We start from the raw sequence: 68,009 nt of genomic DNA, 5'->3' as shown, positions 1-68,009 counted from the left end.
GGATTGAGAGAAAGCATATGATAGGGTGCCAAGACCGAATCAGTGGTACTACACGAGGTTATCAGGAGTGGCAGAGAAGTATGTGAGAGGGTTGCAGTACATAAATGAGGACAGGAAGACAGCTATGAGATATACAGTAGAAATATACAGTAAATATATATAAATAATATAAATATACAGTAGAAAACAAGCAAGAAAGAATAGAGGTGTGAATGAGAGGGAAACCGTCCGTTTCCTCTTTCTGGCGCAAAGTGGGTGATAAACAAACAAGAGAGATGGGATTTGCTTCAGAAAAGCCAATCAGCTGATCATTGATCAGTTTCATGATTGAAGTAGCAACAGGAGAGGGAGGGGGAGAGAATGAGAGAAGAAGAGGCAGTTGTGCAGCAAAGACACAGAATAACTCGAGCTTTGTGTCTTTTTTTCATTCTAGCTGAAGTACAGATCAAATCGCGTCCCTTTTAACCTCAAAACGGATACCTCAATACCATTTTCTTCTGTTTGCCTGTGATAAGACCGCTTTGAGAGCCGTTACTCAAGCAAGGAGGAGAGTACATCCAACCTCCTTGGCTGTAATTGGTCCAGCCCAGAGTCAACTGTTACCAATTGGCCAATCCCCCACCTTTCATTGTTTACACCGTTACAAAAACAAACAAATAAACAAACATTGGCCCATAAAAACAAAAATTCACCATCCAGTCCAGCTGTTCCTCAGAGGGACATATCTGAATTAATACTGATAAATGGGACTGATAAATTCTTACTTTGTGGGTTCCCTTCACACAACTAAAAGAAAGCAATAATAAGTAAAACAGTGCTTTGTAAATGTGTGTGTTAACAGAATTTAAAGTGCAAGTAGTTGCAACACTGTCACAGTGATAATATATACAGAGTATGCAATATTAAGGTGTATATGCAGATTACAGTTCTATTATGTAGTGTATACCTGTGCAGGGACACAGTCATAGGTGAATAGGGTGTACAGGAGTGGACTGAGCACACAGCCTTGGGGAGTCCCTGTGCTCACTATCTTTGTACCTGTTGTCCTGATACCAACTCTGACTGACTGGGGTGTCCGTTCATGAGTGGAGAGCTTTTCCACCAGTCTGTTTGGGATGATGGTGTTGAATGCTGAGCTGTAGTCTATAAACAGCATTTGAACATAGGTGTCCTTATTTTTGAGGTGTGAAAGGGGCTGTGTGGATGGCTGCATTAACTGCGTCCTCAGTAGTTCGATTGCACTGATATGCAAATTGCAGAGGGTCTAATGTATCCGGGATGTCTTCTTTGATATGGGACATGACTATCTTCTCAAAACAGTTCATTACAACTGAAGTGAGTGCGATGGGGCATAGTCATTCAATCAGGTTATGTTGTTTTTCTTGGGGAGGGACACTATGGTGGTAGACATGAAGCATGTGGGCACAGCTGATTGGGTGAGGGACAAGTTGAAAATGTCTGTAAACACCTCAGCCAGCTCTGAAGAGCACACCCTCAAAGTCAGTCACTGTCGCGGGTTAATCCTTCTCAGAACCTTGCATACCTCAGTCGAAGTCACAGTGAGTGAAGAGCTCTGTGCTGCCCCTGCTGGTAGAATCCCTCTGTATCGGTTGGTGTTGAGTGTCGAAGCGAGCGTAGAACTCGGCTCATCTGGTAGCGTGTTGCAGCTGGAAATCACTAATGTGTTGCAGGCCCTGCCACATGCGTCAGGAGTCTGAATTGTTGTAGTGTCCGTCCAGCTTCAGTCTGTTCTGCCACTTGGCTTCCCTGATGGATCTGCGCAGGTCATATCTGGCCTTTTTGTAGCCCTCTGCGGCACCAGAGGCAAATGCAGTGGAGCGTGCATGCAGCATGGAACGCACCTCAGAGTTTAACCGTGTTTTCTCATTTGGATATGTTTTGTATCGCTTGGTGGGGACAATATTGTCAATGCATGTGCTGATGCAGCTGGTGACCACTGATGCATATTCCTCTAAATTCACAGAACCGTCCTCTCTTATGGCAGCAGTCTTAAACACATCCCAGTTTGTAGCACCAAGGCAGTCCTTAAGCACCGAATCAGTCTCTTCACTCCAAACTTTAGTAATTTTACTTACTGGGGGGCTCGTTTGAGGAGCTGCCTGTGTGCCGGACAGAGAAACAGAAATGTTGTCGGACTGTCCAAAATGCGGGCGAGGCACTGCCTTGTATGCGCCCCTTACATAGCTGTTGTTGCAGTGATTAAAATCCCTGGCAACAACAAACAGCATCTGGGTGAGCGGTCTCGTGCTTGCTGATGACGTCATGCAGCAGTCCTAGCGCTGTGGTCCAATCAGAACGCGGCGGGATGTAAACAGCCAGCAGCAGAAACACAGCACTGAATTCCCTCGGTAAATAAAAGGGTCTGCACTTCACTATCAGCGCTTTGATGTCCGCACACTAGTGATTTATATAACATTTATAGATCAGTTCGCCCGCTTATTTTAAATATTATCCTTCCTACCTTACACGTAAGTAACACAGACAGACGCAAAAATCTCAGAGCTCCCACCTCGTACACCTGCATGATGCGTTCATATTGACCCACAGTTGTGTGACGGTGTTTAATAAGGGTCTGTACAGCTTTGGATTCTCTTAGTGTCTGTTTGAACAGACCTGAACCTCCTCTCTCTGGACAGAAGGTCAAAAAGTTGATAAAGTCCTGCGTGCATCAGTCTTCCAGAAGGTCTGTGTAAGTAGTCACAAGAAGATGTTATAGAGCAGAGGTTCCCAAAGTGTGGGACCCGCCCCCTTGTAAACAAAGGGGGGGGGGGGGGGGGGCAGCAAAAAAAGTTTGGGAACACCGCATTAGATGAACTTTTGTTCTGCTACCCTCAGTCATATTTGAATATCTGATTCACTGTACCACCATATCTTTGTTTGAAATGTCAAAAATGAGCAACCAGAAACACAAGATACCACAATTTGTGTGCACTCTGCCAAAAAGTACACTTGATGACCTTATTCAGGTTAGGAAAGCTTTCCTAAACACTCTGTCTGAAAATCAACTTTTAAAAGAGGATGCAGAGAAAGCCAGGCAGCAAATCAAACAGCTGATGGCTCAAATTTCACTGGACCAATGTGAGATCCAAGCTGTAGAACCCACTGATGAATCAGTGTCACGCAAAGTGGAAATGAGCAGTGCCATCAAAGAAAAGGGGGATCAGACTTGTTCAGATCAGGAAAAGACCAGAAACGTTGACTTTGAGATGAACTGTCTGAAAGAGCAGCTTCAGCAGAGAGACGGTGAAATCCTGATCCTAAAACAGGAGAAGGACAGTCAGTCTTTCCCAAAATGGCTGAAAAATCTAGACAAGGCCATTCTCAAGGATCTTTGCAAAACACATAACTGCAAGGAAAAACGTTTGATTTTTAATCTGAGGGAACAGCTTGATAACATTACTGTCCCAACCTTCACCAAACACCTGTTGGCTTTACCAAAAAGACTACTCAGTGTCTCTGAAAACAGGGAAGAGTACAAGGAAGTTGTGAAAATTTTCATTAAAGATCTGGTAATGCACACTAGGGCTGAAGGAAATGAGACGGCGACATGGCATCCAGATACATCTGAGTTTATTATGCAGAGGGTTTCCCAGAAGATCTGGAACAAAATTTTGTCCAAAAACTACAAAATGTCCTCAGCTAACATTTAACAACGCAGCCTGACAGTATACAATGAACTCCATGAAAGGTTGCCTTCTCCAGTACTCTTAATGAGGTCATGCAACTCAGTGATTGACGAAGTAATCGTCAAAACCTTCCAAAAACATGCCAAGTTGAAGAGCCAAAATGTCATCTTTAGGGCTTTCTCATGCCTACGCTAAAATGTAATTGAAACGTGCATGCGATTATGTGACAAAACTCTTAAATTGGCTTAAAATATTTATTTAAATTGGGCATCTAAATTTAATTTCTAAATTTAATTTTAATCTCATCACCAGCTGGCCGTGGCAGATGGCCACCCCATTCCAGAGCCTGCTTCTGCCCGATGTTTCTCTCTTTTAAAAGAGAGTTTTTCCTTCCCACTGTTGCCAAAGTGTTTGCTCAAAAGCCTTCTGCCTGGTTTTAGACCTCTGTCTTTCTGTAACATCGACGGCAATCCGACATTTTCCCCTCATCTCGATCTGGAGTTTACCTGCATACATCCTGTTCACTCCATCAGTTGTTTCCCACTTACTGCTGTTGAGGAGTCAGTCCCCGTATGGAAGGATAGCAGCAAAAGTGAAAGCGGAACATTGACAAGACGGTAGTGAGACCTGCTATGGACATGGTGGGCATGAAGAGGAAAATACTGATGGATAGGGTGAGACGGAGGCATATGATCTCCTGTGACTACTATTTGGACCTATTTTCATTTACACCTCAATTTTTTTTATTCACTAACTCTATTATAGAGTAGATTTGCATGAATCACACCTCAAAATAGTCTTTATTTTATTTTGCTCCTCCCACTTTAAGACCAGTATTAACTGATTAGCTGGCCCTTGCAAACATGAGACGAGTAGAGCAGTGTTTCCAAACCTTTTGGAGCCACGGCACATATTTCACATTAGGAAAAATCACACGGCACACCACCAAACAAAAATGTCACAAAAATCATATTGATCATTTTTCCCCGTGCACCAGGTATGGTAGAATTGGCTCAGTTTGTCCCCAGTATAGCTTTTTTGCTTTCTTCTGACCACTACTCATGCCTCATGCCTTCATCTGAGTTGGAGTTTCCTCCAGGACCCAGGCCGGACTGACTACTTTTTCTTTTCAAATATTTGCATTGTCTCACAGGATGACTATTATATTTCTGTCTCACTGGCAGTTGGCAATCCATTTAATTAGAGCAGGTAGTTGTAATTTCCCGTTACTCACACCGATCGCTTAGAGTACTAATCAGGTGGAACCAGATCATCTTCCGTGGCACAGTGGTTGGGAAACACTGAAGTAGAGCCTCTGCATACAGAGAGCTGTGTGCCTGAGATGGCCATGTTAAACTCACTGACATCACACAGAACCAAGACTAGAAAAAACTGACAAAGCGTTTAGATCCTCCTGAATTGACCTTTTGGCTCACAGGGAATACTTGGATAAAAACTGAATACTGTAATTAACATGGACAGCACATGTGGTTTTGGCAACTGCATCCAACATCGAGTTTATAGTCACAGGTTACTGTTACCAAATCCTGTTTTTGAAAAATAAGCAACACGCTTCAGCCGTTTATATAAATTCTATAAAGCCTGTTATATAAATTCAGTCATATTCGTTCACTGTGCTCATGTTATTGAACTATAAATTAAATACACTGAGATGTTCTACCTATATTTCATTAAAACTTGACTAGAAATATACTAAATTCATCCCAAATAACATCGACGTTCCAACAAAACACGCAGCAAAACAGTTTGCATACATTTTTATTCATCTTAAATCTCCTGTAGAAAAAAAAAAGAATCAGAGAAACAGACATTCTCTTTTCCTTCAGCCAATAATTTTTCCCAGAACTCAGAATATATCGATAACAGGAAAAATTCTTACAACAGCATGTACAAAAGAGAAACCAAAATGAAACCTCAGTCTAACAGATCATTTCAATAAAAACGCAAAAAGTTGGAAGGCTATGAATAATTTACACAAATCAAAAGTACAGGTAACAAAATGACCATCAATGTAACAAAAAAGGAGAGAAAAAATAATATCGAAATTTGATTTTATGTCGGCTCTGTGAGGTGTTCCAGTGGTAAAAGTGAGGCAAAATTCAGACCACAAACTCCAAAATAACCATCCTGACCACCCAACATGGATTCGTTTCCTGCAGCTGGGCTTACCGAGACCTCCAGTTTGAAGTTATGACCCCGACAGGAGAGGAAGAAGGGTTTAAAAAAAGAAAAGAAAAACGAGGGAGAGCATTTGATTGATGTGGAAACAGGTCCAGAGGCAAAAGCAACAACTCTAAAGTCCTGTTATGGCAGTAAAAAAGTTGAAAAAAAAAAATCCTCAAATGAAGTAATAGTTATAGTGAAATCCAGAAGTCACACAACCTTCACTTATCAACATTTCTACGTACCAAATATCTGCTGCAAGTATTGACAGAAAAAAAAAAGGTCATAAAATGTGTGCCTGCTAAAACCGGTCTATACTGTCCACAGCTAGAAGAAGAAATCACCAGAGAAAGCTCGTTTTAGACTCGGCGGTGCTTCAAAGTGTAATAAAAGGCAGTGAGGGCTTTCACCGATTTAAACTGTCACACTGAAAATGGTGAAACTGGTGGTTGTCAGCCTGCAGTCCTGCATATATGTATCCTTATGTGTTTAAACAAGTTTTAAAACAGCACATAGTAGCAGCATTGTCTTTATAAACCAGAAAAATAAAGTGAATGATTGTCTAACATCTTCAGTGGACTTTCTAGGTCGGAACCATCATGGCACAGGTCATGTGTGGGATTTAAAAGGTGCAAATTTGGCCTTCAGGTAGACCCAGTTTCATGCACTACTACTAAATTACAGCTATATTTACTACTTCTCTTTTTGAAAACCCCACTCGACAGTGTTTTTCCAAGCAATAATGGCATCCAGAACTGTACAAATATAAGGGCAACATAATGAAAAAATATATAGTAATTTCTCAATGTGGCCCTAATACACCCATAAAACATTTTTAAGTTGTACTCTTCATTATATTTTTTCATATTAAACATTAGTAATTTATAGTACCATAAAGAAAGTTTGCATTGTGTGTGTTTTACCAAGCAAATATGTGGATTTGCCATATAGTGGCTACCTTAGGTCACAACTTCATCCACCTGATTATAGGATAACCTGAAAAATATGAAAGATAAAAAGGGGGGAATTCTACATGCTACTTCGTAACCCTACAATGTGGTGGTGGATTATGTGCAGAGTAGGTGCAAAGGACAGAACTGCCCTTTCTCCATTCTTGTATGCTTGTAGCAGCTCCTCCAGACTTTAGAAAGCCCAAATAAAAGCCATCGTGGGCCAAACTTCAATAGCAAGTTGTTTGATGGTCATGTTTTTCCCCTTGGAACTTTTACCATGTTTCCAGGATGGTTTGGTTTGTGGTTTGGATTTGACCGTGTTATTGACAGCATGCAGTGAGATCGTCATTACAGCCAGTCAACTGTAGGTGAGATGTTTTGTTGTTCTGTACATGTAGATAGATTGGAAAAAAAAAAGAAAAAAAGTGAGGTAGATGAATGGTTGAAGGATTAATAACAAGACCTTCCCCCACAATAGAGAAAAAAACAAAACAAAATGACAACATATCAGAAGGAAAACAAAAATATCTAATGGGGGATTTTTTTTTTTTTTTTTTTTACAGTGATTTACACTTCACACAAAAAGGACATAAATAACCAAGAAACATTTGGGCAAGGGATACACAAATGCTGCTTTCAGAGGCAAATAAACCTTTAAAAATCTTTCTATGTGGTCCACTCTGATCATATATTATTGTTTTTCTTCAGTAAATCTTCATAAAGAATACCATTAAGATTTATTCTCAAAGAGAATGGCCTCAATACTTGTTCCTTTTATAAATCCTTTTAGTGTCACCTGTGACATCTTAATGTTCCCAAAGGGAAAAAAAAAAACCTCTCAATGCTATAAGATTAATTTTCACCCATGTCTCAGCCCAATCTTCTACAAACACACGTTTATATGTTGAAAAAAGATAACTATGGGTTACTCTAGCAGCCTAAAGAAAGCCACCCCTGATGAAGAGACAGAAGTTGATTAGAAGAAGGTGAAAGTATCCCACAGACAGGTTTCTGTACTCGCCTGAAGTACATAAATTATGTTTTGCATTGTACTCTTAAGGTTTGCACACGGCACTAACACAGAGCCCTGAAACTGACAAAATGCAGTATCAGAAAAAAAGAAATGTGAGTTCACATAATACTGTTAGCTAAATGATTACAATGCGGACTAAAAAGAACACTTTATACATCTTTTTATCTTTTATTGCCCGAGATTTTGGGAGGGTTTTGGCACACATTTAATGATTAATCTGGTCATTAATGACTTTTTCAGGACTTTTATGCATGTGTGGGGATCATCTGACAGAGCTGCTAGCCACTTAGCTACAGCTAACCTTTTTTCCCCCAACTAAACTAGCATGAGGACCATTTCTGGTACAAATACCACATTTTTAAACACAATTATCTTCATATTCGGCTCTTGTTTTTACCATGAATTAGGACATATTATGGCAGCATATGATTTAATGAATACTTTTCTTTCATAATAAACCAGAAAAAAAGGTATAACTAGCATGAGCCAGCAAGAAAATGTGTTAATATTTTCTCGCTGGGTAAAATGCTTCAGATAAAAATGTAAACTGTACTTATCGCCTGTATAGTTGGTAACAAATAAAGGAGTAATTAAAGTGAGTAACTTATTTTTTACTCTGGAGTTTGTTTTATTATAAGTTAGCTTGGGTTAACCAGGTGGCTCAGGTAGATAACTAGGATTAGCTCGCCCTGACCCCGCTGCGTGCCCCCTTTTAGTGTATTCTTGCTGCTAGGTGGCTAAAAGGCACTAAACAAACAGCAAGTGTGCAAAAACCCTCCAAAAAAAAAAAGGGGGAAACTAAGTTGATGAGCTGGTATAATAGAAGATTATCATAAATTACATATTTCTTTCCTTTAATATGCCTTCTGAATTATTTAACTAACAGTATTGTTTATCAGTGTTTAATGCTACATTTTGAAATGTCTCACTTCTACATTTTGTCAGTATTAGGTTTCTGTACATAAGTGTAAAGGTCAAATCAAACGCAGCCTGACAACCATTCGGTTGTAAAAACACTGCTTTTGAGTATTGTTAAAAAAAGAAAAGCAGTCAGAGAGAATAAGAATGAGACCGAGGTTTAACACACACCAGGCTGGATGTCTCTGGGTTTGACAGAACAAGGAAAAAAAGAAGAAGAAAACAAACGGGAAAGTAGAACAGGATTAAACTTTCCTCTTTGACCTGAGATTTAGTTGGGACACCTGGCCTCTTAGAGTGATAATGATGGGTAGAAGCGGTTTAGTCCAAACCATAGAGGACTGATGCAAAAGGGTCCCGAGAGAGCACAAGAACACCGATGGTCGCCGCCCCCCCATCGCTGTCCCCTAATTAGATGGGAGGGGAAGTGTTTCAAAACACAAGGCAAATAGTCGTACCTTATACGCAAACACAGAAACGAAACCAGCTCAGATACACTTTACACAGTTACAAGCATTAAAAAAATGGACTGTAGTTGAAACGTTCGTAGATCCAACCTGAAGGAGTTTTTTTTTTCTCTTTTTAATATATAGATATTGACTATATTACAACCACAAAGAGAAATAAGGAATAGCAGCTTCTTTCTGTACACGATGAATGTCTCCAACTGTAGAAAAGTTAGAAAAGTGACACAAACAACTGGTGTGTACATAAATGCTCTGCCCACAGAGAGATGTTGTAAATGTTGGAGACCGATGACTAGCCTAAAAAAATACCTGTTCGAATACAACAACAAAGACGCCTCTGAACTCGGAGAACCCCGACTGAGAGACGTTGTACAACTCGTGTTTATGTTTGTTTTTCCCATTTACACTTTTTCCATCCGCAGTCCTCGCTTTGAGTTTGTTTGTTTTTTTAATTTTTTTTTTTGCTTCTTTATGGACTGTATTTGGCGGTTTAACCGTAATGGTACAGCACTTTGTGAAAAGATGTGGCTCAATTTCAGATAATTTCAGTCTATAATGTCAGATTTACTGTAGTGTAGCACTGTAGAGGGAAGGTAATATCCCTTTTATTTCAAAATAGTGCAGTAGCAGATTTGTTTTGCTTTAATTTTCAATGGAGTGGGTTGGAGAATTACAGGGCAAAACTGCAGAAGAGAGAATCTGACAAACAGTATAAATTTGGCAATCAATTTGGCAGAGTTGACCTTTCCCCCTCCGGTTGTTTGTTTCAGCGAGTTGGCTGTTGATCCGGCATTACGCTGAAACCCAGCCTGCAGAGCAACCACACTACTGAACGACCGACGAGACATGCCAGTCACTCTTAAGAGTTTCTTCGTCATTAGATATGCTTAACGTTTTCACCATAATGCCCGTTCAAAAGCAAACAAAACGCCGCTCGTTTTATATAAAGGCCTATAGATTTTTCTTCTCCCATTTGTAAATACATATAAAAAAGTAACAAATGATGGATTATAAAATAAGTTCAGCCATAAAGAGAGAGAAAGAGATCTCCCAAATTATTGATATTTTTCTTATTTGTAGTGTTTTTGATCTTCCCACTCGAGGGCAGTGTCACGTTGGACAGCCAGCTGGTAGAAACCAAAACTTTATGAAAAGGAAAAAAAGAAAAAGAAGAACATGTTTGCTCCGTCTTCCTGTGAGTCTCACTGAATGGTCACATCCAGCTGGTGGACCACGCGCTTTGCTGTATTTGATTTAAAAAAACAAACAAAAAAAATTCCCCAAAACAACAACAACAAATTTTTTTTTATTCCATCCACTGAGATGTCCAGCAGATGGAAGGTTTGCAGTCTGGTGGGTTGTCCAATCAGCAGGCAGAGGACTGCGGGAGAGGCATGGCACGCTCATTTTTGCGTCCTCCATTCATGTGCGCGTATGGTGGCAGATCGTCCAGAGACGGCCGCATTGCGACGCTCGAGCCTGTCCCGAGCCCCGCCCCCGCTGCGTGCCCCGCCCCCGACAGCCCATTAGCTGCTTGCTGGCCGGAGGGGTGCTTGTCCATGGCAGCTCTCGACGTGCAGGGAGAGGAAGGTGAGCTGGGAGCTAGCGATGGGCCAGGTGGTGCTTCTGAGCTCGGGGAAGGGGGCGTCTGTTGGGGAGCTGGAGTCTGCTGCAGTTGTGTCGATGACGGAGCGTCCAGAGGAACATCTTCCATGTTGTCTAGCTTTTCCAGGTGGAGCTGCGGCGCATCGGGGGGCTTGTTATCGGCGCTGTAGAAGAAACTGACATCCCTGAAACACGGGTCCAGCTCATCCTTTATGCTGCTGATGATCTCAACAAAGGATGGACGCATCTTAGGATTGTACTGCCAACACATTCGCATCAGCTCAAACCTGCAAACACACACAAATAGGTCAGGTCAGTATTCAGCAACAACATGTCCTCCTGCAGTAATGACCCTATCCAGAGGAACTGTACTTTCCTACCAACAAACCAATATTTACTTTTGCCAAATGTTTGCTTTCTGTTGCTAAAATGGCTGTATGACCCTCGTGCACTCGCTTCTTGTTTATGAACTGCTGAGCTGATGCTGCCTTCACATGCATCCAGCACAGAGAGCTCTGCAGCCAACCTGATTCTGACAAACAATTTATGACTCAAGCAGTCATAACTTATCAAACTTACACTGCAGTTTGAGTGGATTAAAGAAGCATCTTAACTTGTTTTAGAGTTGCTGTAAGGTGGATTCCGCTATTTCTAAAATGGTCACTTAAAAAAAATTATAATAATAATTTACACCAATATTTATCTTCTTAGAATCACCGTTTTCTCTTGTGTTTACTGGTACCTGGTAGTATCAAACATGCTACTACAACCAGAAGGGGGCAGTAATGCACCTAGAAGTGTTTTTTTTCAGAAGTGGCAGCTCCAGGATGTCAAACTGGGGCTGATTTTTATTTTATAAAGCAAGAGATGAGGTCTGCTGCAAACCAAACAATTAGGACACAACATATTATTATTAACAAAGGAAGTGCACTAGTAAGACTGTATTTTCTAGATATGCTAATGAATAATATTATTTATAAATTTGTTGCTGTTAGGGAAGAGAGCAAACCCTGGGACTTCACATTTGTTCTCCGCATGACTTCACCATCTGATGCATCCTTCAGTGTTTTCTAGTTGGTTGCCAAATTTGTCTGTGACACTCATGACTCTTTTGATGTGGATTTATACTGCGGCTGTTTCACATTAAGAAGAAACACATCTTAAAGAATACAAGTTCACACACTGAAATATAGATGGGCTGTGAAGGCAATCAGTACTGCAGCTCAGCAAATCCAGAGACCACAGGCTGAAGGGCAGCAGTGCCGCTTCACTGAGTGGATAATTAAAATTAACCAGCGGAGAAGAGGAAAACAGACATGAGAGCATTTTATGTGAATGTGCAGTGTGGAGTTTGTGTGTCTTACAGCATATCGGGACAGTTCTGAGGTTTCTCCAGAAGCCCCCCCTCCATGACAAAACGGAGAACTTGTTCATTAGAGAGACCTTGGTAGGGCTGTTCTGCCAGAGTGGCAATCTCCCACAGCACAACCCCAAATGACCTGTATAGAGGGAAATGGGGAGGGGGGCAAAAAAGTGTGTTTTCCATTATCTTTATGACAATGATGACATATTTTTGGAAGCGGTATACACACAGAATGAAGTCACCATGTGTGTTTTCATGCGTCTGCTTACCAGACATCCGAGTTGGTGGTAAAGACTCCGTCTTTCAGGGACTCGGGTGACATCCAACGTACGGGGAGCAAACCTTTACCACCTTTGCGGTAGTAATCTGTCTCATAGATGTCTCTGGTCATGCCAAAATCTACTCACACACACAAACACAAGCGCACACAGACCAAAAGTAAGAAAGTGAAGCAAAAAACAGTCACTTCATTCGATAGAAATGCTTTCAAATTTTTTCTGACTTCTTGGTGTAATTTGAGTGGGTTCGTATTTCATACGGTGGTGCTTTTTACTGGTATCATAACTCTTAAAACAGCATTACATTCACTGCCATCACTTAGGGTGTTTTCACACCTATGGTTTGTTTACTCTGGTCCGAATCAGTTAATCAGTTTGTAAACTTGTAGCTTTTCCCTGCAGTTTGGTTTGTTTTCACACAGAGAAAAATCCAAGTAAACTCCAAGCAAAGCAAAATGCATGACTACAACCCAGTCCCCTCATTGGCCAGACGTTTCTGTGGATGGAAGCAACAAAAGCAAATACAGGAAGAAAGTGCTGTGTTCTGGACTATCAGAGAAGAAGGAGAATTTAAGCTCATGTCATGGCTAGCTGCTAGCCCGTACAGGCATTAACAGTGCCTTGCCCCATTCAGAATCCAAAGCATTTGTAGTTGGTTCGGATGGGGGTCGGATCACGTTCCCACCATAAACGAACCGCTCTGGAGTTCATTTGGAACTGCAGTGAGACCACCTCCTCTAAAGGGTTTCAGCGCAGTTGCTTTGGTTCGCTGCCAAGTGCTATTACTGTGCTAGCATCTGCACAAACAGAACAGTTCAATTTAAACTGACTAAACACAGAAAATGTGACAACACCCTTAGACAGCACATCACATGAGCCTTAGACATTTTAACAAGGCACGTCATTGTAGCTATAACTGTCTAGAAAATAGCTAATGATGCTATTGGTGTGTTTTCTACTTTACTCTATAATTGAGTTTACACTTAGTGAGCATGCTCCTAGTGACAAGACTCATCCTTTACCTCCGATCTTAACAGTAAAGTCCTCAGCTACCATGCAGTTCCTGGCTGCCAGATCTCGGTGGACAAACTTGTTGGCGTTGAGGTAAGCCATGCCATCAGCAATCTGCCCTGCCATCTGAAGCATCTTCTTCAGAGGAGGGAGAGATAGGCTGGACCACTGTTGCTGGAGACATGAAGGAGAACAAGCGAACATGAATTATCTGACCCACAGGTAATACTCTCTCACTGCACTTAATTACAACATTGCATTACACTGGATAGAGATACAATTAAGTTACTATCATGCAAAAAACCCCTACAGATTAAATCTTTAGCTTTGTTTTTATTCAGTACTCATTTTCTGCGGATCACTATGACGACAATTTACTACCTCTTTAGGTCGCAAGGAGCGCAAGTAGCTTTTTAGATCTCCTCGGGTCATCAGTTCCATGATAACCAGGGTGGGCTGGCCCTGAGAGACCACTCCCAGGAGACGAACCTGCAACAAACATAATGATTCAAACACAGGTAACAAAGGGAACTGATGTAACCATGTGGCCATTTCTTCTTAACGAGTCAGAAAATATGAACTACCCTGATTTCTCCGTAAGATCTGAATTTATGTGAGCACATACCACATGATGACAATTGAACTCCTTCATGACGGAGGCTTCATTGAGGAACTCAATCCGCTCTCTCATGCTGGCCGACTCATTTACAGTCTTAATGGCAACACGCGTCTCTGGTTCGTCTTTGACCACACCTTTGGCTATGCCTTCGTACACCATGCCGAATGACCCTTGGCCAAGCTCCCGGCTCAAGGTGATCTTCTCCCGTGCCACTTCCCACTCATCTGGTACATACACTGAACAGAAAAAGGCATTTCTATGTTAGCAAAAGAAGCGTGATTACTTTCTGATGTCTGCTGCCTATCCACATCCAGTGTTAGCTATTTAACAAAGCAGACAGAGAGATAGTGATGTAAAGATTCAATCTTTCAAAAACACATTAGCTAGCCTCGCTCTAGTGGAGAGAGTCCAGCTGACAAATTATTAGTTATTACTGCAGTTGTTTTCTGGTCGATTGTGATTGTTGTACAAGTGTAATATATTTTCATGGCTTTAAATTAGTGATAAATTTAGATAGAAACTGGCTGCAATGGCTTACTTTGCTCCCTGGTCCAACATCATCATTATTAATGTGCATAGGTTATAAATGTGACTTAAATTCCTATAGGTGTATGGTGGCCAAAGCTGAGGCAGTCTTATTAATAACCAAGATTTCCATCTCAGCAGTGCTGATCACAGGTACTTATCAAATGTTTTGTTTTTCAACTAAAGGCCACTGAACGTACAGGAATGCTTAACTTCACTCACTTTCTGCTGCGCTGAAGTACTCTGGGTTCACTGAAGCGTACAGAACTCCATTTCCGAGCCGATCACTGTTCCTGACAAAAAAAAATAAAGAAAAAAAATGTTTACAGACACAGAACAGGGAGCGTGCATAAGGGTATAATCAGGCACATCAAATTTTTATTTTACAAATAATACTAGTAAAATGCAACATTGACACAGGTGAACTTTTGCTTCAGATGCATTTACACTCCCAGATATACTCGGCATTTGTTAGGCATAACAGTGCCTGGATAGAGCAGGAGGCAGCAATGCACAGCTCTATAGCACTTGATCTTCGTACTAAGAAATGGACAGGTTAACGACTGACTGATTTACAAACTAGAGAAGTTGTTGCAGTGCACGTGTGAAAACAAGTATTGTAGTATTTCAATTAGGAAAACCTACTGTGGCTGGCTCAGAAAGAAGAAAAAAGATTAACAGGCCCTAAAGTAAAATCATAGTATGACAGGTGTTGCTAATTTCTTCTGGAGACTCATTACTTCACATTACTTCAGGTTGTTTCGACTTCAAATCATGCAAATTTATGATCTTCAGTTCTCTTCAGGATAATTTTGGTATTTCAACATAAACACTAAATATTACAACCCCACATACAACAGGGTGCCAATCACGTAACAGATGGAATTCTAGCTTTATTTGCCACTTAGTTTTATGGACTACAATTGGCAAAAGCATTTTTGCTTTGGTTAGTGTGTTGGTTTAGTGACTGTGGATCACAGTGTGACCACACCACCCATTAGTACATTGTTTAAGTGCTTATTTTGGGGAAGAAAAAGGAAGAAAAGTACATGCCCATATGCCTTTCATTTTGTTTTTTTTCCTAATACAGGGTCGCGTTTCTTTCGGGAAAAGTATGGCATTCTCTTTCTCAGGATAGATCTTTCGTAGCTGATGAAACACTTGTTGTGCACAAACCTTTTCCTGTTGAGAACAACCATCACTCCAATCAGAAGGCAGATGAAGATGACGATGGAGATGGGAACGAAGATCATGGCGTAGAAGATATTTTCATATCCTGCTGGGTTGAACAGTTTGATTAATATCATTGGTAGTTTTGACGTCATTCAGTTGTTAGAAAACAAAAAGGCACAACATTTTGTTTTAAAAAATGCTGCAATCAACTCTAATGATGCATGACCGCATGCGTCTTACTTACGTTCAGCCACGTACAGATCCACAGTTTGTGTCCAGGAGCCATTGCCAGCCAGAGACGTGGCTCTCACTCTGACTGAGTAGTTTCCTGGACTGAGGTTGGACAGCCGAACGCCACGCTGGGCCCGATACATTTGACCAGATACACATTCATGCTTCTCAGTCTGACACACGCACACGCACACACACACAGAAAAGAGAGCTTATTATGGAGTAAGTTTTACTAAATCCAAATCAAACATCCAAGGGCCTGCTGTTTTTAATTTGTACTGTGCAATAAATAGTAAGGACAGGGTTTAGGGTGCCAGACCCATTCTGCCTCAAGATGAATAAATAATAAGTCTCATGTCTGGTCAGTGGCATATTTGATTGGTTAGCATGTACTTCTGAGACCCAGCGTTGCCACTGTTTTTATGGCGTTTCTAAAACTTAACTCCTGTTTGTTGGTTCAATCTGTTCTGCATTTAAAATTAGCACATTTTAACATGAGCACCCTTCTGCATCACATTCTGTGTGTCAGAACTGACTTCCCAACATTTTCACAGCATTAGGTTAAACTGAAATTCTGTGTTGTGCAGTGAAGACTAAAGGAATAGTGATCATTTGTTTTTCATTAAAGGGAAAATGAGAGATTATGGCGTTGACTTTGATACTTGCAAACGTGAAATGGCTCTAGCTAAATGACTGGCAGACAGTCAGACTGGGTAACATAAAAATCTCTTCTTTAAAGTTCATTTTTATAGACTTGCTTTGATGTCACATCCCTTTTTTGTTTTTCTTTTGCTATTAGCATCTGTTCTTTTTGCTTCAATGTACTTTGTGAACTTCCTGCCAGTCTTAAAAGTTATCAGTATTATAAGTATTACTTCAGATTAATCACTTCATACAGAGGAGAAGATGATCTACGAGCAAAAAGAATTCTGAATAAACTACTGAATTCACTGGAAACAAAGGCAGTTTGTCCTACCTCAGCACCCAGTTTAAACTTGATCTCATACATGAGGATAAGTCCGTTGGGACGAGGCGGCGTGGGCCAACGCAGAAACACCCAGTCCTCGTGGCCTTCCCAGGTCACTGGACCCGGGATGTCATCGGCTTTTTCTGGAAAAATCACAGCCAGAGTTTAATTACAATGGGTATCAAAGCAATCACAGCTTGGTCATGTGTATCCCAGTTGCCTGTAATGTTTCAAAACAAATTGCTGACCTGCAGGCTTGGTTCTGGAGAAGACGAACTCCGCTGCGCTGCAACGTACGACCTGTCGATTGCACGCGTGAACATCGATGCGGTAAACCGTAAAAGGCTGCAAGCCAGAAATCTGCAGCTCACGTTCTGTCACTGATTGCTCAATGAATTCAAATTCTTGGTCTGCCGGATCCTGTTCGGGGGTGCTGCTGTTGCCAGCGGCTTGAAGAGGAGGGGAAGTGCTACTGTTGCCGTGCAGGTGGTTGCGGCGGGAGTGAGTAGAGTTGGCGATGCCAAACAGATCTCTGCGGCGACGATCTGCTGGCCTGAAAAGTAGAGTCAGAGGAGAAATGAAGAAGAAGTGTGAAACAGGTGATTATTAAGTGACATTAAGCCCAACCTGAGTGCAACAAGCCAATTTTTCATACTTTGGAGCAGAATCTGAAACACTGCGGTAAATCACAAGACGCTGAAACCTGTCTGTCTCCTTTGTTGTTTACTTCTTAGCTCTTTAGGTTTGTGCTGATTCCAGAGTTACTGGAATACTTTGCTCAAACTTGACGTTTTAAGTGATCTGTTTTGTTTTTGTTGCCACTTGGCTTTTGGTTCAGCAGCTCGAATGAAGCATGGTAGGAACACTGTAAACAGAATTACTGAACAGCTCAGTTCATTTTCTAGTTACTAAACTCTTACAGGCAAAGCACACAGTATGTGCCGAAATGTGATATATCAGACCCACTAACACAGCTGAGCAACAAGAGATTACCAAGTAGTTTCCCGCATGTGCCTTTATTTCATAATATTTCATTGGATGGAATACCAGACAATGTTATTGGCATGGTTTTGTCTCAACCAGAATGAAATGTGGACACCTTTTAAATGGCTTTTGAAAATTTATCCTCAATTATATTTCTTCTAACACCAAGAAAGAAATGTTTTCTTTGGCTAATTATAGTTAAACAGTTCCAGCCAATCCGTAATAGACTCTGTTAGGCGTGTAATGATCACATCAGCAGAGTTTACAGATACTGTCCCATTCAAGTTGGTTTGCACACATCTGTTAAAGGTAAGCTCAAAAGTAAGTGCAGAATATATGATGACACTTGATGTTTATCTTTAGATGGAAGTACACAAATCCCTTTATTCTGGCCTGGCAAAACTCACCAAGGACTAATTATTCCCAATGGACTTGCACATGTGTGTTGAGACATAAAGAAATAATGTGATGCAGATGTCCGAAGTGCAATGCACCAGGGTGACTACCTATCACTATCCAAATCAAACAGAAGCTGAGCCACTATGCAGGGAAATGGAAAAAAAAGTAAATACATTTGTAGGGAAATTTCAAAAAAAATATAACGACTGAATTATCACTCCTCATTAGGCTTTGTTCTTGTAACTGCTATACATAATTATACTGTATAATGACTAAAGACCAAAGGAAGAAACTGATCTCTGTTTTGCTAACCTGAAAAATTGCTCAAATTGTGCATGCATAGATATTTGGTTAGTTCACATAGGGGTAAAAATCAAGTTAAATGTTGCCGTAGCTACACAACGGCTGTGCCACATGGAGAAATAACGATCTTGGGTTAATCACCTCGGTGTGAAAATGGAGTTGTGCAGGAAGTTTTCAAAGACTTTTCGGTAAGAGGCGTCAGCAGCTTCAGCCTCCAGGTCTTCCACTGATTTGGGGCAGGGACAACAGCCTTTACCTGCCCCATCTGGATTTAGTTTAGTCGGCTTTGTCTCCTCTTCCTGGTCTCCCACCCCTATGGCAGCGATCCTAATGGGAATCTTCAACTCTGCAGGAGAAAGAAAGATTTGTAGTCCGTTTGTGACTTAATTATTAGCAGCAGTGGTGGCAATGGAAGTTTATGCCTGTGTGTGTGTACCTTTGGAGCAATAATTGTGCTGATAGAGCTCTCGGTCTTCCGCTTGCTGCTGCCATCTTACCAAGTAGTATGTCTGGTTGCCATTCGCTGAGACAGGGGGCGACCAGCGTACCACCAGTTGAGTGGATGAGTTGGAGTACGCTCGCACATCCTGAGGCATGGAGGGTGCTGAGAAGCACAGAGACATAAACTGATTTCTAACAACTTTTGAGTAAACTCTTTTCTCCTTCAGGCTGCCAGTGCAGATGTGATCGTCTGACATCACAGTGCTGCTATGTCTTTACACTGCAGCTGGACTTATTTAAAGCAGCCTTCCATTTCATCTAATTACTGCAGTATATTACAGTTTGTTTAAATCAGATTTTCTCCATCTCTTTGACTTGCAGCTGTGTTTATTTCAAACAGTCTTCCTCTCCATCTCCTTTCAGTATGTTTGGATAAAATCCAGAAATGCTTTAATTCTGACAGAGAAATAATCCACTTCTATTTGCAAAACAAGTAGCAACTAAGCATATGCTGTACGGTGGTTTTAAGGTACACCAAATCATTTAGTATAAAAATATACTCCAAGGATATGATTTTCAGTAACATTACAGTTGTTTGCTACTTTTGTTAAATTAATAAGGAAATAAAGCAGTTGCTAATTCAAACCACCAGAGGTCAGTGACAGTATGGCAGCAGCCAAACAGTAAGGCCAGAAAGCCAGCTGAAAACAATGCTATGCATTGGTGGGGATACAGTAATGCCCCTTTGGGATTGTTTAGACCGAACGATAGAGGGGAGTCGAACAACACATACAAAGCTACAATGCAGTGGTGGTGAAAACATGGCCACAGCAGGATACCTGCAATTCTGCAACTAAAGATATGGACAAGGTAAATATGTTTTTTTGGGTTTTTTGACTGATTAGTTTACGATTAACTTTGGCACTAAAACCAAATGATGAATCTTTATTTTTGGGTTGGGTTAAACGGCACCAGTTGTAGTTTGCACGGTTGCCTCATGGCAAGAAGCTTCCTGGTTAGATTGTACTGTTTGCTTGTGTTCCCTGTGCGCATGTTGGTTCTCCCTACATATTCTGGTTTCCTCCCACAGTCCAAAGACGTGCGTGTTAGATTAATCGGCGATTCTAAATTGATCGTAGGCATGAATGGTTGTGTGTCACTCTGTGCTGGCCTTAGGATGGACTGGTGACCTGTCCAGGGTGTATACTGCCCTGGACAGATGGTTTTGAAATAGATAACACACTGAAGAAAATGGGGTTTGCAGTGTCTAGCACTGAGAAGTCAGTAACACCAGAAAAGTGCTACATAAATGTCATTTTATTTAAATCTCCTTCCCATTTCAGCTGCTTATGTTGAATGAAAACAAAGGCATTACTTGGGGATATTTAGTGTCGGCTTAGTCAAACAACAATTTTGCTCTTTAACTCCCTGGTTATTCTAACGAACAAAAAAGTACTTTCTCCACTTTCAGAGAGAAGAAAGTACAAACTGTAAGAGACTGTAACATTTAATCTGTGCTGTTGTGGTGTTTACCTGAGGGGCTCGTGCGGATGTAGACCACCTTGCTCTTGGCTCCTGGCATGTGTCTATCCTCCACTGTGAGTGTGATAGCTTTAACAAAGATCGCATACTGTGTCCACGGCTTCAGGTTGGACAGAAGAACTCCAGGATCTGACTCTTTGTCAGGCCTCAGCTCCACATCCACCATATTCCAGCTGTTGGAGCCACAGCCATCCTGTCCCTCAAACTCTGTGATGTTCTGGTAGGGTCTGGAAGAAAAGGGCGAATTATTAATTTATTACTGTACACCTATTTAATTCACGTGTTCTTTATTACACAACTGAAGAATGTCAGCAAAACACAAAAATCTCATCTTCCTCAAAATAATAGTTAACACAGACAGAAAGACCACATTTCCATCGTGTTTTTTTACTTTGCTGTATTTGTTTGTTGCCTGGCTCACCATTTTTAATACATCATGTCTTTGCATCAGTTTTTCCCCTCATTCTTCTGCAACGATTTAACACTTAAATGTCCACTTAAAGTCAGCTCCTAATATTCGCCCAATAGTTGTGGCTGGAAAACCATTAAGTGAGATTTCCTATTGCTGATTCTCTGGACATTTGTGAAACTACGTACCAAGCTAATATAAAACTTGATTAAAGTAAAATTTCCTGTATTTAAAGTCCTGTTAACAGGACTTTAAATACAGCTCAGTAACACTCAGCCTGCAGATAAACAAAATAAACAAAAAACATACGCTTCCTTGTAGTAGACAATGAAGCTGATGAGGTCTCTGTAGTCAGGGGGCCGGTAGCGCTGCCATGTCAGCTTGATCCTTGTGCTACTGGTGCTGTTAGACTTAAATTTCAGAATAGTGCTTTCACCTATGGAGGGAGCAAGGAGGGGGAAAAAAGCGCTTCAGTATGTGTGCATTAATATGCAGCAATTAGTGTTGACAGAGTGGCACAGTAAATACTGACATAAGAAGCAGAACAGCATCACACTCAAAAGAGGTGTTTGCAAACTTCTAGTAAACTAGAGTAACTTCAGCACATGAACTGGACATAGCAATTTAAATGTTTGTGGTTTTCAAACTGAAGCTCATTTTGACCCTTACAGCTGGCTCTGTCGCCGTTGTTTCGGAAATCACTCTCATCAAAGCGGGCCTGGATGCCGGTTTTGTTCCACATTTTGCGGATCTCGGACATGCACAGCTTAGGGTTGGCTCTGAAGAACAGCTTTCCTGTTTTGATGGTCAGATTGTGCTGCTTCCAGTCCCAAAGATACTGTAACTGTTGGTTGTCGAATGCAGAGAAGGCATACATGCTAGAGGGCAGAAAGAGGAGGAGATGAATGGATTACAGTCATCAATATGCTGCTTCGTTCTACATTCATTCGTGTATGTTTATCTATGAGTGTATTGTGTGTATAGTGATTCATGCTAGGCTGAGAGCCAACTTTCCCACCAAGGTTAAGGCCTTATTTTCAGCACGTAATGGAAAACTACACAACATATCCACTAGTGACTTGTCTATTAGGGGAAGCTATGCTAATTGAACAAAATGTAGCTATTTTACTCTTCTCGGTAGATCTCTCTTCTAGCTGGAGGTTTAATGACCCAGTTAGACAGCAGAGGGACTGCTTGACAGCAGGATAAAAATCACCTGGCAAATCCGATTAACCAGGGGCTGACATTTTTTTGTGTGCTGGAGAGGAGGTTTTTTTATGATTCTCTGGGTAACACCCAGACATCAAGGAATGACTGTAATGTGGGCCTTGGGACAGTAAGATTCCTGTGAACACAAACAGATGGAGGAGGGAAACGAAGGCCTCTCAATGACCCTGAGAGAACCTTTCCTGGGACTGTTGGAGGTTATACCTCATTCACAAACAAATAACAAACAACTGCACTTGTTCAAGTTTTGTTTAACTTTTTTCACTAACGATTGAACATCTTGAGGATGTTGGATCACATCATTCTTATATATTAGCTGAAAATGTAGTTACTCAAGAGTTGTGTTTGTTGAGCACTAATTTTTTGTGGTTCCTAGAGTTTTCAAAAGTAAAATGAGAGAGAGAACCACTTTTACCTTTACCTAACACTATAAAGCACCTTGAGGCAATGTTTACTGTGAAGTGGCACTAAACTAATAAAACAGAATTGAATAAATGAATAGAACTAATTAATATTCAGGTGAATCCTTGAGAAAAGTACATGAGAAGAAATGAGCTCAGCGTGTCCCAATGCACAAACATCCGTCTCCACTGTAAGGCATTGAGATTAAAACCTTGGCTGTATGTTTATCCACGTAGAGAAGTGTGTGTGTTCTTACTCTTCATGGAGGTTTTCTCCATCGATGTATCTCAGGCTCCGAAGGAATGCAAGCGAGCTCAGTGTGTGCGAGTGTATGATCCGTACGTAACCGGTCACCCTTTGGATCAGACCTGTGAAACTTTCCAGCTCTGCCACCATGTTATCTAAACACACAGACCGTCACAAACACATTCATTTATCTATTGATGCATTTTACCCTTTAGTATTTCATTGCTGGCTTAAAGGGGACTTATTATCATTTTACGCATTTCCTGTCATATATATGCTGTTACAATGATGGATGCTAATTTTTAAACATGGCTAAAATTTCAGCATGTGTACAAGCAATCACCATGAGTGAAAACTCAGACTGTTGACTCTATACTGTGTGAAAGTAAGCAGATATATGTAATATGTTTATCTTAGGCACATGGCCAGGACTTATTCCTGGAACAAAATGGACCTTCAGACATATGACTAAACAAGTGTTTCATCCAAAACGTCTGTAGAACCTAATTAACAGAGGTATCAACATTTTCCTGTCATTTCTGGCCATATGATAATCATAAATGCGTTAAGCTTGAGAACATTAAGTCCCGCTTACAAAAAACAAACCTGGTTATTTTTCTTTGTTTAAAGTTTAAAACTGCTTTGGAGTGTGCCAGCACTTTTCATATGGGTTAAACCAGGGGTGTCAAACTCAAATACACAGTGGGCCAAAATTCAAAACTGGAACAAAGTCACGGGCTAACATTAATATTTATTGAAAAAAAAATCTTCCTCTAGATATAAGAATGAATCTTTTCTTATGGACTCAAACAAGTTTTGCTGAAAAACTGAATATGGAACAAGCAAAGCTTAATACTAAACAATATATATATTAGCTGTATAATACCAGCAGGCCAGCTCTAATAGTAATTTGGTATGGCTTTGCGGGCCAAATGTAATTAGGCTGCGGGCCAAATTTGGCCCGCGGGCCAGAGTTTGACACCTATGGGTTAAACCCTGAGAGCTCTGGCTGTGAGCACAAAAGCTCCACCCACCTACTATTTACAAACCTTCTATTTATGAAGGGAAGCCAATAAGAGCAAAGGTAGCTTAAAGGTAGAGACAGGGGAACTGAACCAGGTTGTTTCAGTCAGTAGATTAAATCACAGGCTGCACAAAGGCCCAAGAGGAGATAAATAAGGATTATTTTGAACTGGAAATTACCTTGTTACTGTAAAATAATGTTATTATAGAACCATTTTTAAACTGTTGTAATCCATGAGGATAGCTTTCCTGAATGCACAATAAAATATATTCAAATTGTTGAGTTCTCATGTGACTTTCTCAAGTAGCAAAATCTGTGATAACTTCTTTTTACGTCTGATTTAACGGTGTGAATATAACAGATCTTTATAATGTTCTACACCAGCTGAGAAACTCCTCAGGCCTCCCTCACAAAGAAATGCGAGTATTAACAGTCGTATTGCTGTGTTACACCGCAGTACTTACGGCCTCTGCGGATGTTGATTTGCAGGTTGCCTTTGATAACAGTGCAGCCTTTGAGAGACTGAGCAGCAGTCATGGAGTCGATGACCTTCCCATCACATACTTTATCACACAGACCATCACAAGCTGTGCAAAACATACTGAAGACAGACAGAGAGAAAGGCAGGAGACAGTGAATGTACAGCGTCGTTCCTGACAGACATCTATTTGCCAAATAGGTTTAGCGGGGTTTTTTTTCTTTCTTTTTTAAAATTTCTGTCCCTGAAAGATTTGACGTCAACATTTCACAGAAGCAGCCAAAGCATGTCTAGGTGAAATTCCTCGGCATGCTTAACGGCCTTCACTATTTTGAAGGCCATACAGAGACTATGATGGCTGGCTGTCTCTAAGCTAACAGTAAGAATTGAACTAAATTCAATATTAGCAAAGCAACAATAAGGAGGGTGTTAAACCAGGGTGAATTCAGGTTGAACAGCAGCTCACCTGTTTGGTGCAGCGCGTGTGTACCCAGATGGACATTCAGGCATGCACTCTCCTCCATGGATAACGTATCTGTCAAGGTCGGTAAATTGGGCTTTGGAGCAAAGCTCGGCGCTGATGCAGCTCCAGCCCTCGAACTTGTAGGTGCCTGGGGGGCAGTCAGCCATGCAGCGGCCTTGGTAATAGTAATGCACACATGCAGTACATGCTGTGTCACTATCGGGGACTGTGCAGCTGCCCAGACACTGAGGGTGGCAGCACTCGCCGTCTGCTGTGCATGCTCGCAGTGCACACATCTCTGGGCACCCCACTGTGGAGACAGAAAGAAAGGGGTTATTTTAGTCAGACAATTTTCCCCAGAAAATAATAAAAAAACAATAAAAAAACAAAACAAAACATCAGAACATGACATTAATTTTTAGGTACATGGCCTGTAGTTAAAAATTGATTTTCTGCTTTTTTCAGTGTTTCTCATATACCTATACCACACAAACTCAAATACATGATGGCAGTGCTGCTGTGCTATCCCATCATCTTGCTCAAAGACACTCTGGCCTATGGAGAGGCTGAGGTTCCAACAGCAAACCCTGAGTTGAGTTGATAACATGTTCTATTACTCGAGCCCCAGTGGTCATTTAGTAAAGATGACTGCAAATTTAACTGTTCCCTTAAACGTTTCCTATGTGAATGTTTTGCACAGATGATGCACATGTAGGTTTGCTGCAGCAGGAAAGATAATCTCACCCTGAAGGCAGACCAAAAAGTTTTCAAATTTCCAGGTTGTAGCACAATCGTAGAGTGCCATGTGCCATTATTATTTACCTGGCACACTTAAAGAACAACGTAAATCTTTTAATCAACATGAAACTAAAAAGCAAACATAAACTTCTTAACAAACAATTGTGAAGAAGAAGAAAAGTAAAAAGCATTAAAACCTCAGCCTGGTTTAAAAGCAAAAAAAATAAACACTGTGTTTTAAATGACTTTTAAAATAACTCCAGATGTGAAGGGGGAGTGTGTACCACCATTTAGGAGCAGCTACTGCAAAAGGCCAATATCCTCTATGTTTTAATTTGGACTTTTAAAAATATTTGTATTTAATATTCTACCGTCACACCATTCAAAATGTAATATTTTGCCCTTAATACCACTACAAACAAGTTAAAATTTGGAAGCAAACAACAACACTGATTTATTCCCACTGATGCAAATCCATATTTAACAACCAAACAGAGCTTGCAGTGAACCTAAAACCATAACACATAAATATAATCAGACAGCCTTCAGTGTGAACATGCCTCTGTTATGACACTACTGGCTTCAGTTCTGAACAAATGATTTGCATTTACCAGTGAATGACTGACAATGCATGCATGCACACCCGCCCAGATTAAAGCTTTTAAATACACCAAGAGCCACATATGAGGTACTCATGCAAGCTGCTTCATATCCAACCAACCACATTTGAATTTTTGTTTTCTTAGTCTTACTATTATAAAAGGCAACCCAACCATGGGGAGCCACAAGCCAGTGTACTCTTAATTCATGTCTCAATCTTGGAAAAATGGGGATTGTTGTGTGAGGAAGAGCATCTACTGTAAAATCTTTGCCAAATCAAACACACAGATTACAAAGAACAAGATTTCCATATCAAATAAGTTGGGATGACAGAGGAGGACGCTAAGGATAGGGTAAGATTGAGACAGACGATCCACTGTGGCGATCCTTTAAGGAGCAGCCAAAGGAAGTAGTCGTGGTAGTAGTAGTATTCTTAAAATTACAGAATAATTATAATTATAGAATTCTAAAAAGGTGCTTCAGCTGTGCTTTCATCCCTGATCCACTCCGGATTTTCCAGCCAACAGCGCTACAAATAACTCATCCAGTTGCTGTGGTGTTCCTCTAAATAAGAGGATATTGTAACTGATGACAGGAAAAAGTGACTGAGGAGTTCCAGAAGAAAAACACCATATTGACATACATATAGAGAGCAGCCACATCTCGTCATGGCCTTTGTCTCTGCGGCGGGGGAATTTAAATGAAGCGTGATAGACAACAAAACACCAAGGCAGCTTATTTGACTAGCTGACACATACCTTTCACCATCACCATCATGCAGCTGAGCAGCAGCAGCCTTTAACCCACCTTTACTGTCGGCAGCTCACTGCTTCAACATGACAGTACTGAGACATAAGCTGATTGGCTCAAACTGACTCTAAACAGTAACGTGTCTGCCACAGAAACAAACACTAACTGCTATGGAAACACTATAAATCCCCGCTTGAAATTATTTGGTTGTGTGTCCTTTGAGGCATAAACAAAGGGACATTGATTTCTGAAGCCAAAGAAACTGTAATTTTGATTGTGTCATCCACATAGGTTAGCCAGAGGCTGTTTAAACCAGCACCAAACAACACAAAGTTATAAGAAATGATGTGTTGTTTATAGAATGCTGAGCAATAAAACACTGGAACACGTTTCAACATGCTGCCTCCACCAACTCTGTCAAACAAACCAAAGACAACAGGCCAGAGCAGATGCGTATGGCTACTCCCCTTTATTTATATTTCAATGATTTATCCACAGAGACTTGTTATATTATATTGAGAGATCTGGACACACAGTATAAAGCATTACAAGACAGATCGTAGTGGATGATAGCACAGACTAAAACACAAAAGAAAGATTGAACAGATGGTTTTAACCTGTTTATGTTTGTGCTTAAAGAACAAAGATTAGGAAGTTTGTGTTTGGTTCAGGGGTTAATGCTGCATTAATACAATTTCTGAACAACTCTAAGACACTAAAAAGCAGCAACTTACAAAAGCATACCCAAACTGCTGTATTTATTAACTGTTAATCTGCTGTATAAGTAGCAGAAAGAATAGCAAAGGTATTCAGGAAAGAGGAAATCAACCAGTACAGGTTGCCTTTTCTGCTTTAATATGATTAAAAACAGAGTGCCATAGTAATTGACAAAATTGTTTATTTTTATTTTTAGATGATCAACCAATCAATTCATTTGACCTTTAGTGCATTTCAATTTCACATTTGAAATGCACCAAAACTACATTTCAACTGTGAAATTACATTCACTTTGGCACTACCTATTGGTTTGTGAAGTCGTGTTTTAAAGCTTCAACACTAACAAACCTGGTACATAAGATGCCTTCATAAAGTGCATTACACACCATTGTTGTATGTCCACGTATTGCTATCCACCCCTTATAGTGACAGTTACAGTGATTCAGAAATGGTTGTCATGAGGGAGTTTAAGTCCATTTTAAAGGAACGAGAGAGTAACTCTTTCAGTCAGTGTGACCGTTTTAATGTCAATCTTAATGATCAGCTGTTGTATATTTTTCACATATTTGTACTCGTTTGTATGGATTGTTTGTTTTTTGTTTTTGTTTTTAATTGTTATGTGTTGTTTGTGTTTTGATTTTTACTGCCATGATGCCAGAGATTTGAATCTCTGAGATTTTGCCTGGATAAATAGAGGATTAATAATAAAACATCCAAAAGTGTGGGGGGCGCTGAAAGACCGGCAGCTCTGCATATAGCAGGAGAGAGGAGGGAGACACTGGAGAATTTATTTACCACGTTCAGAAAGGAAGTACCTTATGCAAAGAGCACTGAATCTTAGATCACATTGTTTAAATGCAATGATAAAAGAGTCAGTCTTCCTTACATGAACGTTTAAAACCGTATTAGATCAAGCTGTTTATTTGTATGTATAAAAGCAGCTAAGAGGCACAGTAGCCTCATATGATGTATTAGATAAAGAGTATTAGGTGTTTCTACAGTAAAGGTAGGAGTCGTTAAAGCAGATGGTCCGGCATATTTCATTTGACACAGATTTTACGCATGATGCTCTTCTTGACATAAATCTTCCATTTATCCAAGCTTGGGACGTTCACTAGTAGTACACTAGCTTGTAACCTCCTGAGGCTCATTTCTCCTCCCAGAATCTAACCAGAGGTCCTTTGCTTGCAAAGCAAATGTATTAATCACTACACCAAGCATACACAACTATTCCATGGTGTTGGGGACCTGCAGATGATGACCAGGCTTTAAAAAGGTTTTGTTCCAGGGTGAAAACCTGCTTATTTTTATTAGAAAGTCGGACATTTTACCGTAATAGTCTATAGGGAGTGACTCACTTTTAGCTTTAAGTGGCCGCTGGAGGAACTGCAATTCTGCATTTGCTTAATTTTTTAGTTCCAGATGCTGCTGCTTGGTTTTTAGATTAGATTAGATGAAACTTCATTAATCCCTCAGGTGCGTTCCCCCGGGAAATTCAGTAATTTCCATTCAGTTTCAACACGTTTAAACATGAATATCACATTTATTTTTGTTTACAGAATTAAAACAAAACAAAAAAACAACAACACAGTGACCTACAACTTGCAAAATCTGCCAACTATTTGTTGTTCAGTTTTGTGATTATGATTTTTACCCTTAACACTACTACCGTTTGTATATTTTGCAAAACCTGCATGACCAAATATTGAATACTGACACCATCTAATACAGAAACCTTCCAGTACACTTGCCTAGCAAATTCCTAATTATAATGTTAACTATAGGGCTTTTCGATATAACGATATATATCGGATGACGATACAGAAACATCTATCGTTTCATTTTACGCTATCGTTTGTTTCGTGGTGTCGCAAAATCAACTGTTTACGGCAATATTTTTTCAGCATTTTGATGGTCACTGTATAATTTCCTAAAGTTCTCTCTTCCTCTTATATTTAATCTAACCACACTGCAGACAGACAAGCCGTTGTTTTTATGCGTTGTCGTTAGCAACAACGACGGTAAAACCATCGCGTGGCTCCGCCGTCCGCATGTTTATTTTCCACAAGAACCTTTCACAATAAAGCTGAAGATCCTGTTGAAACTTTTCAAAATAAACTGAATCACGTGAAATAGAATGCAGAGTGTTTACACATGAGAAGCTAAAAAGAGCCGTCAGGTGTTAAAAAAATAAAGCTTAGAACAGGCTTTCCCCGCAGCACACCGTGTAATAAATACTCAAAGAAAATTGAGGCCGTTTCAACTTATGTAACACTCGACTCCAGGTACACGACGCCCAGCTGAAAACACTTCACGCAAGTCGACTGGCCCGAGATTCACAGAATTAGCTGAAAATGTAAAATTTTTGTGATATATATATATATTGTTATCAGGATGACAAATGTCTTATATCGGGATATGAGATTTTGGTCATATCGCACAGCCCTAATGTTAACTTCAAATCAAAAATCAACTACAGAATCCATTTGTCAGTTATTTTAAGTATCACTGGCTAATTTTTCTTATTTGTCATTTACTCCTGTGTGACACAGGAAGTTCCTGAAAACTGTCTTTCCCCGATTGGCCAGTTACCATGAGATGACCTTCTAGCCCATCTCCCAAGTGACACAAAAGCCAATCAGAACCTTCAGACTGTGTGGTCCCACCAACCATTCAGCAGGCTGTTTGTGCTCAGCAGGAGGAAACGAGCGCTGCATTTCACAGGCACAAAATGTTCTTTCTCTGCTCACAGCGTCTGCCAGTCCCCCAAAACTCCATCTTGCCCTCTGACCTCTTACAATGGGGTGATGTGAGCTGGAAAGGTGTAATTCTGAAATGCAATAATGTACAGCCTGAGGTCCACTGAGGGTTGGGTGAAAAAAGAGAGAGTCTCTGCTTAAAGCTGGGGCTTTTTGCATGCAAACCCCTGAACACAACTCCCTGACTGACCAGTGGCGGGAGGTGGAGAGGTCAGTGGGTGCATACAGTAATGCAGATCAGCATTCAGCTGGACATCTGCAACATAAAGCTTCTCACTTTCAATCCCCCTTACTACACTTTTAGAGACAGGTTGATGCAGAGCTGCAGCACAAGGCAAGGAAAAGGAAACAGGAAGAGAATGAAAAAGAGAAAGCGTAAAGGAAAGAGAAAGAAAAACTGCAGGACGAGGAAGAGATGGAGCAAGGTACAGAGTGTGAAGAAGTGAAGTGAAGTAGAGAAGGAAGGAATTTAAGATGGAAATGAAGATGTATATTGCATCTTTTTCACACACACATACACACGTAATGCAGCGTGTGTAATCTACACACCACAAATTAGCAGATGAGGAAATGAGATCTAGTTTTTCAGCTATAATTTACAGATGTCCTCTAAACACATCACAAGCTGGCAACCATTTTTAAAGCTAAAAGGATCAACTCTATTGCGATTTTTCTAAATGTGGCTGAACCAGTGGGCTGAGAGGGGCAGATTTCTTTGGACCCACTCACCCAAACAACAGGAGAAGGGAAGTTGTTGGTCAGTAAATCAAAACGAGAGGGGGGGGGATAAAATAAAATGTCCCGCTATCTTGTGTGAAGCAATTTGAGTTTCAGATAACCAGAGAACAATTAATCTTGAAAAATTCCTTACCATTTTTAAGCATTACAATTTGTTTTATTTATTAATCTTTTTTCTATACAACATTAACACCATCCCAAAACATCAGTGATGTAGTAGTTAATGCAGAAACAAAACAAGCCAAAACAATTATTGTAAGGTGGGAAGTACAGAAAAAAGGTGATAAGTTTTCTTGTCATTGGTTGATTATGTTGCACAAATTAATGAGAGTTAAAATCTACTGAGAACAACAAACATGACCTTGACTCTGAGCAAAATTCAATTTTGGTTCATCTAATGATTATTGTGTACAAGCCTGTCTAACAAAAAAAACGTACACCGAGTAGCCATTCTTGCAAATTGCGCACTGTTGGATGACAGATATCTTGCTATCGCCTGAGCTCTTCAGTCCTTCAGTCAAAAGAGCCAGAGAAGATCGAAATGTGATTTTACTTAAAAGTTTTGTTTGGTTGTTTTTTTCCTGAATGCAATGTTGGTGATCTACTCTAAACATTTAGAAGACTATTAAAACAAACACTTGAGTTCTTGGTGACCAAGGAATAAAGAAAAGTCAAGTATATGTTCACTGTGTGGTAATCTGGTTGAATCCTCATTAGCCAGCTGTTCTGAGCGTGTGCTACATATATCTTACTGTTACCAGACACAGCACAGATTGTGTGTTGTGTGTGTGTGTGTGTGTGTGTGTGTGTGTGTGTGTGTGTGTGTGTGTGTGTGTGTGTGTGTGTGTGTGTGTGTGTGTGTGTGTGTGTGTGTGTGTGTGTGTGTGTGTGTCTTGCTGTACTGGGCTGTATTTGAGTGATGTCAGTATTTCCCCTAACCTCAGAAAACAAGCTGGTTAATAAAATCATGTAAATTATCATGGAAGTGCAGCTGAAAGGAATAAAACTGCAACAACAATGAATTAACAGTTTGATCAAAACATGCTGATTGCTGGCAAAGGTGGTTCTCGTTGTTATCACAGCATTTGCATGGGAACAGGTTGTGCTTTATATTCCCATTAACCGGTAAGGATTAGTTTGTTTGTTGGCTTGTTTGTTGGGGGTAATTGAGAGTTAAGTGATGGGATGTCAAAAGTTGTTGTAGGCAGTTGTATAGTTGTTAATGTCCATTCGGGGAAATGGTTTACCTTCTCCACTCCGTCATTATAGAGTATTCTGGCTGTGGGAGAAAGATCACTTGTTGTGCGTCAAAAAGCCAATACAGCGCTTCCAGGGAAACAGAAATACCAGCCCAGTGGGAAGGCTGGCTGGGAAACTCACACTAGTCACCACCCTAATGGCGGGAAAATGTCTGGATTTTTGCCTCTACCCCTCTACGAGTAAATACCACAGGATCAAACTGTACTTCACTTTACATATCTTGTTGTGCATGCCTGCTAACACTCCTCGGTTTTCCCAATATTTCAAGACCGTCTGATCTCAAACTTTATTATGAATGTTAAGGATGCATGCATCAGTAAGCTTCGAGTTGCCAGATTGTCTATGAAACAGTCTACACACACACAATCCACACACTACAGACAATTTCAATCCATCTGTCAGTGTAACCTGGCAACCACCAACCAGACTTAAACACACCATTTGGATACTGATTGAATTAGGTCACTATCTTAGCTATTGTTAGACCATTTCAACTGTCTTTACATGCACACACATACAGTATGGTTCAACTCACCACTATTTCATTTAGTAAAGTGGCAGTTGGTAAGATATTCTTCAAATCAAGATTCCAAAACAGAAATGCTGTTAAAAACCCAAACAATGCCTCTCTTTCCAACTGCACAAAATTCCAACCACTTTCATACAGCTTGAACATATTGATGAAAATAGTTGCTCGATGCAGATAAAACAAAAAAATTTATGTAGCATAGTGTCACCAAAATGATTTCGCACATCACTGGTGTCCTGTGGGTTATGCTATCTTCATTTGGGAAAACAAACTTTTACCTGTTTATTTTTTATTAGGAAAAATACTGAATTAGGAATACTGAAAACGTAATTGTTATGTTGTCATCAATGACAAATGACTTTAATGGTATAATGAATATCTTTTAACAATTACACTGGAAATAAAATGCTTTTATTCAAATCCCTCATCTGACACACCACTGTTTTCTGTATGTTTTTCCCGCTTTAGGTGAATGTGTTACTCGTTCATTACGCATATTAAATAATTACCAAGCCACCTTGACTAATACGTTAAGTATAACCAAATGCAAAACTCTGAAAGCCATACACAACAGCTTCAAAGTGGCCACTGAGAAACTGAGGCAACAGATGTTTCCACACTCACTGTTTTCCCCATTTTTTAGGTTTGGTGTGCGTGCAAGCTGTGTGAATCCAGTGAGCGTGGAAGCATCCCCGCCCTTTTTCTCAAGTTCACACACTCCATGGCCTCCCAGTGTGTTACAGCACTCAGGCTGAATTGGGAAGTTCTTCTTGGGAAGAACTTGATGATGTACAGAAAACACAACAATCTCGCTGTGTTTCCAGTCTCATACAAAGCATATTCTGTACTGGCCAGACAGACTGTCAGTGTACAGGTTCAGTCAGTGAATCAGTCATTCAGAAAACCAGCCAGTCAAAAGTCTGTGTGTGCTGTCTACAAAAGCAAGAACAAGGGTCTTGATTCATTCAGCCCATTCACAGCTCTACATGGCTGGCCACTATTGTGCTGTTCAGTCTCCAAGTAGATAACAGACATCACAACTAGCCATCCAGTGGTCAAGTACAAGAGACCTCCAACACATGTGACAACCTGCCTGTCAGTTCAGTCCGAGAAACAGGCTGTTCAAAAAGTGCTTAGCGCCATAGAGAAAACAATGAAGACAGAGCACGCTATTGACCTTAACAGCTGTGTTTGTGTTTGGGCTGCCGACATCCATTAACCATCAATGGAGTTCGAGTTCCTAGAAATGTTTTAGTTGTGCAACTCTGTAGAGCAATCTTGAGAACATATCTGCCTCAAAGACGAGAGCTGAAGTGAAGGTACAGTACATAATCAGTTTGTTTACTTACACAGGTTTACCCAAAACATTACCAGGAAGACTTTGGAAAAATCCAAGGCTTAAAATATAAACAGAAAAATACATTAAAATTTTGTACAAATCTAAACAAAAATGCTTTAAAAATGTTTATTGCTTTAGCTGAAGATAAGATTTGATGGACTTTGTTTATCCAAAAAACAGGAAAATGTTTGGCTACAGTCTATTAAACATACCTTCCACAAAGCAGAATATGCTGATAAAATGCAGTTTTACAAAATAAAAAAGCTTTAAAAAAACAAACAAAAAAAACCCCCCAAAACAAACAAACCATCTTTGACAGAGCACCATGTAAAATGGAAATAAAATGCATACATTGATGGAGTAATTAAGACATAATGAAATCAAATGGCAGATATTTATTTGATTAATTTAAAACCTAAACAGAATTTGTCTTTGTCGGCTCTTTTGTGAAAAACTCATTCACTCAAAATGAAGAATAACATTTCCAAGTTCCTTTAATGACACCATTCGCTCTAAGTACACACAGATCGGGAGCTTTAATTTGCTCAGGAACAGGAATATTAGACGACATGCTGGATTTCTTCCTCCTCCCTCGCTCCTCCTAGTGAGAGGAGTCCCCCACTGGAGATGTGTGGTCTGAAGCTTCCTGTTGATAATTACAGTGTGTTTGAAAGCAAAACACTAAGAGATCATTATTCCTGTTAGCGATAAAAGGCTAAACTGGATTCTCTTTCTAATTTACACTCTCAACAAGAGTGGATTCACACACATCTGTCAAGACTCTACTGAGAAGAATACATTGCATTAAGTGTCTACTTTGCCCGTGTGGGTGGTGGTACAGGTTAGAGAAATGGGTCAAAATAAAGAGCTAAAGATTTATTTTGTGTAGCTATGATAAAAACACCTGCAAGATGCACTGGTGAGAAGATGAAATACCAAGCAGGAGGCCCACTTTGAAGGCTTATTAGATACAAGGACGACTATTTATTTTCGTTCAAGGCAGGACTGCAGACCTCTGGAAAGTGATTACAGCAGCACCCCCCCCCAATATCTTTTAAAAACAGCTACCTCCATATTTTCCATAGTTTTGAATGTCACTTTTAGACACTAGACATTTCTAGTGTCTAATGACCATTCCACAGGTCTAGCCTATCAATGTGCACACGCAACACAGCTCTGCTCATCCAATGTGTGCATTATGATTGATGGGAGAGCACATACCATTTCTTTGTGAAACCTGTTTGGGATGGTCACTAGAGAGAGAGAGAGAGAACGTTTTTAAAGAAGGCTTGTGCACAGGCTGTATTACATGGGTGTATGTAAAATCAGGCATGTGTACATAACTGCACAGATGTTCACATGGTCGGTTAATCGAATTATCAAAGCTATCTCATTAGGTTCTTCTCCGTAAAATGTTTTTTATTGCAAAGTAAGTTTTAACAAATAAATAATTGGGCAATATAACCAGAAGCTTCTCCAGTAAATCTTAAACTTTATTTCATCCTCTTAGACTACAGCTGGCAGTTCTCCACCTGCTGCAGGTTCCAGTTGTGGCCCTACTACTAATTTCGAGTATTTTTTAAAATCCCCGGAGACTCAGTGTTGTAGTGGACAATGTCATTTGCATTTACGCTTGTGTGCTGGGGTGTGTTCAGCAATCTGCCTTCATGAGTGAAACTAAGATGTTTATGTTGGACATGGAGCTAAATATTGATCAACAGTTAACTTTGTGGGAAGGAGAAAATATTTCAGGGTCAACTTTGAGTCTACACCTGGACTGTTTGAGCGATGAAACCGAGAAAACCAACATCTGACTACATTGACAGAATACTAGCTTTTTATATTATTATAGTAAGCAGGCTTCATACAATTACAACCTGTTACATTTTTTCCACAGAAGTGTTATCCTTGTGTAAATAAACATACTGTGTTTACATACCCCTCGAGCTTGTTGAGGTCTGTGTCGATATGATGTGTAGTTACATTTCATAGGAAGTGCATACCAAACTATATAGGTTTTAGGGCTACACCTTAGCCTTACACCTTAGCTATGACTTAGATTTAATAAAACACTGTGAAGTGGGTAAGCCCATTGAACAATCAGACAAGAACTAAATGACATCAATGACCATCACAACAGTAACCTGACCAGGGAGACAACTGGAACGGAAAACATGACACAGGAAGGGATAGAGTTAGCATGTTCGAAATGACTGATCGTTTAAAATAAGACACGGGGACTGCCCACTTGTATTTTCCATCACGGATTCTGTTGGGCAGGCATCAATATACCTGACTAACCTGCTGAACTTAAGTTTTTTTCCACAGGAAACACTGCTTTTTGGTGTAACACACCATTCCTCATTCGAGGATTGGCACATAAGCAGCATTTAAATAATGTCTTTAATATAATTTTTTAATTTTAAAATTATCAAGTTCTATCAAGACATAGCAACACAATAACCCGTAAACAATGGCTGCTGGCAGAACAAATGATAATGACATTCCTTGCAATTACTAAATAACATCAGAAAAATAGTCAGTTAAAGGTAGTCTAAACAGAGCCAACTGTTAACCTTGTGACTCTTCTTGAAAAAAGTTAAATAAATAAGTACAAGACAAGTACAGACAAAAGGAATTCCTGGCATCCCTCTGTTGACTGACCTGAGAAGCACAAAGCCAATCCCCTTTGGTCCCCCAAAGGGCACACAATAACAAAGGATCTATCACATTAGTTTCTTGGTACCTGGAGTTTCACGATAAATTCAGATTATGATGGATATTGCAGATTACAGATGCAGAGGAAAAAATAGTTTTACAGAAGTAACAACTGACACAATAAGAGTCTGCCACTTCTGGGAGTTATGTCTAGGTCAAACAAGCCCGCTGAAACCTTAGCCTCAGAAGATTTGGCCTTAGCACATAGTCTACATGCCAATCTTTCAAGAAACTACTCACTGTGTGAAAAGGGAAGAGAATAAGGGTTTGTACCCATTATGAAACAACTAAAGATTAACTCAAAATTTCACTGTAAATACTGAAGATAATACACTAAGGACATAGGATAACAAAATAACTGAAATGATCTCACTGAACAGTGTTATAAAATATGTGAAGAAATCAACAAATAAATAGTTATGTTATGTCAGTTAGTCAAGAGGTGAGGAGGGCTGACATTTCAGAACTGACTGAAAACCTGATAAAATATCACATCAATGCAGGTCATGCCTAAATTCTCAAAAGTGTGTTATGAAAAGCTAAAAGCCTTTAAAACAGGACAGGCAGTACAATTTTAAAACAAAATGACTGGGGAAAAAAAAGTATCTGCATGTGCCATTTTAAATTTTACTATTAATGTTCGAATTGTTAAATTGCAGGCTGCTTGCACAAAAAAGACACCACTTATCCGATTAAGCGGCGACAACAAACGATACTGCATACAGTTCAGGTGTTAGCTGCACAGCAAGTCAGTTTACTTTGCATAAGGGTGGAGTCGCATGTTGAGTCACCCAAGGCGGTGACAAGTGTTGATAAGCAACAAGGTTAAAAAATATTAAATTACAAAAACAGTGTAAGAGTGTCCATAATCTAAAGCTATACAAGAAACAAATGTTGTGCCACTGAATTAACTTTATCTCACTCTACTCACAAGCTCGGCAGTGATATTGATATGTGTCAAACTGCTGTACACATTCAAACTCTACGTGCCCTTCAGTTCGAAAGATCAACATAACATAGTATATTTAAAGTTAAATATTTAAAGCTTATATGTCATTTGCAGAACAACGGCAGTAAAAATACACAAAGTGTGCTCTTCATATTTTATGTCATCCGTTTTCTGATATTCTTTTTCTTCAGCTTGCCTCCTTGACCAAGTTTAATTTAATTCTCTAACACATAAATCGTGTCCTTAAGAACTGCTATCAAGCGGGAAAAGAAAGTAAAAGCCTGGGTATTTCCGGTTTGGAAACTGCAGTATGCTTACTGGAATGCATGCAGAGTCCAGCTGGATGAGTGCAATATTGTTTTGGTCAAGCTTTTGAATTGTTTAGCTTCTCATAATTCAATGCACTGAGAAGATATTAGGGGAAATTTGAGCGCGTTTACAAGAATGAGGTGGATAGACAACCATAAAATGGCTCTCGCTACAGCTGTCACCAACACAAAGGCATTTTTAAAAAAAAAAAATACTTGGGGTTAAATTTTATGGCCTAGTTCCCCAGCACATTGTATTAAAACAGAACGCAGTCTTTACTAGCAAAGTAAATGTACAAACAAATGGAATTTAACTCCAGGTCTAATGCCATCCCACTTACAAACAATGTAACCATATGTAGGAGTGCCGCTCAATCAGTGAAACTGGAAAAACACTTCATGAATGCCGTCCATCTATTTACATGCAAACAGAAATACATAATAGAAGCAGCAAGATCTATAGTTCATATAAGTAAATATGCCGACATCCTGGTATGTATCGTGTCCACATGGCCATTACTACTATACAAACCAGGAATGTTTTTAACCTTAAACGTTATATTTCACTGTTTCTCCTCTTAACAATATGCCTTTTTGTGGGAAAATGCCAAAATAGGGATTCATCTTTGCTTGGTCTCTTTTATCAAGCTTGCTGTTTTGTTTTGTTTTGTTTTTTTAAATTATTTCTCGACCTACAGAGCGAAGCAGAAAAATCAATGTAAAACAATGTCTTTTTTTCAAAGTTCTCGAACCTCCTAAATAGTAAATTTGCGTAGTTCAAAAACTTCCATTTAATGAGTGGATGCACAAACATATCAGAAGAGATTCAAAATCTGAAAAGTTTCTTAATTCCTAATTCTGCTGGCAAGAACCACCAGGCACGCATGCCCTCCCCACACACAGAGCATCAGAAGGAGTTGTCCACATTCCTGATTCTTTGTGTTTATGGGTTTGTGTGTTTGGCGAGGGAAGACAGAAATATCCCTGGAATTTGATGGAAAGGATGAAGGAGGCTGAGTATAAGATTCCCATTCACCTTGTGGCATCCTGGTCTGTTTGGCTGTGCTAAGAACCTACAGCGATTCTCTGACAGCCTTAAAACAGGCTGAAAAGTTTCATCACAACCAGAATGCTTTTTTGCCAAGCTTTCTCCGATAAGCACACCTAATGAGATCAGAGAAACGATGGCATGTAGTTTGATATTAATACTCTTTCATTGATTGCTCTTTTTACTTTAAACTGATACCTTGCTAGACTGGATAAGACCTGGTCACCGGCCCCTTGCCTGTCATACAAAAATGCATTAGGAAGGAGCTTCAAGTCACATCACGAGTGTCACCATACAGATTGTTTATATTTTTTTCCCCCACAAGTGTTCTTTGCCAGCTTTGAATTCACAAACAAGACCTGAGACCCTGGTCACACCGCTCATCCAAAGCTAACGGTGTTAACAGAACACAATTAAAGGCCACATAATTACAGTAGGCACTAAAACACAGCCAAACCAGCAATGTTCTCTTCCAGGAATTCCAGGGATGGGTGTGTCCGTTCACTAAAAGCAGTCATGGATGTGCCTGGTTTACAAAGCAGCCCCTATAATTACCAGCCCTGACAGCCTCCGGGTTCTGGGTCAGGGTAAGGGGTGCATAAGTAGTCGTGCATCATTTTTGTTTTGGTGATCAGTTACTGCTTTTTTCCTCCTTTTACTGCTATTGCTGGACAGAATAACGTTAGTAGTACTGGCTCTCTAATTTAATGGTCTTTCTTTATTTTCATGATTATTTACATAGCTCAAAACATGTTTTATATTTTATATTCTTCAAAATAGCTGCCCTTTGCTTTTATTACAGCTTTGCACGCTCTTGGCATTCTCTTGATGAGCTTCATGAGGTAGTCACCTGAAATGGTTTTCCAACAGTCTTGAAGGAGTTCCCAGAGATGTTGAGCACTTGTTAGCCCTTGTGCGTTCACTCTTCGGTCCATCTCATCCGAAAACATCTCAGTTGGGTTTAGGTCAGATGACTGTGGAGGCCAGGCCATCTGGCGCACCACTTCATCACGCTACCTTCTTGTTAGATGCCCTGGAGGTGTGTTTGGGGTCATTGTCGTGTTGAAAAATAAGCGGATGGGATGGCATGTCGCTGCAGGATGTTGTGGTAGGCATGCTGGTTCAGTGTGCCTTCAATTTTGAAATCCCCAACAGTGTCACCAGCAAAGCACCCTGACACCATCACACGTCCTCTTCCATGCTTCACGGTGGAAACCATGTATGTAGAGACCATCTGTTCACCTTTTCTGCGTCGCATAAAGAGACAGCAGGTGAAACCAAAGAGCTCAAATTTGAACTCATCAGACCAAAGCGCAGATTTCCACTGTTCTGATGTCCATACCTTGGGTTTCTTGGCCCAAACAAATCTCTTCTGCTTATTGCACAGTCTCCTCTGAACGGTTGATGTAGAGATGTGTCTGCTACTGGAATTCTGTGTGGCATTTATCTGGGGTCTAATCTGAGATGCTGTTAACTTGTTAACTTCTGAGGCTGGTGACTCGGATACATTTATCTTCAGCAGGAGAGGTGACTCTTGGTCTTCCTTTCTTGGGGTGGTCCTCATGTAAGCCAGTTTCATTGTAGAGTTTGATGGTTTTTGCGACTGCATTTTGAGACACATTCAAAGTTTTAGCAATTTTTCCAGCTGATTGACCTTCAGTTATTAAAGTAATGATGGACTGTCATTTCTCTTTTCTTAACTTATTGGTTCTTGCCATAATTTGAATTCTAACAGTTGTCAAATAGGGCTGTCAGCTGTGTACCAACCTGACCTCTGCACAGCACAACTGATGATTTGAGCCCATGAACAAGGCAAGAAATTCCACATATGAACCCTGACAAGGGACACCCGTGAAGTGAAACCTATTTCGGGTGACTACATCATAAACTTATTGAGAGAAGGCCAAGGGTTTGCAGTGCTGTCAACAAAGCAAAGGGTGGCTGCTTTGAGGAATACAAAAAATAAGACATATTCAGAGACTATTTATCAATTTTTTCTTTGCTATTCTACATACCTTGCTTCATATATTATGTCTCCAGTATGTGTTTACAACATAGAAAGTAGTAAATATATTACATATAAATAGGGAGCATATCACAATGAATATGAGACAACTATGAGATTGCTATGTGCTGACAAAATGGAAAACAACAGGTGATCTGATCGAAATTGAAAGGTAGGCTAGCCACAAGAATGACCTGCCAATCAACAATCAGTGTCAGTGTCTGGTATATGACAGATGCTCAAATTCATCAAGAAGGGTCTAGACAAAGCCCCAGGGTTACCTTTCCAGATATGTGGCTCCCAACTGTGGTAGGGAGATATCTAGTTTTAGGCTTAGTGACTTTACTCTAAGCTGCCCCGTAGCTCGCAACCAGCCATTGCTGTCCGGACCAAGCTTGCAGTGATGAAACAGTAGAGGAGGGCAAGCTTTACTTCTGCTTGGGATTACTACATATAAATATACATGTTAAACCATGGGCCAGCACAGACACTTTATGGTTGATGAACTGGGACAAATATAAGTGTCTAAAACAATAGTTTGGTCGATGGCTATTTTTTTTAAAAAATTGCTATTATCTACTTATTCCCTTTTGTGCCAGAGAAGTAAAAGGGATGGGTAGTCAACACCCCTGGCCCGCTGATATGTGTGGCTGTGATGCTACTGCAGGAAATTCAATGATTGGCAGATGCAGCCCACAGATTCTGTACACTATTTTTCCCCCAACAGAAATTACCCAAACCTCTGCTAACAACACTACACAACAATCATTTCTCAAGCCTGATGAAATGCGGGCTGGTATTCAAATCAAGGCAGAACTGGCTCCAGACTAGCAACCCCCAATAGTACCATGAGGGTGGAGAAGAAGCAACAGAGATCTGCTCACTTAACCAAACAAGAATCTATGTCCCACACAGGTTACCCACACAAGCACCTTCCTGAATGAGAAGACAGTAACATGACCTATGATAGAGTTAACATTCAGTAAAAGGTTGTTTTTTTGATACTTTCTGCAGGGTTTTTCTTTTTTTGTTTATTACTTTTTTTGGTCTTGTAAATCACAAAATCTGAAATATGATGTCGGGGAAAATTCAAAGTAAAAATATAAAAGTAAACAGATTTTAAAAATAAACAATAATAATAAAATTTAATGTCTCCCAGAAGCCAAAGAGCACCTTAAGTTCTGAAACCCTTGCACAAGCCCTGACTACCACATTTTACTATATACCTTCTAAATTATATTTATTTACTACCCATTTACCTGCCTTATAAAGCTCTATAATTGAGGCATTTTGGTCCAACAAGGGTTCTTTGCTTTTGCAGTTGCAAAACAGTAAGACTCAAAATCACTCTGTTTCACTGGTTTTCAATGACTGAGAAAATACTGTAATAAACTTAATTAGAATTTCTGGTGGAAGGAACACATCTCAGCATGCAATCAGAGGTCTAAGCCAAAAGATCTAATCAAGAGTCCAAGATGTGTGCAGCACTTTCAGAGTCTATTGTGTGTTAAATGTATCCAGCTTTGCATGCTGACAGAAATGCTCAGCTCTTCAATGGGAGTGGGTGTTCACTGACAATCAAAAGCTCTTTTATGAATGGTGAGGACACACCCACAAATGACCCAAAGAAGGTAATGTAGAAGGTGTTTTGTTGAAAAAGTCAAGGTGATTTCCCAAAATCGCGAGCTGATTGAAATTCAGCCTGTAGCACTGGTACATCTCATAGTATGGTGAAAAGTAAGAAGAAGAGGATTTAACCACAAGCAAGCAACCACATAGTCCCAGGGCTTCTTCATCCATCTCCAGCTTAGTATAAAGTGAGAGAGTGGATGTCTGTACTTTGTGCATGATGGCATGGAGCTAATCATAGCAGAGATTAGGCAGACTTCAGCAGGAACTTATAGTCACTGGGCTTCCTTAAGCCTTAAGCACTAGCACTGGGTCACACAAGTCAGACTGGATAAGATGACCTCTCTGTCGACCCAAGTATCTCTGACTTTTATTTACAGTGATCAAAAATACCACAGTAATTTCCATTATCTTACATAATGTGTTTACTACAATATGTTACCACTATTCTGTTTGTCAGCATGCATTTTGTTACTGCTGTATACTAGAGGCTTTGCTGTCATATATGTGTGTGGTTTCGAAGCAAGCAGCAACCTTTGGTGCTGAAAAAATAGGCTCAGGTGGAAGTGCCAAAAACTGTAGCTCCTGGAGCAGCCACTTGTGCCCATAGTTTCCCACGTTAAAGGGTCCGATCTGATTGCAGGAAAAGGTATTTACAGCCATGCATAAAAACCAACATTGTGTGAATTTGGATATTATTAATGCTTAAAGTCAGGGGGTGGCCACTTTGACACATGGGCCAACTGAACTGAGAAGTGTGTTGTGCCGATGGTGTCTTTTGGAATATAGAGCAAAGACTTGCTAAATTCATACAATGTCTAAAAGATAGATGTTGTTATTGATCAGTTAGTAAAGTCTCGTTATGCAGCCTCCAGGTGAGAGTTTTTGCAGTCAGCATCTTGGGTGGATCTGATTTGTGTTCACTGGCTAGCAATTTCTGACAAATCGTTTGCCAATGAGCATGCCATGGATTGTCTACATTTTCATAAATACATAAATCCAAACATGATCATTTCTGCAGTGCAGGAATTGGTTTAAAACCTCCTCCACTGAGGCTGGGTGATTTGATGACTATATCGACCATCAGCGATAGGCTGAGCCTTCAACCAATCGTTTTTACAAGAGCAATTTAGTTATTTATTTATTTGCCTGTGATTAATTTGCTAATAATGTTGGTTGACGCTAAGAGAAGCAGTCAACGCAGTCAAAATAATAGCGCTGTTCTTCCAGCTGTGAGCAAATGCACCCTCGTCAGAGTGTGCAAAATGCAGCCATTTATTTACTCAAACTCATAACAGAAAGAAAGAAGGGCAGTAGTCTACGTTGAGAAAAAAACAAAAAACAAACAAAAATGTTTTATTTAAATTTAGCAAAACAAACAAACAAAAAACACAGGGAAACAAAGAGAAACTGCTTATTTTTCCCCACTATAACCGTGTTTACAGGCCGTTCCAGTTTTTATCTGTCATACACACTCGACCAAACAACAAATACTAAATTAAACAAAAAGTTAAAAATCAAAAAGTCTCTTTAACTGAACATTAAAAAAACGTAATGTTAAGTCTTTTGTACGATTTGGCGCACCTCAAATAAATAAATGAATAAATAAATAAACGAATAATCCAAAAAGCAGCTATATTAATACCGAAACAAGACAAGAAAGTAGAATATTCCCTCCAAACAAAACATCTAAATTCTAAATGTGCAAATCAGCCATGCATGATCACATTGCTCTGCCCATCAAAAAAAAAATCGAATATATCGTCAGTTATTGGACTGATGAATGTCGGCTGGAAAAATTTTACCTATCGCCCAAACTCATTCTCCACCCAGAAGTCATTTTACTCTGAATATTCTCACACCTAAAGACTATGTAAACAATAAAGCTTCACCTTCAGCATCATACCACTGCAAATCCATCAACCACTGCTGAAGGCTACATCAAACTCGGTCCAACAACTAACTATGAGTGCACCTTCCTCAAGTCCATGCAGAGCTTGGAGGAACGGCATTTAGTTTCAGTGCAATACATCCTAAAAATGAAGTTTTCCAGTAACCTTTGGTCTAAATTAATGATTGCTAAATATTTAGCTCCTGCTTTTTTGTTTGTTTGGTTTTTTTACATTAGCCTATTTAGATAGCAGCTCATATCTAGTACTTATTAATATTGATGTATCTTTTAACATGTGTATCTTTTCAAGATATTTTAAGTAATCCACACAATTATAAGCCCTTGATTATTTTTTGTGTTGAAATAAGTCAAAAATAATTTTCACATGATTTCGTTCATTCTTTTTAGACTAAGTCAATGACAAAAATGTTCAGAACAAAACAAACCAATTTAACCCAATTAAGGTAAGGTGTGAATTTAAAAAAAAAAGAAAAAAAGAAAAGGGTAAATATATTTCCTTTCATAACTTTCATTTGCAATTTAAGAGTCAAAATAGATCACTCTCTTGTCTCTGGAGTGAAAAGTGCACATTTAAAGCAGATGTGCTCTCAAAGTGACACAGATTGAGTTGCTGTAGCCATGCTGATACCTGAACCAGGTTTTTGTTGCATGTGAAAAGAACTGTCAGAAAAGGGAGGAAGAAAGAAGTATCATGAAGCAATGAAATCATCATATCATGAAATAAATGTGGACTTCTGCAAACACTGCAACAAACTAATTAAGGTATATGTCTCAAATAATTAAATAAAAAAAATAAAATCAAGACTTTAATAGAATCCATACAAATCATACTGGCAGATTTTAAACGGGGACAACGTACTACTGGAACACTCCAAAATGTCTGAGGTAAAAACTGAAAAAGGCTAGTTCACATTAAGGAAATCTGTGTTTAAAAATGGCCTCACATTTAGCACTAGAGAAGCACTGGGCAAATAAACACTGGATCTACGACATCCAAAAGCAACCAGAAAACAGGAGAGGGAAGGAGAGGCTGGGACTGAGTCCACCGATTCAGTGACTCACACACTGTTGGACTCTCTTTAGCTCTTTCACACAGTGGAAGTGCGTTTTCCTGCTAGACAGCTGATAGTGTGTTTCCTACATGCCAGCTAACATGCACAGTTTCACTGATACTACAGACGGGTGCTCAGAATCTGCATTTTGCAATCTGTAGTTTGTTTTAAATATTTGGTGGGTACAGTGCCAGGACCAATGCCTGTAAATTTGCCAGTAACTGAAAACAACTGCATTAGGGGGCTAAGAATGCACTCTGTTAAGTCATCATCACGTGCTTAGCTTATTTTATAATTTTTTTAAACTTAATGATGTGAAAATTGCTCACGAGTCTCTCCTCCACAACATTGCAGAGAAACAGATCTACTACCTCTTCTCAAACACAGTTACACTGCAGCAAAAATAAATACCCTTCCCATTTTCACTCATTTATTGATAATGATGGTCAGTGTTGGGAACACTGATCAATAAAAATAATGCCTTAAGTTACTGATTTAATCCACTGCGTCTTCATTATGATATGGACAGTCACATTGTTAATATAAACTTTAATTTAATTGCCAATGCTGTTAGCACCTTCAGTTTTAGCTGAGGTCTTTGATGCTAACTTTGCGTTAGCATTTTAGATTGTGTTTAAACAAGATTCCAAGCATCTCTACAGAGACAACATGCTAAAGAGCTGATATACTGTTACGGTAGCAGCAGGTTGTTTTCTGGGGTTAACTTGCATTTTACTATCAAGTTCTTACCCTTTTGTGCAATAAGAAATAATGTACTGTTCATATCTCCTCCAGAGTTGTAGAGCTCTCTACTCTTTCTATCCTTTGCCTACATTAATTATTATTAGCAGTACAGCTTTGTTTTCTGTCTTCCCTTCAGAGATAAATGAAATAGGGCTGTGCGATATGACCAAAATCTCATATCCTGATATAAGACATTTATCGTCCCGACAATGATAAATATAGCAAAACTTTTACATTTTCTTTGAATCTCAGGCAACTCAACTTGCAAGTGTTTTGACCAATGCATGAAACTATCCATTTTTAGGCATAAGTTGTAACGGCTGCCATTTTCTTTGTGAGTATTTATTACACTGTAATATTACACTGTGCTGCAGGGAAAAGCCTGTTCTAACGAGTCTAAGGTTCATTTTGTGCACCTGACTGCTCTTTTTTGCTTCTCATCCGTAAACTCTCTCCACACTCTTTCACGTGATTCTTGCGTAGGAAATAGAAGAGGTTTGCCGTGTTTGAGTGTGAGGTGGGGACCGGTTTCCAGCATAATTTGCATGGTACAGTTTTCTGGTCCGTGCCAGACTTTTCATAACCAAACCATGTCCATGCTACAGAGGTTGCACCTTGTTTAGAAATAAGGTACTTGATTTGTTTTGACTGGTCTTTCTGTTTGTCATCATTTCAGTTTATTTTGAAAAATTTCAACAGGATCTTCAGCTTTATTGTGAAGGGTTTAGAAAATAAACAAGCGGACGCAGAGATTGGGACGCTGGGTTTACAGTCATTGTAGCTAATCACAAGGTGTAAAAACAGCCGCTTGTCCGTCCGTAGTGTGGTTATCTTAAATATAAGAAAAAAAGAGGGAACTTTAAGAATTTAATATAGACACTACAGTGACTATCAAAACAGTTTATTTTGTGACACGATGAAACAAACGATATCATAATATGAAACGATAGACGTTTTCATATTGTCATCTGATAATTATCGTTATATCAAACAGCCCTAGAATGAAATACTAAAAATATAGAACAATTACAGTAACGTAATATTTTGGAAAACATTACATGAGAGCACGTGTAGTCAACCATACAATATTATCAAAATTCTTCACTTATGATACAATATTATCGCACTTTTGAACATTTTGTTACATGCCAGTTATTGCAACATACATTCCGATTTATAACCTTTATTCAGCTTATATACCCGTCTTAAAAACAATAAATGTTGCCAAATAAAGCAGTTAGCCTGTTAGAGTCAAATTGTTAAATGCTGTCATTGTGTTACTTAAATTTTTAAGTCTTGGTTCAAACTGTATGATCAAAGACATTCCTTTGTTTCTGACCCTCTCCTCAGCCTGTTGAATGGTGGGGAACGCTATAGTGTTTTATTATAGGCATCCTAGGTGAAGGTTCTGTTTTCTTGTTTAGTAAACTTCCTGCCTTTATTACCCTTTGATGAACAGGAGGTCACACAAATGCACCCACAAACACAAACACACACACTAACGTGCACCTACACACACACACACACACACACACACACACACACACACACACACACATTTACAAGGGCCTGACACACCACAGGGGGTGTTACAATGGGTGGTGCCTGTGTAGACTGTAACTGTATTCAATAAAAAGGCTGCAAGGAAGGCTGTTTATTTGAAGTTAGCTAGGAAACAGGTGAGGAGCGTTCAGCTCCAAGAGCCTGGTTCCAACCAGCCTCCCTTGCTAGCAAGTAAAATCGATCAATTGCTGTTCGTCTTGCTTCGTTAACGGGAATAAGTCTCTAAACCTGTGGAAGACCCACAGGCCCCACAGACCCAACGCAGTCTGCTATCAGTCTCATATTAGTCTGCGATTGAATGGGGTAAATAGGCAAATAACATGCAATTTGTAATTGCAGTTAATTGTTGATAATACAGCAATTAACTGTGATGCATTATCAAAAATCACATATCTATTACGGTCTGCAGACAAAAATTCCCATTTAACTATTACTGCACTAAGCAACCTTCCTGCTCTATAGTAATATAACCAAAATACCATCACCTGGCAGTGCCATCGAGTTGTGCTAATTAAAAGACTCAACTGTTAGCAACATGTTGGCAGTCTGTCTGCATTTATAAATTAGACGGCAATTAATTGCAAACCTTCGGCAATTTCTCTGAGAGTGACTGCGACACTTTGCAGAAAGTTTGCTTCCTGTCAGGCAGCCTCTGCAATCACCTAGCAATCTAAAATGATTGTGACCATGCCACATCCTCAAGCTCTGGGCAACCATTTAGTTGTGAATTGCCGTTGGTTACATTATGAAAATAAAATTCAATGGAATCATCAGGCAGCCACTGCTTTGTTGTACATGCGAGGAAGTTGGTGTTCTATTTCACTTGTGTCACTGAACCATTTGCTTACTCTGGATTAAGACGTATATCAATTAAGACTATATATTCCTGAGTAATGGGCCTGCAAAATTATACAAAGAATCACTTGCGCAAATATTGATTTTGATGATCCCATATAAAAACAGCAGAATGTTAAAAAATATAGTGATACAAATTCTAAGTTTTACTAGCCCACGATCATTTATTTTCCCCATTCACGCTAAGAAGTCAAAAAAAGTCTTCTCAAAATGTCTGTGAAATTGTGTCAAATAGTCTATGCCACTGCATTTTTGAGTCTACCGCTACAGGTCACCAAAGACAGAAACTTTCAAACTCTACAAACAGGTTTGGAAAATTGCTTCCATCCTTGATTTTTATCTTGATGTGCACATAAGCACATTCCTTTTGTATATATACTAATAATACTAACGCACAATGCACACTGCCTCATCCGGAGGGCATGCTAGCTTAAGGACTATAAATATAAACGCCCCAATACTGACACGCCAGGTATGGTAAACTAAGTTAACAACTGAATGAGCAGCACCGCTAAAGACAATCCTTCTAGTTTAATGTGTAATCCCCTCAGCCAGGGGTTAACAAAAGACAAAAATTCCTTCCAGTAAATCCCAGAAGTCCTACTTTGTACTTTAATGATGTGCTTTCATCTCCTCAGACCGTACAAAGCACCGGAAAACATCCCCCATGCTGTTCGATGTGTGAGAGAGTGTGTGGATTCGTGTGCTTGAGAGCGCGACTGAAACAACGTGTTTGCTTCCCAGAATGCTCGGACATGGCTCTTCTTTAGAAGCAGCCCATGAGTTATGAAGGAGACCAAAACACCCAAACCAGATTCCAAAAAACAAATGAGGAAGTAAACACAGGAGAATGCAGCCCCCCCACCCCCACCACCACCAAACTTTCCCAGAGAAGAAAGCAGGCTTTGAACCTTCTTTTCGCTGTAACAGTTTTATGAATGAGTTCAGTCTAAAGGCACGTCCTTTATATAAACTCTCTGAAAACAGGGTTAGCACTCTTCTCTCTCGTCATATATTGATCCCACGAATGACTGTGTCTGGAAATAAAATGCCTTTGAATACAAAGTGCTGGCACAACAGGCTTGTGAGCCAGACACATATTTAAACAATAGCTTCCAGATAAGATTACTGAAGCTTGATACAGGGCGTTATCACAGGAGACAAATCATGATGATGAAGTATGATCCTGTGTGGCCGCAATGTTTGCTGCTACAATTGCATAAACAGAACCAAGTTTTGCTCTATTTATTGCTACATACTATTAACACACAGGATTGCACGTAAAGCCTCTGAGCTGCAGGTAGTGGAGCGGCCAGACAACATGCTTGGTCAGCCTGCTCAACTACTCCAGCCATTGGCCTTCCTCACTTAATGAAGCCTAGCTTTACTACCAGCAGACTTTTCCAATAAAGCGGCTAATAAATAGCACAACACGCAGTCCCTGCAGTGAGAGCAGCAGTGCTCATGTTGTCTGAGATCAATTCTGTTTTAAGGCAGCGGCGGCAGCAACTGATGGCCCATTTGCCCTGGCTGACACACTCCCTCTGGAGCCTCTGGTAGACTACTTACGCATCTTTGCAGGGTCATTCGCCACCCTATCTTTAGTCTAGTTAACAAAAAGGCACGAAGATGCCAGCTGAACAAAAATACACAAGTCATGACTAAAAGTGTCCAGTTAGTCAGGTTCTGAAATATTGTTGCTGGGGGTAAACAGCAACTTAGATGCTTTGGGACAAGAGTGGTGAAATTACCGGTAATTGGAAAACAACAGACTTTTCACCCAGACACCACGTTAAATGTGCTGGCACCAGTTAGCCAACAGTATAGCAGAGCAGAGGTCTCTGTCTGTCTGTGTCTGTGTGTTCTGCTCTGACCTCATACAGCTGTAAACAAGAGGAATGTGGCCCCGAGTACTAGTACTTCTTACAGTAGTGTTAACAGTGGTTTTAGCAGCAGAACTTGTAGTCTTTGTGGGAGAAGCAGAAGTAATAGTACTGGTTGTAACAGCAGATGGTTTAGCAGCTGAAGTAGCAGTGGAAGCAACTTTTGCAGTGGCACTGGTAAGTTAAGTACTGAGGCATTTGGGATTAAATTATTAATTTAAAAAAATATGCAGATACATTTGCTGTAGATACAGCGCGCACACGCATACGCATACGCATACACACACACACACACACACACACACACACACACTTACTTTACAGCTAAGGTCTAGTAACAGCCACCTAAGTTTATTTTTCAACAGATTTTAACTTTTATTGTGCACCCACGAATGATCACGGCACTCCTATGCCACTGTTATTGTTAACAATGGTTGCGCAAACTGTAATAAAATGTACTTGCATTTTTAAGTCTTACTGACCATTCAAAGCACTTTAAACTAGTCCTATTATGTTAACATCACACTCTTGCAGCATTTTACTTTGAATGCTTTAATTTAGGGGTGAGTTTCAATAATCGATTTTCCGATTAAAATCGATTTTAGCTTGAATAAAGCGACATCGATTTATTAAAATCCTGAATCAATTTTTAAATATAAAATCGAGACGCCAGACTCTCAGGTTAAACCTGCTCAAAAAATTAAAGGGAACACTTAACACAATGTAACTCCAAGTCAATCACACTTCTGTGAAATCAAACTGTCCACTTAGGAAGCAACACTGATTGACAATCAATTTAACATGCTGTTGTGCAAATGGAACAGACAACAGGTGGAAATTATAGGCAATTAGCAAGACATCCCCAATAAAAGAGTGGTTCTGCAGGTGGTGACCACAGACCACTTCTCAGTACCTATGCTTTCTGGCTGGTGTTTTGTTCACTTTTAAATGCTGGCGGTGATTTCACTCTAGTGGTAGCATGAGACGGAGTCTACAACCCACACAAGTGGCTCAGGTAGTGCAGCTGATCCAGGATGGCACATCAATGCGAGCTGTGGCAAGAAGGTTTGCCGTGTCTGTCAGCGTAGTGTCCAGAGCATGGAGGCGCTACCAGGAGACAGGCCAGTGCATCAGGAGACATGGAGGAATCTGTAGGAGGGCAACAGCCCAGCAGCAGTACTGCTACCTCCACCTTTGTGCAAAGAAGAACAGGAGCAGCCCTGCCAAATGACCACCAACAGGCCACAAATGTGCATGTGTCTGCTCAAACGGTCAGAAACAGACTCCATGAGAGTGGCCTGAGGGCCCGACGTCCACAGGTGGGGGGTTGTGCTTACAGCCCAACACCATGCAGGACGTTTGGCATTTGCCAGAGAACACAAAGATTGGCAACTTCGCCACTGGCGCCCTGTGCTCTTTACAGATGAAAGCAGGTTCAAACTGAGCACATATGACAGACGTGACAGAGTCTGGAGACACCGTGGAGAACGTTCTGCTGCCTGTAACAACCTCCAGCATAACTGGTTTGGCAGTGGGTCCGTAATGGTGTTGGGTGGCATTCCTTTGAGGGGTTGCACAGCCCTCCATGTGCTCGCCAGAGGTAGCCTGACTGCCATTAGGTACGAAGATGAGATCCTCAGACCCTTTATGCTGGTGCAGTTGGCCCTGGGTTCCTCCTAATGCAAGACAATGCTATACCTCATGTGGCTGGAGTGTGTCAGCAGTTCCTGCAAGACGAAGGCATTGATGCTATGGACTGGCCCATCCGTTCCCCAGACCTGAATCCCAGACGGATTCCGCAAAAAGACCCGACGCATCAGAGTCTGTGAGCTGTCGGCTTTCTCACCCGACGGCACGTACACAGGCACGCCGTCGGTGCTGAAAGCCGACAGCTCACAGATTCTGAAGCTGCAGGTTTTGTCACTGTCCAACCAAAACTGACTGAACCAGCACCAAAAGAAGATCAAAACTACGCTTCACATAAACATCGTCATGAATTCCCTCTTACTTGCTTTGCTTCCACCGCTATAAAGATCACAATTTCTGCACAGCTCTCTCTCTCTTTTTCTCTCAGTGTACTTCAAGAACAGTTCCCATCTCAAATCTCTGTTTTCTGTATTATTTGCTTGCTTATTAACCACCAGTGTACCGTTGTTCACAGCACTGTCGGCCGCTGTTTTCTTTTCTTTCTTTTTTTTAAATGACTTCCAACAAGAAAGCCTAATTTCTGCTGTTTAATACCAAAGAAATTTAAACTTTTTTTTTTTTTAAATTATGCCAAATTGCAAAACGCTTAGCTGCGTCTCTAATAAAACCTAACTTTGCTCTGCTTCACTTCAGCACCATCAGGTAATGTTCATGTGTTGATTCTTTGTTTTCTTCTGTTTTTGTTCTACTGCAGAATATTTTTAAGGTTATCTACAATATATGGCCAGGCCAGGAAAATATCCTTCATGTTTTTCTGTGTTTTATCCTCAGTTACTTTGGCACAAAGGCATCTGCTATGATGCTTACACCTCTGATTAGGTCTCACAAGTGTCAGTACTGATAAATGATCAAAATTATAATATTTCTGACTGTCTGAGTCAAAACTGAATCTAATCAAATCGTGTATCGAATCGAATCGGGACTTTTTGAATCAGAATCAAATTGATTCTAGAAATCAGTGATGATACCCACCCCTACTTTAATTACTTTATGCATCACAACTTTTAATGAAATATAATTTACTTAGTTTTAAGAGTTTCAATCATTTGTGATAGTAATCGCATTACTATAATAGCGATATAACGATATATATCGGATGACGATATAAAAACATCTATCGTTTCATTTTACGCTATCGTTTGTTTCGTGGTGTCGCAAAATAAACTGTTTACGGCAATAATTTTTCATCGTTTTGATGGTCACTGTAGTGGCTATATTAATTTCTTAAAGTTCTCTCTTTCTCTTATATTTTATATAACCACACTACGGACAGACAAGCGCCTGTTTTTATGCGTTGTCGTTAGCGTGTCCGCTTGTATATTTACCACATAAACCTTTCACAATAAAGCGCAAGATCCTGTTGAGACTTTTCAAAATAAACTGAATCACGTGAAAGAGCAGATTATTTACGGATGAGAAGTAAAAAAGAACCGTCAGGTGCTAAAAAATAAACCTTAGACTCAAACGTTAGAACAGGCTTTTCCCTGCAGCACGTTGTGTAATAAATACTTACAAAGAAAACAGCGGCCGTTAAAACTTAAGTCTAAAAATGTATAGTTTCATACAGCGTTAAAAAACTCAACTCCAGGTACACGACGCGCAGCTGGAAACACTTCCCGCAAGTCGAGCTGCCCGAGATTCACAGAATTCACAGAAAATGTTAAATTTTTGTGATTTATATCGTTATCGGGACGATAGATGCCTTATATCGGGATATGAGATTTTGGTCATATCGCACAGTCCTATACTATATAATATAATTGCAAAATATCAGATCTAAATTTGGACAATCAGCATTTTCCATAAAGGCAGCCCAACAAGGGACAATGGTTGGAAATTAGCAATAGCTATAGACTATGTTAAACTGGACTGTCCCTTTTAAATAAAGAATTATTACTATTATTATTATTATTGTTATTATTATTTGTCTGATCTTTTCCAGCTCTTGCAGGGTCTCCCTCTTAGTTATCTGTGAATCTCTTTGTCCTCCATTGATATATCACCTAAGGACACCACATGTACCAGGTTACAAAACTTAAGTGGTGTAAGACAAGCTGAAGAGACCACAAAGTGCCTGCCAGCAGTTGAAATGTCACTTTAGGCATGTGCTGTTGGGCAGCGACAGTGAGCATTATGTGCAGGCAGCTCCAGAGTGTCTCTCCTTTAGTGGCTGGAGAAATGTGCACTGCAGCTGGTGACAATAGCTCCTTCAACTAGAAAGGTTGGAGAACTGGTTCATGTGCCTGACCAGAACAAAGACTACCGCTGCAGTTTAAAGCACTGGACTTAGTTGAGAGACAGCTGATTACTGCATTACTATAAATTGTCATTATCAGTTTTCCCACTGTCTCCACAAATACAATGTAATTTGTGCAGTCATTGTGACATTCTGGGACATTTATAGTCGTTATATATTCTGGCTTTTAAGCCAAGAAGACAAAGACGAAATTTTAACTTAATCTTTAAAATAAGGATTCAAGTCCTTAATCACAACATCTCTGAATAAGCACAAATTCAAAACATTCAAATTTAAGAAACTGGATTCCTAGTACATTTACTAATACATTGATGCAATAAAACAAACATGGCATTGTTGAATGAGCGCAGACTTGATGTATAAAATATTACCCAGTGCCAATGTTCATCAGTGAACCTAATCTACTGTCCTTCATCTTCCTCTGCCCCTTGAAAAACAATATTACTATCTCCGAGTGAAGACAGAAAGATGGGCTTTTATCGGAAGAAACCTTATTGTTTCTGTACAGCGCGACACTTGATCTCCTCGCTGACTGTGCAACTGGTATACTAAGACAAAAAAGTTGCTGACTTCATGAAGCAGCAGGTGGGGCGGCACATGGCCTTCCTGCAAGACACAACTTTAGACAGATTGCTTGTGGTAAATTTTCTAGGTCATCATTCATAAAGTACTGAATGATAAAATTATCTTGTACTTTGTCCTTGTGTCTAATGCAAGCAGAGGAAAAGTCTCTAGACAAAGACTGTCCATTTCTCAAGAGGAATGACAAACAGTAAGCATTATTCTCATCCACCTAACACCTCCTCCATCCACATCCATCCATTCATCCATCCGACACATCCTCCTCCAGCTCAGTTCACCTTCTGATTTCTTTCCCATCATGCCCACACGCTGTCAATCCAACGACTCACGAAGCAGGCCATGCGTAGATGTGCTTGTCAGAGATATCTGCATATGTAATTTACCTGTTTATGTGTCTATATCGCTGTATGTGCTTTGAATGCGTTTGATGATCATTACCGTGTGTGTGCGCATGTATACAGACATGCTTACAGTCCAAGCGAGCCCAGCGACAGTTCTATGTCACAAGGCAGAAAACATCAACATGCTGAGTCTGCAGCAAGGCGCCAGTCACCAGGGAAACAATTCAGACAGACACACACGCACACAGTCAGCCAAAACACATCGTCTGAAAAGCACCAGCAAAACAAGTCATCTAAAACGCTGCAGTCGTAAACACAAAATTAAAGGCCGCCTTCGCACTCATCGTAACCGGAGCGGTTTAATTAAGCTCTGTAACACTTACTCCTTCACCTAGTGTTTTCATTTTTTAAGGCAGGTGAGAACTACTGGACCATACAAAACATCTGACTGCGATATGTGAGCTACCGTTTCTTTTTGGAAACATTTAAAAACATATTTTTGTAAACAAGCAAGTATACGTTAGCATTAGACAGACTAGTAGTTCCTAAACCTTACACAACAAAACCATGGGCTGAGCCAAAAATGATGCCACTGTTGAGCTCTGCAGATAAACATCTGGGAAATTGTAATGCAAAGATCTGCAGACAAGTTAATCTTGCATAAAAACATCCTCCCAGCTTTCCTCCTTCCTTGCGTCAAAATACAATAAAGCAGTTAAACAGACAGGTAGGTAAATTCAAATCTACACAAATCAGACCAAAGGCTGCCCAGATGATATTTACATTTTAAATCCCTGATAAGCTTTAGTCTGTAACACTTTCCTTACCTTTTTGGCAATGATTGGAGTTCCAGCAACGGTAGTTATAATTGTTGTTGAACATGGTCTTGCTGCACTGGGGGTTGTTCTCCATGATACCAGGGCAAACATCACTGCACTCCTTCGACTGCTTGTTTCCAGCAATGTAATTGTTGAATTCTGCATCCATGATGAGGGACCAGTCAATGGAGTCCAGGTAACAGAGCTCAGGGTTTTTCTCAATACGGATGGCTCCACGGGTGATGTTCCTCAGGTTGTACAGGCCGATGTCCTTCAGGCTGGTCATCTCGAAAATCACCAGGGCGTAGTTGTAGAAGAGGTTACGACCATGAATGACAGTGAGGTTGGGAAAGAGCGTGCTCAGACTGTCCAGGCCGGATACCCGGAATAACAGCAGGTAGTCTGTGATCATGGTCAGCTTGGGGAAGCTGAGGGAGCGGAAGACTTCCTGGTTGTTGATGTTGTTGTTTTTGTCGCCAATGAGGAGGATCTGCAAGTAGCCCTCCACCACTGTGCAGTTCTCCAGACGCCTGAATTCAGTGATGTCATTGCCAATATCAATGTTGGGTCCACAGACTGCAGGGGAGGAGAAAAAACAAAAACAAAAAAAACCCAAAATAAAACATAGGTCAGTATCAGTTACATCGAAAAGTAAATATGTAACACCTCAGGTATTTCACTGCTATATAATACAGCTGCTCAACTGCAGCAAAAGGCATGCTCCCAGTATTTTTGATTATTTATTATTTTACCATCATGCCAATAACAAAATTGTAAAAAAAAAAAAAAAAAAAAAAATGAATCTTATTGCAGGGAATTTCCTTGAATGTTAAATATAAATCAAATGAAAAACATGAGTGAGGTGGTTGTCCCAGTCTGAACCATGAAAACATCTCTTAGTAATCAGAGCAGCTGAGCCATCTAGAGAAAAACGGAACTTCAACAACCTTTAAGTCTTTCCATAACTTAACTTACAAAAACATTGCGAGTTTTACATCGATATAAATCGATATTACATAGATATGGTTGACCAGGTCAAAACTAAACTGGGAGTGACTCTGGGCTTTCAAGGACAAAAAGGCACTGCTGAGAGATGCAAAGAAGTCCCTCTGATTATAACAAGATAGAAAATGAGGTTTGTGTCAGAATTAATGCAAAAAAAAAAAAAAAAAAAAGCAAGTTTTATCCCAGCTTCTTCTTTTTTTAAGAATATTTAGCAGAAGCCACAATTGCAACTAAAGCTGTATTGTGTCCTTTAATTTAAAGTTCTGGTTAGGAACCAGAACAATTTCGTCTTTACAATTGCATTCTCGGCTAAATCAAAACGGTCCTGCCTGATCTTTAGAAGCTAGACAACAAAACCTTGTTTAAAAATGATGGAGAATTCATAACTCATGGGCCCACCCTTAGCAATAAATAGCTGTTAAGAATATCAGTGGTTTCCTGCTCTGCAATAGCGATACCTAAAGGTTTATCCAGTACATTTTTTAAATATTGACAGTACATTTGAGCCGTGCTGTTGCTGACAGAACGTGTTTGCCTTGCAGCTCTCATTTCAATGGCAACTTAACATGGTGTGACAAAGTAAACACTTGAGTCACGTTCGATCCAAGCTTAGGTTAACAATGCAATAAAGTTTTGATTGCTCTGCTTTCAGACTGTTGTTACACTTGTAGTATGTAGTTTCGCTGTATGTTTTTATCAACCCTTCGTAACGCATCAACATCAAAGGGTTAGAAACTATTCGACTATAAAAGACATCGTACATAAAACATGTACACCGTGTCAGTTGATCAAATACATTATGTGATAAAATAACTTGTCAAACAAAGGACATAATTAATGATGACAAGGTTTTACAAGTACTGTAGTAACATAACTCTTCATGAAACAAGAGTCTGGAACTACGTGAGGTGAAGCTGTGCTTCAGACCAACAGAATCATGATGACAATGCCAAAAACCTGTATTTAGCAGTTATAATGTTTATGACTTTCAAGATTTTTTTAATCAGCTGCAAAAATATGTCATCATTTCCATCTGCAACACTGTGTGTTGCACAGTGAACTTTGTATTTTGTACTATGACTTTACCTTGTCTGTGAATGTGCATTCAAGGTGTACGGATTTTATAATCCATAATTTTGTAATGGTGTTCCTTCTTGGCCAGCTGTACCTTGACCAACAGATTTTAATCTCAAGAGAAGTCCTTGTTTAATAAAAGTGAAATGAAATAAAAATAAAACCTAAAGTAGCAAGAAATTACTACAAAAAGGCAGTTTTAAATACTTTTATAGGCATTTATTGCCACTTTTGATGCTTCCTGAGATGAGATGTGACAGTCTGTGGAAACCTTTGGTCAACATGTGTGTGTTGAGTATGTTGTGCAAGGTACATCTAGAAACTTGAAGATTGAGTTCAAGGATGATGTGGTCCTACCCATGAGTACATGAAGTAGGGCGCTAGAAGTAGGTGGGCCAAGGTGGTGAAGTTAGTGTGACTAATGACAAACTGGGCATCCTTTGTACTTCTGTTCTTTTTCTTGGCAATCATCTGGGTATACAATGCCCCTTTCCCACTATACACACAGTCTTTTTTTATTTAAATGTATTGGTATCTTTCCATATAAGGTTTATTTATCTAGACATTTTTATATTTTATGTGAAGGCAATAGAAGAAGGACTAACTGATGTCAGTGGGATGTACAACTGTCTCTCAAACTCCTTGTGAGACGTGCACATTTTCCACATAGCTGAAGATGACAACTAACCAACAACTCATTCAAGAGCAGCTGAAAGCAACGACCTTTAGCAACTGCTAATTACCCTTCCTCAGGTGCACCTATAAAAACCTTTCACAACTTCTAGATACATCTTGGTGACCCAAACATTCTGCCATCTGAACAAAACGGGGAGTGAGCAAGGAACTTGTAGGAAAAAGTTAGGAGATAAGAGTAACAGGTTATATCCTCTGAGGGCACACTGACAATAATGGCGATCCATCCAGTGATCAGTTTCCTTCACCACTGTCTTCTGGGTCACCCCATTTTTTACCTAATTTGTGTGTCCTTGTTTAATTTCAGTGCGGTGTCACAGCATTTAATGCATTTTGGACTCATATGCGTCCTTACCAGTTTCTCAAGTAGTTTCACCTTGTGTATGTGAGAGGGGAGAGGGATAAAGTAGAGCACACAGAGCTGTAGTGCATAAGAGAATAGTGCAAGTTCCCCTTAGCTTGTTAGCCTTTGACAAAAGTTTCCCAACAAGTGTCATTTAGCTCTAAAACAAAGATGGATCCCTAATGCCTCTAACCCCCTAAAAGCCATGATCCATGTCTCGCCCTTTAGTATTCACTACATACACTAAGATGTAGTGAACTACATTAAAAGTATTATAACTATTAGAAGTATTTGCCAAGGGCAGAAGTGAAATGTTAGGGCTTTTGAGCAAAGTACAGACAACAAAGGACAGCTGCCAGCCCCTCTGATGAGAACTAATTGCAAAAACATGCATTTATGTACTTTTATGTTCAGTGTAAAAATAGATTTGTTCACATTTGTTTTCTTTTTAACCACTTGAGAAGTATTTTATTTACTGAGGCAGTCAGTGGGTTGATTCTTTTTAGACAAAGACAACCTCTAAACCAAACAAACTACAAAGTGAAGGATTTAAAAGAGGCACTGTGCTGAAATCTATGTGGAATAAAACCGAACCAGCATGAGGTATAGTTTGGCAAAACAGGTGATGATCGGTAGACTGATATTGCCTTTCCAACTTTTCCTCTCACTTTGTGTGCACAATACTTAGCCTCAAGCCCCACAGCACCCACAGAAACGCGGAGGCCATTATCACACATCACTGTGAGGAGGATTTAGACTTCAAAAAGCTGGAGGGCACTGAGTCATGGAAAACTCACACCAACCAGCTAACAGGTTGTCACACTGCTACTTACTTTACTGCTGGTCTATAAAGTTTTACTGTACGAAAGCAACACTGAGAGGGGGAGATCGTACATTCCCAGAAAAAGAACTATTGTTTTCTGAGTTAATACATTTTGTGGTTAAACATTAGGTCTGGTGCTACTTAAGACTAGAAAGGAGAGTTTTGTGTTGTTCTGTTTTTTGTAATCTACCATAAAAGCAAAGGTATAGCTATAACAAATGCATTGTTTCATTTTAAATATCCCTTCAGTTTTCTAACAAATCATGTTTTATGTATGATTATCATAAAGAGTAGACAGACGGTGCGCTACAAAGTGATACTGAATAAATAACCCCAGCAAATGGCTCTCTGCAAAATGTCACAGGATCAGCTACAGACAGTACCGCCGATACCAAAATATAGAACTCTACAAAACATATGTGGTGTTTCTTCGCTCCTATTGAGGTGGAACAAAGTTTAATTTAGAAAAGAACACCATGAACCTTTCTGCTGGCAGAATGTCTTCCCAAACCACTCAATGCAGTTTAGTGGCATAGAATAATGTAATATTGGCAACACTGCAATAACACAGTGTTCCAGGTTTTACTCTGACAATAACTAATCCTTTACCTTTGAATGAGGACATATATTTAAAGTTGAAATCACCCAAAATTGAAAAACTTTGCAATGAAACCAGATCCAAGAAAATATGGATTTTCTGGATTTTTAATTCCTCAACTGAACAAATGCTCAGAGGTCATTAAAATCATTGTATGACACCATCACAATGCAAACTGCAGGCAAGTGATAAAATCAGAGCAAGAGCGTTACTTCCCTCCAACTGTAAGCCAACTACTTGTTGATAAAGATGGGTAATATTCCTGCTAATCTTAAAAAAAAAAAAAAAGACAGAAAAAAAAAAAAGAGTACTTTTCACTTTGGATTATTAAGCTTTCCAAAATATGTTGGAAAATATATTAGTGACAATGTCATCCTACGTGACGTTTACAAAAGACTTGCCAATACAAGGGTACAAGTGAAACCAACATCTCCTGGATACAAACCATGAGCTACACACGGAGCTGGAGGAAGTAAATACCTGAACTGAATTTGATTTTTTTTCTTTAATTTTGATTTTTAGTTCTGTTTCAGTTAGTTTGAGTAGCTGGCTTCCTGTTTATTGTTTGAAAATGTTTCAGTTGTAGTTCAGCTTTTCATCAGTTTCAATGTTAATTTTTATAATCCCTATTTTAAGCTCTTATCTATCACAGTCATGATGATTGGTCCACATATAAGGCAAAGAGTCTGCATTTCATATTTTCAGCCATTTGATGAATACAAATTTATTAAAGCTTATGTAAATTAAACCCCACTAAAAAAATTATAATGAGCTGAGGTCAAAACCTCCTTTTTAATGCAGGAAAAATCTGTGGTGGTTTACTGCACATGTACACAAGACTGGTCAATGTACAGTATGTGTACGGTAAAGGCACCAACCCTGTTAACTTATTTGACGGACATATACAATCTATGACAATCTGATAGATAGTTTCTAAACTTAAAGTAAAAAGACTATTTTCTTTATCTTCCAGTTTTAGTGGAAACACTGTGCTTCCCTTAGTGTGTAGAGTTTAAGACCTCTCTAGGCAGGGCTTGAGAGCCCTTGGTGTGATTTAGAGCAGGAAGCGTGCTGCATGATCGTTATGTCTTTCTCTGTAATCTACTTGTCAGCAGGCTTCAGTGAGCCGCATACCTGCTAATACACTTCCAACACCCAGGACTGTAAAAAGACACACTGCCTGGTGACGTTACATCACCACAGGCGGCCTCATCAGTTCACCCTCTGTGGCCTCACTGCAGCACCAGCAAAGCCATCTTTCATGGGAACTGCTCCCATCCCGCTTGTGAAAAACAAAAGCTCGTGATCAAAATGTATGTTGTGCGCATCGGCTAAGTGAAAATACCAATAGCAGGTGTAGCAGCTTAATAACTCCCCCTCCCTCTCCTTCCACACTGACAGATTTTAAACAGCTGAGTACACAAGCCTATCTCTGCAGCTCTGATGAGCTTCCAGATCACATATTTACTTTTGATAACCTTTTCCGAGCCGCCTGCAGCATCCAGACTGTCCACAGACAATCAGAGGAAATCCACTAGAAGCTCCATGAGACAAGAAATAGGAAGCAATACAGGCCTCTGAGCTGGTGCTTCAAACGCTGCCACTAGACTGCAGCAAGTCTGTTTACTCCTCGTTTCCGTCCCGTTAGTGACAGACTGCCTGAGGGGCAAGCGTAGTCATAAATACTTTTCCACATGAGAGGCAAGGTGAGAAGAAACGTGATGGAAAGCTTTAGGAAAGAGATCACCGGTGACAGATAAAACTTGTTTGGGGTAATGTAAAAGCTCTGTCTGCAGCAGGACTTAATCAGAGCGGTGTGCTACCAATTAAGATTAAGGTGTTGCAAGGGTATGTCAAGCTTAAAATCAGAGTTTTATGTATATTATTTTATTTCGTTTTTATGGCTCTCTTTTTACCTGGTTAGTAACTAATGCCTAGCACATAGCCTTGTTCAGAGTTTTGGTTTAACATCAGCTGAAAGCACCACCTTTTCACCCTTACTTTTAATCTTTAGCATGCTCTAAGTGTGATACGGACAATCTATTCTGTTCATTCAAAGAATACATTATATGCAACCTTTTGAGCCGTGTCTAATTATTATCACATAAAGAAGCACTGCAGAAAAGGTACAGCAGTGCAAAATGGAGCAGTAATAGGAATTTACATGCACTAAGCTGATGATACAGAAAATAAATGTTATGTGTGATATTAATCTGCTGCTTTTAAGTCTGTTTTACACACCTGGAATTGCAGCCAACAGAACACAGGAAAAAAAATGAATCGATCTATTTGTAGGATATAACAAATAATTTGGCAACTAAAGTGATTTCCACGTATCCATTATGCTTGAATTATGCCTGGGAAATCTATGCCATAACTTACGACAAATCAGAAACCCCTCTTGACCCAATGCATAAACTTCCACATAACCCGACATGCACCTGACAAATGACTGGTTACAGCGTAGTGTTAACAGAAGATTCCAGTTACATCATAAGTTACGATACAAGTTACAGCATAAGTTCCAACTTCTGGTTACATTGTCAGACTGTCAGTGCTTCGCATGTTTGTGTTTGTTTTTTATTTATTTGCATTTCTTTCTACTCTGCTTTCATCCTCTTTCCTGTCCAAACCCACTTTTCAATCATCACCTGTCTCATCTACCTGTCATCACCGTCAGGCTGTGTGCTTTTGTTTTATGCACAACTGCGTGCAAGCACACCATATCCAAAATCCTTCATATTGCAAAAACCAAACACCTAAGCAAAGGCAGTAACCTGAAATCCACTTCAGACCTGACTGTCATTTAACTGGATCAATTTTAAAGTTTGAGTGCTAATTTGCAGCTTTCTCATTAGACATTAAAATCCAGAACCCAGAGCCCTCTGAATGTAAAAATAAATATATTTATGCATGAATTCACAAGATTTATGATTGCGCTCTTCCTAATGTCGGATGTGCCTCTGATTTATTTAAATATCCTACTGCTGAGTTTTTTTATAACCTTTTTCTCTTATAATTTCTGATTGGCTTAAATGACTGAACAAGACATCGAACACACCTTCTTTATATGAACATTGAACATGCACAGAGTTTGAAGTAGGAGGTTTAGGGTAACCAAAAACATTATACCTGTTATCTCCAACTGGGTTTTTAGATTCTGTCAAACTAGCTAACACAAAGAAAGCCCTGCTATGCAGAACTTGCTTCATAGTACACCCTTCATGCCAGATGAACTTCAGTGCCATCTGATACTGTAAATCAGTAAAAAGGCTCAAAGTTAAGCCACACAAGGAACCTTTACACAGCTCCACACCAGAGTAAGAATAAATGCAGGACTTCGATGGGAGAACCTCTCTGCAGCTCTCAGGTTTGTCCTGTAACCAAAACCCCATAACACACAGTTCACAAGCTCCTCAGTCTTTCCAATCAACAGAACTTGGTCTGTGTTGCTTGTGAATGTACTTTGGCTTGTTCTATTTTAAAACCCAGACCCTGGTTAAAAACCCACCTAACCCAGCCCTCCCCAGCACGTCACCATGAATGGGATGAATCGGGAAGCCCAGTTTACAGTTTAGCTGGAAACATGGAAACGTTTCAGATGGCAACACATAAAAAAGAAATGTAGGAATATAAATTTATAGACGATTTAACTGCATCAGATTAAAAGGTTTACAAGCTGACAGAAGTCGTAAGGTTTATGTGCTCAACCGAGTTTTATTTATTGCGAAAAATCCATGCAGTCTGATTAGCGCTCCTTAAAGTGCTATCAACTTTTCATTAAAAAATATAATAAAAAAAGACCCCACAATATTCTAATATTCTTATCTGTGGCCTCTTGTCGCTCAAATGATTTGTGTCTGGTATTCATGAAAGCATTTCCAAGGTCAAGGTATCCCCAGGTTTGTTTGACAAAGGAGAATAAATGACTGTACAGCGAGAGGGAAAAAACAAAAAACCTGCATTAGTTTCACTCAGCCCCGAGGGAACATTACAAAAAATTACAACCTATATTGTGAATAACATGCACACAAAACATTGCCTAACTGAATGTAAGGGCCGTGTTTAAACCAAGTCAGTTTCAGGTGGACGCGGTTTTCCTGGAAAACTTGAAACGTTAACGAAATATAATATGTTTACAGGAAATAAATGCTTGGGTGTGCTGCTTCTTTTTATCCTCTAAATGTGATATATGATAAGCTATATAAAAGGTGAGATCTTGTTTGTTTTTCTTACCTGAATGTGAAAATATTATTTCTCAATTTTAGGGTCAAACTTAAAAAATTACATTTTAAAATTCCTAATATCCCACTTTTTTGATGGGGTTTTATATTGGCATACCTCCACTCTGTTTGTTCTGATTCATCATGCTATGAGTCACAGCGATGTATTTAAAAACAAACTAAATGAATAGTCATAACGCTGACTCATGTTTGTTATGTAGTTAGAAAAGCCAAGTAAAATATTAAAACGATCTATTATAATCACACACACACACAAAAAGTTTTCACCAAGAGTTAAAATTATATTTCCTTTTGTCTCATAAAAATATTTCAAGGTGTAAAGCGCAAATTCCATGCAATAAGATAAGTGTCAGATAGAACAAGATAAAGTTTAGTTATTCCAAAGTTGGAAAATTGCCTCTAAAATAAATTCGACATAACAAACTAGCTTACATATGTAGAAAGCCCCCAAAAATCTCTCAGTGACTTAAAAGCCCATTTTGAAATTAAAATAAATAAAACAACTTAAGATAAATAAATATATACACCGCAAATCGAATGTAGAAAAGTAAATCATGATCTATTAGACCCAAATAATGCAAAACTATAGTGAAACCATAAGTGACATTCCATATTTTTTTTCGTTTCTAGTAACAACACACCTGTTTTCCACTTTAAATGCATAAAAATAATGTGCAAATAGCGGAAAAAACACTCTGCTTACACAGTGCAGTATTACATGTGCGATATTTACAGTAAAACACAGTTTTTCGGGTTAACAAAATGACCCTTTTCCTCGTGTTTGAACACTAACGAAGCATGGAAAAACACAGTTTGCCCGTGTGTGTAGTAGCGTAGAGAGGCATTACTTACTTTCTGCGGTGGCGGGCCGGAGGCAGGACGAAAGACCCAGCATCAGACCCCAAAACAAGGTCAAGCGGCTCCTTTCCTTTCGAGACCTCATCCCCGAATGAGTGAATCACACTTTAAATCCTGTAAATAAATATGCTGTGGGAAGGAAACGTGGGGAAAACCCAGTCAGAGTTATCAAAACGCCTTTTAAGCTCCAGCCAGCACCTTTTAGCTGTTAGCCGGCTAATGGAGCTAATAGCTACTACAAACAGGCTAGCAGGATTGCACTCTCACGTTTCCTAACGGGAGTCCAGTCGTGCTCCAAAAAAAAATAAAATTAAAAAAAATAGAGAGAGAGCGATATCACCGATTTAGTCCCGAGGTCAGAAAATGTGTATTCATAGTTATTCTTCTCTTGGATAGCGCCGCACTGGAGAGTATAAGACCACTGTATCTAAACTAGCGGCGGGGATTCCTCTGTAATCCGCATCTTCACACTCCATATCTGGAGGAAAAACCGTTCGCCGTCCCGCTGCTGTTGCTGGAGGATCCTCAGGAGGCAGAAAACGGGTCAAACCTCCCCTAAAATTGGGATGGACCGAGATTGATTGGGGCATACAGTAACATATTCCACTTGTACAGTGCCCCGTTAAGTAAACGACACGGCGTTTGTTTCGAAATATCCAGGATAAAATCTGGCTTCAGACCGCAGCCTCCTTCTTCTCCTCCTCCTCCTCCTCAGCCGCTCATCATGCACACACGCACCGCGTTGTTGTGGTAATTCACCTTCATACCAGCGGGCTAAAATGAATATTTGACCTTTTTGCTGCGGTTGAGGTCAAATTCTTTGGTTTTCTAACGCCCTCGGTCGATAGATAAGTAAGCGGTTCGCGCAGTTACATGGAATAACTCACAGGTACACACACACAGTCTCCTTCGGTCAGTCTGCAGTCTGCCGTGTTAGCCGTAAACACGGCGCCATGCGTACAGATCGTATATGCATCGTGTGATGAATCACTCCGCCTCGGTGAAAGAGGGCGTCGCTCTTACTGCAGTTTAGCCACCATGGAGAGCAGTTACCATAGTGACTGCTGTGGCGCTCATTGGGAGAAATCCTCAGTTTTTAACAGTTTCGAGCATCTTTGGTCGACTTAAGCGTAAAACTACATACACTGCACACCCTATCGGATTATTTTAAGTGCATAATATCCACACAAGGCGTGTTCGCTACGCTATCATTCTCATCAAACACGGCAGCAGGGATTATAAGGAATAGCGGGTCTCTGAAGAAAAATGGCTTTACAGGGGGATGCAATTATTCGTTGGAGCTTCTATTTAAAAATCGGATGGAAAAATGTAAACAGAGTGAGACCTCTCGTCACCTCTCGGGGCACCGCCGTAGCGACTACCTTTACGATGATTAGGTATGAAGGAAATCAGGGATACTGATCCAGGATCAGGATTGTTTTCCGCTCAAAAAACACAATGACCGTGTCTGTCTGCACGATTGCAGGGGTGTAGTTGTAAAGGGGGTGCGCAAAAGTGCACCCCCCTTTTTTTAACAGTGGCGTGCCAACAATTTGTGACCAAGACAGTGCAATATGACACAAATGTAATAATTTACAGAAACGGTATCTTACCAAAGGCTGGACTCGGACTGCAAATATGATACTTGTTAACTGGCTTATACATTTAGCATCCGTTT

The 68,009-nt window shown here is 39.8% G+C and overlaps 1 protein-coding gene and 1 pseudogene across 2 annotated transcripts; one reads left to right on the top strand and one right to left on the bottom strand.

Annotated features, from left to right (window-relative positions):
• The first annotated feature begins 2,912 nt into the window (after positions 1-2,912).
• LOC148106283 (uncharacterized) lies at positions 2,913-3,842 on the top strand (annotated as a pseudogene).
• A 5,986-nt stretch (positions 3,843-9,828) lies between these two features.
• igf1rb (insulin-like growth factor 1b receptor) lies at positions 9,829-67,310 on the bottom strand. 2 transcript variants are annotated; one of them, XM_087846144.1, is made up of 22 exons: positions 67,219-67,310; positions 66,326-66,460; positions 56,703-57,269; positions 24,896-25,202; positions 24,416-24,552; positions 22,938-23,082; positions 21,722-21,930; positions 21,362-21,488; positions 20,635-20,870; positions 19,097-19,264; positions 18,802-19,006; positions 17,223-17,527; positions 16,984-17,117; positions 16,021-16,180; positions 15,780-15,879; positions 14,826-14,896; positions 14,085-14,314; positions 13,841-13,948; positions 13,471-13,633; positions 12,440-12,569; positions 12,172-12,306; positions 9,829-11,094 (listed from the first exon to the last, which is right to left on the bottom strand). In XM_087846144.1, exons 2-22 carry the CDS (start codon positions 66,414-66,416, stop codon positions 10,569-10,571), a joined length of 4,254 nt encoding a protein of 1,417 aa, XP_087702270.1. In that variant the 5' UTR covers positions 66,417-66,460; positions 67,219-67,310; the 3' UTR covers positions 9,829-10,568. The 2 variants fall into 2 exon arrangements, with proteins under 2 accessions (XP_087702270.1, XP_087702240.1); XM_087846114.1 differs by lacking the exon at positions 67,219-67,310 and having other exon boundaries at positions 66,326-67,210.
• Between the last annotated feature and the right edge of the window lie 699 nt (positions 67,311-68,009).

The sequence above is a fragment of the Neolamprologus brichardi genome, chromosome 1, assembly GCF_056152115.1.
Source record: "Neolamprologus brichardi isolate AB-2024 chromosome 1, ASM5615211v1, whole genome shotgun sequence".
NCBI classification, from domain to species: domain Eukaryota; kingdom Metazoa; phylum Chordata; class Actinopteri; order Cichliformes; family Cichlidae; genus Neolamprologus; species Neolamprologus brichardi.
Note: the sequence above shows the minus strand (reverse complement) of the source record. Positions and strands in the feature narration are given on the sequence as shown.

What these genes read in the sequence shown, in the direction of transcription:
- igf1rb (XM_087846144.1), bottom strand. Translation starts at nt 66,416, where the DNA reads ATGAGGTCTCGAAAGGAAAGGAGCCGCTTGACCTTGTTTTGGGGTCTG. An exon ending in AATCAACATCCGCAGAGGCC is followed by an intron (nt 23,083 to 24,415) that starts GTAAGTACTGCG and finishes CTGTGTGTTTAG; the next exon opens with ATAACATGGTGGCAGAGCTG. An exon ending in GGAGAAAACCTCCATGAAGA is followed by an intron (nt 21,931 to 22,937) that starts GTAAGAACACAC and finishes TCTGCCCTCTAG; the next exon opens with CATGTATGCCTTCTCTGCAT.